Genomic DNA, 69,542 nt, shown 5'->3' with positions numbered 1-69,542 from the left:
AGGTTTCTTGTGTGTTTGGGGCCCAGAAGCTGAGTTAGGAGACAGTGGGCAGCTATCCGCAGCTGGAACTATGGCCCAAGGTCCCTGGAATCTGGCAAGGATGCCAAATGAAGCTCTGCCAATAGCCCCATAAAGCTCACTTCCCGGCTACATTATATGGACGTCTGCACTGGCCCTGATTCTCAAGAAAACTGCAAATGGAGAAAGCTGCACCAGCAAGAGCCCTGAGACCGTTCTCACTTCCGCCCTTGGGAGAGCCCACGGTGAGAGCAGAGGAAGCAGACTACCACAATCCCTCCAACTGAGGACACAGTACGGCTCAGAACGGATGGGGAGAGGGAAAGCCAGGGTGTGCAGGGCCTCGGTCTTGGCTTAAGCTTTCCGGCTCCATGACCTGCAGCTCCAGCTTCCAGTCACTCTGAAGGTGAAGGACCGCCACAGCAGACTTGTGAACGGAGGGGTAGCAATGTGGGTGTGCAATGGACCCCCACTGTTGGAAGGACAGCCAGGATGGGAGAGGACAATCAGGGAAGAAGCGGGAATGCCGAGTCCTACCACCCACTCTGGTGCCGACTTCAGTTGGTCCCTCTAGGGTGATCCTCATGTGGAGTAGGACACAGCAGCCTTCCCGGGCCAGTCATCCCTTCCCTGAGCCATTCAAAAAAGCAATGTAGAGTCTTCTTTTGGGTGATAAATTCAGGTCTACACCATCAAAGACTCCAAGGTTACAAAAGGGGTCCTGACTTGGACTGCCTAGGTCTGGGAAGGTTCCCAGTGGTCCCTAAATCGGGGCCTGAAGGGTTGAGAGCTTACAAGCAATGGGGGGCCAGATAGGGGAACGATGAGAAACGGGAGGGGGCAGAGTAAAACAGCTCTGGTCAGGGAGACGTCAGCTAGGGTAGGTAAAAGCCCTGGACTCAGCATATTGGAGGACGGAATTGAGTAACCAGTGCCTTGACCATGTGTGAACAGTCAGGTGAGAGGTGCTGGTACCATGTGGACAGCGGCCTGATGCCTGGTGAGGGGCGTCGGAAGGCAGGAGCTCCCTCTCCTGGCCACAGGTAAAATAGCAGCTGTCAGTGAGGCCTGGATTACCTCCTTAGCCTGGGCGGGGCTCCATTCCTTGAACTGGGAAACGGTATGAGAGCTAAGTAAAATTAGGGTGCAGTTTGGGTCATCACACCCAAATAGGGCACCCTTAGTTGGGTCTACTCTGAAAGTGTGGGAAAAATGGGGACCATTCTAGCAAATTCTGGAGACAGTGATTCTGGCCTGGCCTGCTTCCCTCTGGGCCATCCACTCAGCTTTTGCTCCCAGCTCCACTGCCAGCTGTTCGCCAGTGATCAGGATTCCACCAGTCTCTGGCCTGGCAGGCCATCGAGCCCGACACTCCTGGTAACCACATACTGATAACGAAGAGGTGACAGCTGGGATACCATAGGTGGCAGAAGCATCCCAGAACCAGGGATGGCCTACTGGTCACCTGCAAGCAGCCACAGCAGACTGGGACATAGCTTCAAGCCCTATTGCCTGGCCCAGCAATCTCAGGTCTGCTTGAAGACCCGGGCTGGAAGAACGAAGGTCTAAGAGAAATCCATAATTCAGGTGTGGTGGCACACACCTTTAATCCCAGCACTCAGGAAGCAGAGGCAGGTAGATTAAAACCAGAAGCCAGCCTGGTCTACCTGAGTTCCAGGCCAGCCTGGGCTACACAATGAGAGACAAGTCTCAAAATGAGAGGGGAGGGTATGGAGGTAGAGGCCCAGTGGAGGACAATCAATTCCTGAGGCCCCAATGGGTCAGCATCCCAGAAACTCCTTGGACAATAAAGTTTTGTGCCTCTTTTTTTTTTTTTCTGGCCAGCAAAATCACCAAGGGAAACAGAAAGGTGTGGAGCCCTAGTTCTTGTAATGTCCTTTTCCCTACCCACCAAGGGGTAACTGGAATCTAGGATCCAGTGGGAAAATCCCCTTAGAAGTTATGCCACACACAAGCCAGTTTAAATTTTTTTTTTTAATGCAAAATGGTCTAATAGTCAGAGAGAGAGAACAGCTTCATTGCATAGAATCCACTTTCTCCCTGCCAGGCAGCCTGTCATCTGTGGCTGTCTCTCACATTCTAAATGATCTCGTAGAAATAAGATCTAATATCTTTGTCAACCATAACTTCCATCTGAAAACTGACAGACCAAACCTAAGAGGTGCAAAGCAAATCTAGGGCTGCCCCCACTACAGAGGGAGACCCAGCCCATCCTGTGATGCCCACACACCAAGATGGTATCTGTACTGGGGGTCTAGAGAGGCCAGACAACCCCCTGCAGCCACTGACATTCAAGGCCTGGAACATCTTGCTAAACAAAACCATTTATCAAGGACTCCATACTAGCCGCGCGGTGGTGGCTTACGCCTTTAATCCCAGCACTCAGGAGGCAGAGGCAGGCGGATCTCTGTGAGCTCGAGGCCAGCCTGGTCTACAAAGGCTAGTTCCAGGACAGGCTCCAAAGATACAGAGAAACCCTGTTGGGGGAAAGGGGGGGGCAAACAAAAAAGAACTCCATACAAGTATCAGTAGGACCCCTGGTCCCCAATAACACTGAGATAGTAAATGGTATTAGCAAATCATCTTGTTTCCATTTCACAAAAAGTACTGTTAATGGGCATACTGGGGCATGATGGTGCCTGGTAGAGGGGAAGAGAAAGGTTTCACAGGCTCTCAGCAGGTAGAAGGCCTCTGCTTGCTCCCATGCAATAAAACGTAGCCTTATATAAGCTTGTCTGGAGCTTGTACAAAACCAAAACAGAACAGCTCACACTGGAAGCTCCTTTTCTGAACCTTATGCCAGGGAGCCCATTTCTTCCAGATCCAAACGCCTAAGAACTCACAGGGTGAACTGATGAAAGTCATGGGCTCCCCAGGTGTAACCAACCAAGCTCAGTCCTTCCCCTGTGGCATAAGATCTGTCCTATGACAGCACTGGGCAGTGGCATTGTGGGACAGTAGGAGAAAAAGACCCACGTCTGTCCACTGCAAAGCTGCTGTGACAACAGAGCCTCTTGGGTAGCCTGGTCCTTCCCAGTGGGTCTGCCCACAACCTGCTTTTCCAGTCAGCTGACATCCTCTTGGCCAGACCTCAGAAAACACTTTTCTCATCCTTCAAAGTCTCACACTAGATACATACAGTCCAGATACACCACCTCCACAGATGTGGCCTCTTTACCCTTCTGCAGTATGGCTTTCTTAACACCACATTCACTGTCAGCAAGTTCTCCAGGGAAGGACTTCTGGGTCATGGCCTCACAGCCCAGAAGGGTCCAAGATAAGCTGCTCAGTGAACCCACAACACAACAGCGTCATGGCCCCCAGGATGTCTCAGTTCAGAGGCTGCAAAGATGTGAGGAGACAAGATTCTGTGACAGAGACTAGCCTGAACCTGGATTCACACTAGCTGTAGGGAATCAGCAGGCAGATTCCCTCCTGGAAGCCCTGTAGCTGGGTGCTTTGAGATGAGAAAGCAGCCTAGCCAAGGTTGGCAGAATAAGAACTTTTTACTGCCATTTGACTGCTCCTGTCCCAAGTCAGGTATAGTGGCACACACCCCTAAGCCCAGCATTCAAGATGCTGAAGATAGCCTGGGCTGTAGACATGGTACCATAAACTCACACACTGAGAGGCCCAGGGTCTATCTTCTACATGTCCTAGATAAGAAAAGAGGAAAATCTTGCCAAGAGCAAATAAAGCAAACAAGCCCCTTAGCTTCAATGAGAAACTTTCTAAAATCGAAATGTAAATTTTACCCAAAGAACTGATATTAAAAACAGTTTCAGTTAGGGGGCTGGAAAGATGGCTCAGGGTTTAAGAGCACTGACTACTCTTCCAGGTCCGGAGTTCAGCTAGTTATCAGCAGCCACACAGTGGCTCACAACCACTTAGAATGAGATCTGGTGCCCTCTTCTGGCCCGCAGGCAGAACACTGTTTACATAATACAGGAAGTTTCAGTTCAATCATTTAACAAGACTTGTGTGCCACACAAGACTCCAGTTTATTAATTTTTGGTAACAATAATTTAAAAGGTACAAAGGGTCTCATATTACAGAAACATGGAAATATACAATAAAGAAAAATCGGGGGTCAAACTGCTGAAACACAATAGCATCAGCTAGCAAGAAGGCCAGAGGCCAATGTGAATTACTCCAGCAACCAATATGCTTGCTTTCATTGTTTTGGGTTTTAAGACAGCTTCACGTATGTACCCCTAACTAGCCTCAAACTCACTGGGTGAATTCTGGATTTTGTTCCATAAACACGAAAACAGATCAATACACAGAACAGACTAATTCACACTGGCTGTTAGGCGCATCTACTGTCCGCATTTCAGCCTGCAATCTGAACTGAACACACATTAACAGCCCACACAGTACGGTTTCAGGTGTTTAGTAGGAATTCACCAGGTAAAGCCGGGCATTGTGGCACAAATCCTAATCCCGGTGTTTGGGAGACAGAGGTAAGTTTAAGAGGCTGACCTAGTCTGCACAGCAAGTTCTAGGCCTAGTCAGGGTTAATAAGTGGATCAAATTTCAATAGTACCTGTTCACACACTCAAAAATCTGCATCTTTTAGGAAAGCTGACTTCAGCCCCGGCTTTACCACTGACAAAAACCAAGACTGGTGCATGGGCTACCACTGGAAGTCCTATCTACAAAGCCTTTTCAAGACTCTGCACTAACTAGAAATGGGGCAAAGAATACCTTGGAAAAAAAAATACTGCTTTTCACAAAAATGACGACTGGGCCTGGGCCAGCCAACAAGTGTTCCAAATCATGCCGAAGTCTCTCGTGACTCAAAGTTGGAGGTTGTGTGAAGCAGAGATGCTCTGATGTATGGGGTCTCACACACACACCCTGTACACGATTAGCACCAGCAGGCTAATGCCTACATTGCACAGGACTGACGTCAACGATGATGAAGCATCTCAATTCACTGAAGAATTAAGCTTGGCAACGCTCTTCTTACAAAACACTACTTAGTGCTTGGTGTAGAAACCAAATAAAGCAGGCTTTCCCCCTTGACAGTACTATGTTTGTGTGCAAAGTGCTAGTTTTATTTACAAACTTAAGTAAACGCTAGAGTCCACGGGAAGCAGTGAATGAGGCTCACATCTTTTAAACAGTCTTATGGCAACAAATGCTGAATCCTGCTTGCTGGAGGGTCTGTTGGTGCTTGGGGCCAAAGGCTATCACACACTACTCCCAGAAGCCAAGGGCAGAATCTCCCCTAAGAATCTGAGTACCTTTAACATCCTTCCTCTAGTGACACAACTAGCCAAAAGGGACCAACTGAGGTAGCTACCCAGTTCTTAGATACCGGTTAACAAATTCATGGTGTAGCCAATTGATTGCTTTTGCTGATTTTTTTATGACAAGGGGAGAACAATAATCAGCAAAGAGCAGGCAGTTTGCTCAGAAGTCAGCATCCAAGGTGAAAGAATTCTCTGCTGAATTTGACATCACCCCCATCCTCTGATACTCGCCCACTCGCTTCTCAAAGAAGTTTGTCTTTCCTTCTAGTGAAATATTTTCCATGAAGTCAAACGGATTTTCTACTTTGAAAATCTAAAAAAGTCACAGCAAGATATAAGTGTTAAAAACAAACTTAAAAAAAAGAGGGGGTGGGGGTGTGGCAGGCCACAAATAACACTTTACCTTGCTGAACCCCAGCTCCAGCATAAGCCTGTCCGCCACGAATTCGATGTACTGCTTCATCAGGGCGCAGTTCATCCCGATGAGCTTCACAGGCAGGGCCTCTGTGAGAAACTCCTAGAGGCCAAGCAAAGCTTCTGAGCACCCTGGAGTCCAAAGACTGCCCGCCCTTTCGGCAAGTGTAAGAGCAACCCACACACATCACCCACCTGCTCTATCCTCACTGCGTTGATGATGATTTCTTGTACTCTTTGCTCCGACGGCTTGTGTACCAGGTGCCTGAACATCAAGCAGGCAAAGTCACAGTGTAAACCCTAGAATGGAAAGTTCAAGGTTACTGTGAGGCCGAACCTTAACTGCTCACATGTGTGGATTAAAAATGCTTTATCCATCTTTGTGATCTTATGCAACTTGTCTGGCCAGAGCACTTGGCTTGTCCAAAGAAAGGTATTTAGCCTGGCATGGTAGTACACATGCATGATCACCCGTGAGTTTGAGGCTAGTTTGGCCTACATTTTTCCAGGCCAGCCAGGTTACAGACTGCGAAAACATACAACAAAAAGCAAGGAAAATAAAACAGGTGGCCTAGGCATGGTGGCGCACGCCTTTAATCCCAACACTCAGTCAGGGGAGGCAGAGGAAGGCAGATCTCTTGTGAGTTCTGAGGCCAGCCTGACATACAGAGTTCTAGGAGAGCCAGGGCTGTAATAGAGAAACCCTGTCTTAAAAGTCAGAAACCAAAAGAAAGCAGGTGTTTAACTGCCAATTATGATACCAAGGAATAGGTTATCCCAACTCTAGGCCCTCAAACTCAACCCTTCTAATACCCAAAGAGGCTTATCTTTGTTCAAGAATCTCCACAGCCTCACGCTCCAGTTCTTAACAAGGAGGAGGAGCTTTCAGATACTCAGGAACTGATACCATTTCAAATGAAGTAGACCAGTGACTCTTAGCACATGGCACCCCAGTAGGTCTCAGGGCTCATCTCCCTACACAGGAAGATAATCACCGGCCCTGCCCACTGCGTTTTGGGAGTGGTGGGGTTTCTGCTCCTTGCATTTCAGATTGGACAAACTATTAAGTACAGACACCTTCTGTCTTTCCTCAGTCTACTCCAAGGACCTATAGGAGCCCAAGCGAACTCTGATCTCATTGCCAATTCATTTGGAAGCACAAAGGCACAAAGCCTTGCTTATGACGCCCTAAAAATCCCATTCAGAGCTTTCAACTTACGCACTCAAGCCTATGGGATAATAGGAATACATGTACTAAGAATACGAGTAGTTCCAACACATCACTTGAGGTATTCTATTCCTTGCTGGGTATATGTATGACTGAACTCACCCATTAATGTGCATACGGAGCCAGGAATGTGGCTCAGTGGCAGAGTACTTGCCTAACCAGCATTAAGACCCTGAGTTAGATCCCCAAGACTTAGTAGACGGCTCAGCAGTCGCAAGGAGCCTGGTTCAGTTCCCAGCACTTACACGGTGGTTCACAACCACCTGTAACTCCAGGGGGGCATCCCACAGATCAGGCGGGTATTCCAGACTCACCTCATCTCTGCTAATAAGCTCGTTGGAAAACGTAAGGCCAGGCATCAGTCCCCGTTTCTTGAGCCAGAATATTGACGCAAAAGAGCCAGAGAAGAAGATCCCTTCCACAGCAGCAAAGGCCACAACTCGTTCTCCTAGCAAGAGTCAATACCGAAATGTTCCTGGTGAGGGCTTGGTACTCTCAGCATGGGCCGACAATCCAGTGACATCACTTAGACAATCGAATCACATACAGGCTTAAGGAGGAAAGAAAAGTCCTTACCATAGGTAGCTTCTTTGTCCCCAATCCAACGCAGGGCCCAGTCGGCCTTCTTTTTCACACAAGGCATTGTCTCAATAGCATTGAAGAGATATTCCCTGTCGACAGAAGTATACCATGAACCACGATACCACAGACAGTGCAAGGCCCGATTAGTTGTTCCACACCAGCTTTCCATCCTGATGTCAACTGATCACCCTAACCCTGACTTTCCACCCTCTACCTCCATAATATAAAAGCCTCTTTTTCTTTCTTTGTTTTTTTGTTTTTTCGAGACAGGGTTTGGCTGTAGTTTTAGTCTGTCCTGGAACTAGCTCCTGTAGACCAGCCTGGCTTCAAACTCAGCTGTGCCACCATTAATTTTCTATAGCCCCCTAATGTAGAGTAACATTTTACCAAACTGGTCTAAAGTTAATTTTTTAACTCAGTATTGTCAAGAGTATGTAATTCCGGGCTGGAGAGATGGCTCAGTGGTTAAGAGCATTGCCTGCTCTTCCAAAGGTCCTGAGTTCAATTTCCGGCAACCACATGGTGGCTCACAACTATCTGTAATGAGGTCTGGTGCCCTCTTCTGGTCTGCAGACACACACACAGATAGAATGTTGTATACATAATAAATAAATATTTAAAAAAAAAAGAGTATGTAATTCCCCTCACTTCCACTTCATTCTTTATAATCATTTGTACCCACATTTTTATATTTATTTACTTAATGTATGTGAGTGTTCTATCTCCATGTAAGCCTGCATACTCAAAGAGGGCATTTAAGATCCCACTATAGACAGCTGTGAGCCACATTTGGTTGCTTGGGTCCTCTGGAAGAGAAGCCAGCACTCTTAGCTGCTGAGCCATCTCCAGCCCAGTAGCCACATTTTTCATTTTTTTTTTATGTATGAGTGTTTTGCCTGAATGTTTCTTTGCGCCACGTGTGGAGTACCTGTGGAGGCCAGTAGGGGACATATGATGTAACTGGAGTTAAATGGGTTATGAGCTGACCCAAACTGCTGTGTAGGGGTTGGGAACCCAAACTAGGTCCTTTGAAAGAGCTTAACCACTGAGTCATCTCTCCAGGCCTTGGTTTGTTGTTTGGTTTTAGACACAGTATCTCATCTGGCCAGACCTGGAACAATGGCAATGCTGCTTCTGGTCTCTGGGGTGCTGGGATTATAGACATGAGCTACAACACATTTGATTTTTCATTCAGCGAGCAATAAAGTGAATTTGGGTCCTTTGCTCAAAGCAGTCAGGACTAAGGGCCCTAGAAGTATCTACAGTCTTAGTCAGTCTGCCTGTTCGCCTTGTGAACAAAAATACTTGAAATACAATAGTAAGTTCGTGAGTCCTGGGTATCTGAGCATACACACCATGTGGATACTCACCTCTCTTTGGAATCTTTAATGTAAGTGTCGATGAGGAGACTGTACATTTCAGAATGTATGTTTTCCATGGCAATTTGGAAGCCATAGAAACAGCGGGCCTCTGTAACCTGAACTTCTTGGCTAAAGCGCTCCACCTAGTGGTAATGAAATAAACCAGAGTTAAACCTGAAAAACTACTGGTTGCATCACCTGCTCACCTTTGAGCATACCAGGATTAATCCCAGCCCTGAGGCACACTCCTCAAGCAGGAATCTTTGAGGCCATCTTGGTCTGCTTACTGAGTTCTAGGCCAGCCAGGATTACAGTGAGAATTTGTTTCAAAAATATAAGTAAAACAAAAACTAGAAACAAATTTGCTCCTATATATTGTAGTACAGATCTTCACAATGCTGCAATAAAGCATATTATTTTATGTCACATGCTCAATTTACCACCAGGAAATAAAGAACTCTTATTTTGCTGGCCTAACAAAACTGTTAATTTTGTTTTTTTGAGACAGGGTTTCTCTGTGTAACAGTCCTGGCTGTCCCGGAACTCACTCACTTTGTAGACCTGTGTGGCCTTGAACTCACAGAAATCTGCCTGTTTCTGGGCGTGAGCCAGCACTGCCCAGCTAAAACTGTTTTTTTCACGGATAAGTACAGGCAAGTCCCAAGGACGCCAGTGTGAGTCGTCAGATGCCCTGGAGCTGGAATCACTAGATGTGAAGCCACCCAGTATGGGTGCTCAGAACACAACTTGCGTCTTCTGCACAGGCAGGAAGTGTGTTAACCACCGAGTGGAGCCATCTCTCCAGCCCCCATTCACAGGAGAAAAAGTCACACACCAGTCCTCTGTCTCTAAGCGAATTACAGCTACGTCATGCAGACTCACCAGGTTTTCATTGACTATGCCATCACTCGCCGCAAAGAAAGCCAGGATGTGAGATATAAAATGTCTCTCGTCGGGTTTCAGCGCTTCCCAGTGTTGAATATCCTTGGAGAGGTCGACCTCCTCAGCCGTCCAGAAGGAGGCCTCAGCTTTCTTGTACATCTGCCAGATATCATGGTATTCGATGGGAAAGACCACGAAGCGGCGGGGATTTTCTCTCAGTAAGGGCTCATCCTCAACGCTGGGCTTAGTAGATTCTTTACTTTCCTGTTGGGTGAGAGAAACAACCACCCCAAAAATGTTAATCGAACCAGACGAACGTTCTAGTATCTCTCATCAGATCAGGTACTTTCACTGGCTGGGAGTTCCGTGTGGCTCGCTGTCACATTGCATGCTATGGTGACTCTCCTAACGAGGAGACCCAAGGAGGGCATCCTAAGGAGACATTTTGGCGGGAACGTGGAGAGGCTGAGGCAGACAGCTGGGACAATGCAACTTTGGCGCCAACGGCGGCGGACGTCCCGCCCCCTGCCGGCAGCTCCGTGGACCACCCACCTACCTGAGCCTCCCTCGGGTCACTCACCGGTTCGGCCGGGTCCAGCAAGATTCTCCTTGCAGCCTTGCTCGCCAGGATGCGGGTCCCGCTGAGACTCGGGGGCTGCAGGGACACAGGCGTGCGTGAGCGACGGTGGGAGCCCTCCACCCTCCCGGGTCCGGGAACCCACACCCTCCCTGCCAGCTGCGTCCCCCTCAGTACGCCGCGCTCACCGTGTTCTCCTTCTCGGACAGGTGGAGTCGCTTCAGCGGCGACACCTTCAGCTGCTGCTGGTCGGTGATGGTGGCGAGCGGGATGCGGGCGGAGAGCATGGCGAGCGAGGGCAGCGGTCGAGGCGACGGAGAAGGTGGCGGAGTGGCTAGAACCCGGAGCACAGGCGCCCGCCAGCCTCAGTACCTTTTAAAAGGCCCGCGGAGGGGGCGGGCCCGCGCTTCCCATTGGCTCATTGGCTGGAGCGTGCATCGGGCGCGGGAGTTGCGCCGTCCGCTCTTCCGCACAAAGACCTCTTCCACGGAGTCTGCGCCGACACCGGGGGCGCGCGGGCGCTCGGGGGCCCGGAACCGTTTGGGGTGGCGGGAGGCTCGGCTCTGGGCGAGCACCCGGATTGGGGGGGCGCGGGGAGTTGTCGCCGAGGTTGGTGCCACCGCTTGGCGAGACGCTGCCGGCCTCTGGGCTGCGTCGCCTGCACTGTCTTTGCGCCCATAGGGGTGCGGGGAATCCAGCTAGGACCGAGTAGCCTGGGGAGGGGGGACTGCCGAGCCCCGCAACTTTCGGGGTCCCCAGTCAGGAGACTGGTAACCGCACCCACCCCGCGGGATTAGCAGAGGGGAGGTCTTTAAACGAGGGTTCGCGTAGAGGCGATCTGTTGTAAGCCTTCAGGCTCACTAAAGGGGTACGGAGACGGCCTTGGATATAGTGTCAGCCCCTTGTCCCCCGTTTCCCGCTTGTTTTAAAAGTCGCTTTTTTTTCCCCAGGAAGTTCAGAGGATGATTACGCGCCACACTGGTTTTACGACTCCCTGGCCGTCCAGTAGTCGGAAGACGAATTTGAAAATTCCTGCGGTGAGGGTGGAGGCGGGAACTCCCGCTTTCGTCTGGCTTTGTAGGTGGCTTAACTGCTTCGCCCTGGGGAGGGGCACCGAGATGCCAGAGATAAGTGCCCGAAAGGAACGCTGAGATCGATCCCGGGGAAGAAACGTGGAACCTAGGAATGCTCCCCTCTGCTCGCGTTACTAGAGTGCCCTGAGTTCTCTCAGTGTAGAGAAGGAAAAAAAATCACTGAACGCAAAGTGGCAACTCTAACTTCAGGCCGGCAGCCCTGGTACTGCCTCACCCAGCTGCTCTTTGTAGACATAAATAAACTGAATTGTAGGCTTCACTAGTACACACGCCAGTATCCATCCCCAAAACAACTGGTCTCCCCCAACCCTTTAAATAAAGCCATCTTAGTATCCTAGACTGGCCTCAAACTCCACGCGTAGTTGAGGATGACCTTGACCCGATCTTCCTGACTCCCTCCAGCTCCCGAGGGGGAATTACAGGCAGGTGTCCACCACCGGGCAGTTTCCGTGGCGCTGGGCACAAAACCCAGGCCTCCTTCCCTGCTAAGCCAACTGGGCCATATCGATAAAGATTTTTTGTTAATGATTTGGTGCCATTATCACCTCTAGGAAAATTATTAGAATATAGATATTGCCAAATTCACCTTTTACTTTTCAGTAATCAGTATCCGAGAGCCGCCTTTGGTTGCTCTAACTCCTGGTGTTCTCAATACAAATGAGGTCCTGACTAATAAAATAACATTGAGGGGAAGAGGGAGGGGGAAGGTCGGCGCCATTCTCTCCTCCCGCCACCTCAAAGCGCCTCTTCCTCCCGCCAAGCGGGCAAAGCTAAGGGGGCCGCGCCGCCTCCGCCCCCGGCGCCCCGACCTGTCAGGAGTTGCGCGCTTTTGCATTTGGCGCCAGTTTTGATCTCTGCTCTGTGACTGGTCGACTTCGCTTCAATCGGTCTCAAGCCCCGCCCACCCCTCAGCCCGCGCTCGGCAGTCACTCCCAGGAGCTGGGGCACGTCAGCGTTCCGGCGACCAGAGGTGGGGAAACTGAGTCCCCAGGGAGATCGAGTACTTCCTGCAAATCCACTCAGCAGTCTGCATCAGAGTGACATGAATATAGGCCCAGCACCCACTACCCCTGTACATCCGGATCAGGTCACGGGTATTTTCAATATGAAAAGGGAAAATAGGTAATTTCAGGTCTATTATAGGTAAGGAAATAAAGGCCAGACAGACCTGGAAACGTCCCATGGCACCTTGGGTCGCACCTCTAGACCCTCTCTGACTCTCTTTGTTCTTGTTTGGAAATTTATTTGGGGTGACATGGTGGAACCCGCTAGTGTGAAGGTCAGAGGTCAACCTGTGGAAATTGGAGCTCTCCTATTCTGCTGGGTCCTAGGGATGGATCTCATGAAGGTGGTCTTGGCCGCTGAGCCATCTTGCCAGACACACGCACACACCTTTTTATTAGGAATGTTTCCAACATACAGAAAAAGTGTTTAATCCTAGCCCTTGGAGGTCATTTAGAGGCCAGCCTAGTCTACAGAGGGAGTTTCAAGCCAGCTTAGGCTACATAGTGAGACCCGATCTCTAATAAATCAATAAATAAGAAAGAATTTAGGGAGTCAGAGAGTTGGCTCAGTGGTTAAGAGTACTTAACCATTCTCAAAGGTTCTCTCAAAGGACATGGGTTTGGTTCCTGTCACCTACATGGTGGCTCACAACCAACCGAAACTCTAGCTCCAGGGGACCCAACATTCTTTTCTAAACTCCTAGGACACCAAAGGGACTAACAGAGTGGCTTCAGTCCAAGGCTGAGCACTCAGATGTGCTGGCAGGAGTTCTTGTGTCCTCTGCACATCTGTGGTTCTGGCAGCACACACCACGACAGTGTGAGCCCTTCCTCCATAGCCTTTATGTACCGGTTAGGGCTCATACAGGCAACTCCAGTTTGATCCGGGCACCTTACATTTCTTTCACAACTGAATACTAGATCATACTGCAAATTGTTATTTTCTTGGGTATAACTATAGCATTGTGATATGAAGAGAATAGCTTTAGTATCAGCCTGTTGAAGTGCTAATTAGTAAGAGGGTAAAATCAATTCATTACTGGTTTTGGTTTTTTTTTGTTTTTTTTTTTGTTGTTGTTGTTGGTTGGTTGGTTGGTTGGTTGGTTAGTTGGTTGGTTTTGTTTTTCCAAGACAGGGTTTTTCCATGTAGCCCTGGCTGTCCTGGAACTCACTCTGTAAACCAGGCTTGTCTTGAGCTCACAGAGATCTGACTGCATCTGCCTTTTAGGTGTGCATCACTATACCCAGCTTCCGGATAACTTACTTTCTTTTTATTTTATTACTTATTTTCTTTTTATTTATTTCTTTTATGTGTGTGAGTGTTTTGCCTACATGTAAGTACGCCTGAGACCAGAAGAAGGTACTGAATCCCCTGGAACTGGAGTTAATAGCTACCGTGACCCACCATGTTGGTGTTGGGAAATGAACCCAGTTCTCTGCAGGAGCATCAAGTGCTCTCAATCACTGAGTCACCTCTCTAGCCCCAACACTTCAATTTTTAAAAAATGACTTATTTAACTTTATTGTATGTACACTGGTGTGAAGGTGTCAGATCCTCTGGGACTGTAGTTACAGACAGTTGTGAGCTGTCATGTGGGTCCCTGGAATTGAACCCTCGTCCTCTGGAAGAGCAGCCAGTGCTCTTAACCACTGAGCCATCTCTCCAGCCCCCCACTTAAATCTTTAAAAAAAAGAAAAAAGAAAAAAAAACAGCCTTATTTATTTAAGTCAGGAGCTTGTGTGTCTCAGACTTGCCTTCAGCTCAGCATGTAGCTGAGGATGACCTCGAACTTCTGACTTCTGCTCTTCCTGTCTTCGCCACCGAGGTGTCCAAATCACAGGTAGGTGCCACTGTGCCTGGATTACATCCTACCCGGTTTCTACAGCGCTGGGGGCTAGCACTCCACTGAGTCTCCCTCCACCGGTAACTTCTTTCTAATGCAAGGTGCGTGCTTACCTCGTTGGGGAAGAAGGAAGCAAACTTCAAAGTTATTCTGAACTAAAAGACCAGCAGCAGCCTACACAAGACTTGCAAAGTAGGATAGAAATCCCACCACTAGAAAGGAGGCAGAGAGGGCCGAGGTAGGGAGGGTGGCCAAGCCTCTTATGGCCGCTCTAACTACCCACTCCTAGCTAAATGGGGAGTAGGAGACAAAAGCCAGGAAAACCAGCCTTGCAATGATGAACTTCCCAGAAGTGTTGCTGCAAGAGCGGTCAGCCTCTCCTAATGGGCTGGAATGTCCTGTTACCCACTCACTGGATGCCCTTGACTCAGCCAGTCCCTGGAGAAACTCACTCTGTAGATCAGACTGGCCTGGAACTCAGAGATCCACCTGCTGTGATTAAAAGTATTCATTACCCATCATCCCCCATCCCTCAGCTAGCATGAGCTTTTAAATATTTTTTTAGATCTGTGTATTTGTGTGTGTGTGTATTAAATGTTGTACCTGAATGCATATCTATTGCATCACATGTGTGTCTGGTGCCCGGGAGGTCAGAAGAGGGTGTCAGAACCCCTGGAACTGGAGTAATGGGTGGTTGTGAGCCACCATGAGTGGGAACTTTAGAGAGGCCTTTTAATGACTGGCAGTTTAGAATCCGGGACAAAATGGATACTCCTGTCTGCTGTGTGTCACGTAAGCTCTCTGATGAGAAACTCATCTGGCATTTACAGGCCAGAGTCGCCAGAGGACAGGGACAGCATCTCTGCAGATTCCCTGCTCTCCTGTTGTGGACTCTGTCATGAACTCATCTCCCTTATGGAAGATGGTCCACTGGGGCCGGCAAGAAGGTCCAGCAGCAGGCAAGTAATTTATCTCACAAGCCCACCGCCTGAGTTGGATCCTCAAGCTGGATGCTGAGCACACAGTAATAATAAATAATTTGTTTTATTTTTTTTTTCCAAATGTGCTATTAGTGCTCGCAGTGAGGCATCCGAGGTGAGGCGGCTCTTGTGGTGTCGAGCAAGTTGTGAGCCCCAGCTGGCAGAAGCTGTGATGGCTCTGAACCTTCTCCCAGGTCATCGTCACCTGCCTTTCACGCTCCCCACAGGCCTGGCAGGCTCCTGGAAGGGTTCCTGCCGAAAGAAGTTTATCTGGGCTGGGCCAGCAGCTGAGCACAGCAGGGCTGGGGAGATAGGAGGTGACTCAGGGGAACTGCACTGGGATGGGGTGACATACGTCCAGATGGTAGGGCAGTATCCCCAGCAGTGGACAGACAAAGAGCACTATGGGAAAAGCACAGATCCAGAGCACAGGTTCCACACCCACAGCAGGCACAAATCCAAGCCCTTTCATCTTCTCTAGATCTTCACTGGGCCCCAGGCATGGTTTCCTGAGGGACTCAGGCAAACCTCATTCCCTACCTCCTCCAGGCCTCCGCTCAAATGTCACCTTTCAGTGAAGCTTCCAACTTATATAAACTGGCCACACAGAAGAATAATAAATAAAAACAGATCCTTGACCACGTGCCTGGTGTTTTATCCCCATCCATCACGCTAGTCCCTTTCAATGTCCTTAACACTGCCCCCCCCCCATCATCTCAGCCCCTTCAGAGTGAGGAGAACAGGGGAATATCTTCATCAGTGCTGCTAAGTGTCCTAGTACATCTCTGAGTGAGGTCAGTCCATAATATTGTAGTCACTTGTTAACTGAACCCTATCAGTGGAGACATAGCCGTAGGTTGGAAGGGAAAAAAAAGGGCAGGCGTGAACATGCACGCTGGCACATGCCTTTAATTCCAACATTCCACTCGGAAGGCAGAGGCAGGCAGATCTCTGTGAGTTTGGGGCCAGCTTGGTCTACACAGAGAGTTCCAGGCCAGTTGTAGCTACACAGAGAGGACCCATCCCACCCACCCCTCAAAAAAAATGAAAATAAAGACAGGAAATGTAGTTCTTGCTCCAGGAGTTTGCACTGAAAAAAACAAACGATGCACACGGGCTTTGGAGGCTCAGAGAAGCTCAGGGTTTGTTTTTTGTTTCTTTTCTTTTCTTTTCTTTTTTTTTTTTTTTTTTTTTTTTGATTTTTCGAGACAGGGTTTCTCTGTAGCTTTGGTGCCTGTCCTGGAACTAGCTCTTGTAGACCAGGCTGGCCTCGAACTCCCAGAGATCCGCCTGCCTCTGCCTCCCGAGTGCTGGGATTAAAGGCGTGCGCCACCACCGCCCGGCCCGAAGCTCAGGGTTTGTAGTGTCACATTTTTTGTTTTGCGCTCCCTGCACTGAACCACTGCTATTTGAACTTACCAGAACTGTGTGTGTTTGCATTTGTATGTGCTGTGTGCATGTACGTCAGTATGTTCTGTGTCTGCTGGCATCCACACGCAAGCCCCAGATCCCACTGTGGAAGCTAGAGAGCTCTTTTTTTTTTTTTTTTTTTTTTTTTGGTTTTTTGAGACAGGGTTTCTCTGTGGTTTTGGAGCCTGTCCTGGAACTAGCTCTGTAGACCAGGCTGGTCTCGAACTCACAGAGATCCGCCTGCCTCTGCCTCCCGAGTGCTGGGATTAAAGGCGTGCGCCACCATCGCCAGGCTAGAGAGCTCTTTCTACCCAGCAATTAGCCTGTGACCCTAGGCCAGGGAGGTGAACGAAGTGACCTGGACAGGGCCTCTGAGGGGAGAGCGCCACCTACTGGGAGCGTGGCGCAGGGAATTCTCCTAGCGGTGTGGCAGGCATCAAGGAGCAGCACCGAAGCGGTGGGTTGTCCTAGCGCCACCTACTGGGGGCATGGTGCAGGCACTCCTCCTAGTGACAGCAGCGGTGGGCTGTATTAGTCAGGGTTCCTATTGCTGGGATAGAATGTCGTGACCAAACAACTTGGGAAGGAAAGAGTTTATTTGGCTTATGTGTCCCAGGTCCCTAACCCTAACCATCAAGGGAAGTCAAGGCAGGAACTGAAGCAGATGCCATGGAGGGACTGCTTGCTGCCTTGCTCTCCAATGGCTTGCTCAGCCTGTTTTCATATACAGCTGTGGACTGCCCATGGTGGGTTGAGCCCTCCTACATCAATCAATCAATTTACAAACCCATCTGACGGAGGCATTTTCTCAATTGAGAGTCCCTCTTCCTAGATGACCCCGACTTGTGTCAAGTTGCCCAGAAAACCAAAGTGCACGGGTCTTGAACTGATATTTCTGAGGCATGACTAGTTTAAAAGATGCTTTCTATTGGTTTTAATTACGTGTAACCATGTGTGCACATGGCTGCCGGTGCTGCTGCGGCTCTGGCCTGGAGATGGAGTGACAAACACCCAGTGCGGTTGCCGGGAAGGGAACTGGGGTCCTCTGCAGCCAGCATGTGCTCCTAACTGCAGAGTCCCCCAAGGCGCAACTCTGGTGCCTTCTGAATTCTCTACTGCTCAGGTTAGCCTGATTTCTGTTGACTTTCTGAGCCAGCTCCCCAGCTCCTTCCGTTTCTTCATCAATACCGGGATCCCTTCATGCAGTGTGCTGGCTGACTTTATGTCAGCTTGACGTAAGTAAGCTAGAGTCATCTGGGAGGAGGGAACCACAGTTAAGAAAATGCCTCCATGCCAGGCGGTGGTGGCACACGCCTTTAATCCCAGCACTCAGGAGGCAGAGGCAGGCGGATCTCTGGAAGTTTGAGGCCAGCCTGGTCTACAAGAGCTAGCTCCAGGACAGGAACCAAAAGCTACGGAGAAACCCTGTCTCGAGAAACAACAACAAAAACAACAACAACAAAAAAAATGTCTCCATAAGACTGGGCCACAGGCAAATTTGTAGAGCATTTTCTGAGTTAGTGACTGATGTGGGAGTGAACAGCTCATTGTGGGTGGGGCCATCCCTGGACTGGTGGACCAGGGTTCTATAAGAAAGCAGACTGAGCAAGCCACAGGGAGCAAGCTGGTAAGCAGTACCCCTCCATGGCCTCTGCATCAGCTCCTGCCTCCGGGATCCTGCCCTGCTGAGTTCCTGCCCTGACTTCCTTCGATGATGGATTGTGATGTGGAAGAGCAAGCCAAAGAAACCCTTTCCTCCCCAGCTCGCCTTTGGTCATGGTGTTTCATCACAGCCATAGTAACCCTGACTAAGACATGCAGTGTTTGTCTGCTCACCAAGAGCCCTGATAGTCACTGGCACAAGTGCCCTTTGCCCTCTAGAATATTCCCCCCAAACACCCACCTGACGGCATTGAACCCCGAGCTATGTGCCTGCCGTTCTCTCTACACCAGGAGGTCTCTGGGTCCTACTAGCCTCTGCATCTTCAGGGCCCGGATTAGATGCTCAGCACTGATGACTGAAATAGTTAATTATGTCATCTGAGCAGGTAGGCTGCAACCCCACCCCCATTGCCACTACTGGGCACTCAGCAGGCCTTTGCTGATCTCCATCACCAGCGTTGCTGCCTGGTTCCCCGGACAAAGGACAAAAACAGAATGCTATTGTGAGGTGTCTCATGTTAGCTTGCAAGCCTCCCTGCAAGGAGCAGAAGGGTCTGGATTCCAGGCCTTGGGCTACACTCGGTTCTGAGGAAGCAGAAGCACTTTGGATCAGATGCATGTGTTTCCCCTCAGGCCCCTGGGTAGCTCTCCATGGGCACCCACCTCACGGTGCTTGTTTTGAGCTTTTTGTCAAAGGACAAAAACAAATGGACACATTTCCCGCCAATGGCCTGGCTGTTCCAGGTCATTTCATCCTGACATTCTGGCTGTCCATCAGAGCTGGGCAACAGAGGAAAAGGAGGATACCGGCCGGGCAGTGGTGGCGCACACCTTTAATCCCAGCACTAAGCAGGCAGAAGCAGGCAGATCTTTGTGAGTTCGAGACCAGCCTGGTTTACAAGAGCTAGTGCCAAGACAGGCTCCAAAACCACAGAGAAACCCTGTCTCGAAAAACCAAAAAAAAAAAAAAAAAGAAAAGGAGGACACCATTTACAGTATGCCACATGTCAGGGGACCAGCTCAAAACTCACTAGTAGATCATGTCTAAGACATTAGCCTCTGCATCTCTGAAAGATCTTCCTTTGGGTGGCTTCCTCCTGGCTAAGCCACTTTTCAGAAGCACCAAGGACAGTAAGTAGCCTTCCGGAATGCCTGTGTTGTCTCTGCAAGGCAGAGGACCTGTCTCCCCTCTCTACATTCACCCCTGAGGGGCTCCCAGCTGAGGTTCTAGAAACCTTCCCCACCCGGCTCCTCCCGGATCTCTCAGCAGCAGAGAAGGTCCTGAGAAGCCCTGCAGGAAGGGAACCCGCTTCACTTCACTTCACTGGTCTGGATGCAGGCTGGAAGAGGTGACCCGTCCCTTGCCCCTCCCTGAGGCTCCCGGGTCCACTGCCTGGATGCCATCCTCTGGATCCCACATTCCAGCTGTAGAAAGGAAAAGCAAAGAAAGCCATTTGTCTCCCTGCCATGCTCTTCCCCGAGTAGGCTCACCCTCTCTCCCTGACCCTCCCTTTCCCCCAATAGATCTTTATCAATTCTTGGAGAATTTTGTCCCCATCCTCTTTTGAGACGGGATCTCATGAATCCCAGACTGGCAACGAAACTCGCTATATAGATAGGGATGTCCTTGAACTTCTGATGCTCTTGTCTGCCTCCCAAGTGCTGGGATTGCGGGTATGCACTGCCACATCTGGTTTGATGCTGCGCTGGAGATGAAGGTCGGACTTGGTGCATGCTAGGCAAACGCTCTACCAAACGATCCACCACCCAGCTTCCAACCTCCTCTTTCCAGGCACCACGGTGCATCAAGACGGAACAAAGCAGGTCATGTATTACTGTCTCCACCAAAGCCCCTCTCCCGCCCTGGAGCCCCCAGTCCTCTCTCCACTGATCTCCAAAGTATACATTGTGCGCAGCCTCTGTGGAGATGTGTTTCCTCATGGTGGTCATCTTGAAGCAACTGCACAGCTACCATTAGGTGACGGGAGCTCCTCTGTAACATGAAGGGTCTGCTTGTTGGGGTTTCTATCCTGCCCAGTTCCCACAGCCGGTAACCCCCAAAGAAACTACACAGAGGTCTACATAACTTATAAACTGATTGGTCCATTAGCTCAGGCTTTGTATTAGCTCTTATAACGTATACCAGCCCATTATTCTAGTATATGTTAGCCACATGGCTCCATACCTTTTTCAGCAGGGTAGGTCACATTTTGCTTCTTCTGTGATCTGAGCAGGACTGAGAGGAATGGGCTTCCTCCTTCCTAGAATTCTCCCGCTCTCATCGCCCCACCTCTACTTCCTGTCTGGTTGACCCACCTTTATTTCCTGTCTGGCCAATCAGCATTTATTTAAAACATAATTGACAGAATGCAGACAATTCCCCCGCACCACTCCTCAGGGAAGACCAGGTGCATTTTAGTAAGTTACAGCCTTCGGAATGGCGCCTTGACCTAGGTAGGACCTAATAGACCTAGACAATAAACAAGGAGGTGGCTGTAAAGGAACAAGCCAGTGACAGATGGGGTGGGACAGTAGGGGTCGCACTCTCTGCTCCAGATTACCCACGCAGTGTTAGCCTAAAAGGTTCATGTAGTGAAGGCTTGGCTCCAGGTGGGGGTGCTAGTGAGAGGGCCCTGGTTCACGAGGGAGCGCTAACCTTGGATGTTGAATGGGCTATTAGGAGGTGGGGCCTAAAGAGAAGGAAGTAGGTCACTGGGGCACGCCTTTGAAGGGTAGGTAGGTCTTGTCCTCTGGAACTTTAGTCTTTCTCTCTGCTTCCTGCATCCATGAGGTATCTCTGTCTCCCACTGTCCCCTCTACCACACCCACTCCAGAAAGGTCCAGAAGCGATGGAACTGGCCCACCTTAGGCTGAAAACCCCGTAATCCAGATATGCCAGTTTCTCTCTTTTTTGTTAGCTATTTCATCACTGCCACAAAAGCTCACTGATGCTCTCTTTTTGTTGTTTATTGCTTTGTTTGTTTTTCAAAACAGGGTTTTTCTGTGAAACAGCCCTGGCTGTCCTGGAACTCTTTGTAGACCAGGCTGGCCTTGAACTCCCAGAGCCTGCCCCTATCTCCCGAGAGCTGGGATTAAAGGCGTGGCCACCGCGTCCATCAAACTGACGCCCTCCTGAGCTCCCTTCCCTCTCCTCTTGCAAACGTGGGACCGGATCAGCGCTCTGTACGGGGTCCACTGGAACCACAGCTGATCTCGCCTCGACCATCACAGTTGGTTCCCAGATCTCAGAAGCGCCAGACAGCCGAGACTGTTCCACTAGAGACCGCCAGGGGGAGCCGTTGGCCTGCATGGTCAAAGGGACACACTGCCTGTGAGAGGCAGATGAAAGGTCCCTTCCCTTGCTGCAGTCTAAAGGACAGAACCAGAGAAAGGGGATCTGAAAAAGAATTGGGGGAGGCAACTGCAGCTATGGCGTGGAGTCCAGGGTAGTGCAATGGCATCCATTATATAGAAGACACCAGAACACATTTGCATATTTTATTGTTAAGGAGACTTTGTTTTGACTTGGTCTCACTATGTACACCAGGCTGGTCTCAAATTCAGCGACAGGCCCTGCCTCTGCCTCAGAGTGCACCACCACTGAGCCGGCCCGGAGTCAGCTTCAAAGGCAGCTCTGCTGGGACTCTCTCATGGATGTGGGGTGTGAAGCGAGAACGGGCGGACAAGGGAATAAGAGAAAAACAATTCGCTCCTCTCGAGTACCGAGTACCGGGATCACAGGTGCGCACCGCCGCACCTCGTTTAGGCAGGGCTGGCCACTGAACGCAGGGCTTGGTGCATGCAAGGCAAGCACTGAGCCACCTTCTCAGGCTGCAAAGGAGACCCTTCCATCTGCATCACACTGAACAGACTATGTTGACTCTTCCCGCCGAGCCGCTGGCTGGGCCCCAGGATAGACAGCACCTATCCGAAAGCCACCAGACTGAGATGCTGCACCTGCCGTCAACCCATCCTTTCTCCACCCGCTTCTTTCACTGGCCACACCAGCCCTATGCCTTTAGCCAGCATCTCTGCTAACTCCCCTCCCAGGACAGATAGATAGCCTGCATACTGCATTGAGACCAAGTCCTATCAATGTGTCCAAAATCAGCAAGTAGGACCAGGGAAAAGACTTCGTGGTTAAGACTACTGACTGTTCTTCCAGAAGATTCAGGTTCGGTTCCCAGCACCCACGTGACAGATTACAACTGTCTGTAACTCTGGTTCCAGGGGATCCAATGCCTTCTTTGGGCTTCTATGGACACCAAGCTTGCGTGTGGCGAACAGACATATATTCAGGCAAAGCATTCATGCACATAGAATGAAACATAGATGAATGTAGGAGGCCAGAGAATGGCACTCCCCCATGAGGCTGCAGGGTCCTGAGCAGGGGGAGGATTGGCCATTTTGAGCCCTTTCAGGATGAGGGATTAACTCCAGAGAAGGGGAGAACGCTGTGTTACTTTTGTTTGTTGTTTGTTTGTTTGTTTGTTTGTTTTTCGAGACGTGGTTTCTCTGTAGCTTTGGAGCCTGTCCTGGCGCTAGCTCTTGTAGACCAGGCTGGCCTCGAACTCACAGAGATCCACCTGCCTCTGCCTCCCGAGTGCTAGGATTAAAGATGTGCGCCACCACCGCCCGGCTGCCGGGCCACTTTTGCACCCCTCACTGCTATTAGCTTCACCAAGTTGTTCGCCCACTCCTCTCCTCAACCATGGCACACCTGTTGGTGGGAGGGCACGATCTCTGTCAAATTCACCTCTGACCCCAGTGCCTAGCATATGCCAGAGACACAGGAGAGCAATGGGTGCCCACAGAACTACAGACTTCAAGTCCCTGAGATGTAGACAGCATCTCTGTGCATTTAACGATGCCCCTTCCTGAGCCATCACCAGACCACACACGCCATAGGTGCTCAGTCTCCACGTGTGAACCAGAGACCAGGCAGGCAAATCAAATGGAGGCACTTGCTCCCGATTCTCCTTTGCCTCGGCGAGCATTCTGAAAACACAGCCAGAGACAGGAGCAAGACCCCCAGGAAAACTGCTGCAGCCCCACGTTGTAGCTCAAGCTCAGGGGTGCTGCTCTTGACTCCAGGGTCTGGGAGAAGTTACCATGACAACCAGAGCTTGCTGTCAAGGGCAGCTACTATTCAGATTTCCATTGGGGCTCCAGTTCGGTGGAGAGCCTGCTGCTGGATGGTGGCTCTGATGCTACCCAACTTCAAACGAACCATCCTTGTAGTTGTCCCCAAGAAGTGGCCACGTGGATAGCAGGTTAAACTGTCCACTTGGCTGCTGCTCCAAGGAACACAGGTGCAACCTTGCCAGTCCATAGATGCTCTCTGTGCAGCAGTGTGCTGGTCCGTCCACGGTGGTGGCTCGGCAGGGATGGAGGGCGACAGCCAGAAGCCAGGATACTATCTCAGGCTGAGAAAGGCGTCATGAATCACAGCCATCTAGAAAAGCTGCCTAAGATCCCAACACAGATTAGCTCTGGACTGACGAGTTCTTGGGCTCTGTGAGCCTCGGCGTTCTTGTCTATTGCACAGGGACCACAGAACCTACCCCACGATGCCACCGAGTGACAAACCTCCAGAACATTCCTGGGTCAGAGCACCACAGTCCTCAACAAAGGATGGCTCTAACACTTATGGCGCATGGCTCTAAGCAAGTCACTGCTCTCAGGACCCCTCCCAGGGCACACGTGACCCAGGGCTCCAAGATCAGCCAACTGGGCAGTAAACTGTACCAAGGCTTGGTAAGTGCATGCTGTACCTTCGGGACTCAGTCAACCATGTGGATCCCGCAACCCAGCTCGGGTCATCAGGCTTGGCAGCAAGCACCTTTACCTGCTGAGCGTCTCACCAGCCAGCTCCTGCACGTCCCGCGGGGTAAGCATGAGACGTCATCCGTGTCTGCATTCCCTCGGTTTAGCCCATGTGCTTTACAAATGTTTGTTGAGCTGAGTGAAACCAAAGATACGGGGGAAGCTGTGTTTGTCCAAACCACTTGTGTTTCTTGCCTACCGGTTTCATTTTGGTATAAGTTTATCTTCAGTTTAAGAAATCAAAATGTATTTACATAAGTATTCTTAAATGGATTAAAGAATAACTTGGGGTGGATTTCTGGCTTTTCCCCATTCCTCTGTGCCTGTGGAGTATAAACAGCAAAGGATCCAAGGAGGGGTTGGGGGGGGGGGGACGGGGGGGGGGGACACAGGAAGCCGGGATGGCTCAGCAGGTCAAGTGCTTTCCACAGAAGCATGAGAACCTAACTTCAGATCTCTAGCACCGGAGCAAAAAACTGAGCATGGTGAACACCCGAAATCCTAGCGCATACACACTTGGAAGGTAGAGGCAGGAAGATCATAGTGAGTTTAAGGCCAGCTTGGATTAAACAAAATATGCCCACAAAATCAATCAATCAAACAAACAAACAAGCAAACAAGCAAAAACCTGAGCCCGCTGGACTGTCCACTAAAGTAGGTACCAGCAACATGAAAACAAATGGCACCTGGCTGTGTTCCAATAAAACTTTCTTTACAAAACAGAAGGCCCCAGTTTTGGCGTGCTGGGTTTAACTGCTAATCCTTGAACCACAGTCTATGCACAGGTTTAAACGTCCTTTGAAACACATTCAGCTTCAGCGAGTTACCATAGATTGGGCGGCTTAACCAATAGTTATCCAGACGGGGGACAGTTCTGAAGACTGAGCTGCCTGCAGATCTGACCTGTGAGACCTGATCAGCGGCAGAGACCTCCTGCTGCTTCCTCACAGGGCAGACAGAGCAGCAGGAGAAAGCGAGCCCTTGGGTGTCCTTCCTCGTGCCCTCTGGCTCCTCCCGCACCCGCGTCAGATCAAATAACACCCCAGTCTCCCTTCTCTCCATACGATGCACTGAAGGCAGGTCTCACTTTGAATTTGGGCAAACACAAACATTCAGCCAATAAAATACACATGAATGGCCAGCAGTGGTAGCGCACACTTTTAAACCCAGCACTCGGGAGACAGAGGCAGATGGATCTCTGTCAGTTCGAGGCCAACCTGGTCTACAAAGTGAGTCCAGGGCAGCAAGGGCTACACAGAGAAACCTTGTCTCAAAACAAAAACAAACAGCAACAACAACAACATGAGTATTTTCAAGAAAGAGCTGCCCTCCAAAAGGCCATGGGAGAGCCAGCTAGGTGGCACAGCAGGCAGAAATGCTTGCCTGAGGTCTTGCCTTCAATCCCTGGAATCTGCATAAAGGAAAGAGGAAAGAGCTCACTTCACGCCAAGGTGGTGGCACATGCTTTAATCCCAGCACTTGGGAGGCAGAGGCAGGCGGATCTCTGTGAGTTCAAGACGAACCTGGTCCACAAGAACTAGTTCCAGGACAGGCTCCAAAGCTACAAAGAAACCTTGTCTCAAAAAACAAAACAAACAAAAAACTCGTTTCATGAAGTTGTCCTCTGCCTCCCACATGTATGTAGTGCTACCTGCATTCACACACATTAATAATAAATTTGATTTTTTTCTTCTTTTTCTTGTGGGGGGGGGCAGGTCACAAGGGTGAGGGGAGCAGACCTGAGAAGAGAGAGTGTGTGCTGGGGTTCATGATGTGAAATTCCCAAATAACTGATAAAAATATTATAAAAAAATTAACTTCTATATTTGTAATAATTTAGACACTGTATTTGTAACATTAATATAAATATCAAATTGTAAGTTAAAAAAGAAACCTTTGGTCTGGGCATGAGGGTGCAGGCCTGTAACCCTAGCAATAGGAGGCAGGCAGGTGGATCTGAAGTTCAAGGCCAATATAGGTTGTCTTACTTAATGCACCCAAGAAATCCAAACAAGCCTTCTGGCCTGAGACGTGGCCAAAGGTATGGATCCAGAGGGAAGCTCCGACCGGAAGGAAAGCCTGGGTCTGTTTGGCGCAGGCTCCCTTCTCTGTTACCTCAGACCCCATAGCTGTCCTTCCGATGCCCTCTGCCCCTGCCATTTGCTCTTCTTCAGCTGTGTTGGGCCCTGAATGGAGAGGGGGGTGCCATTTTGATTTACCCCATAGCTGGAAAGGACAGGAGAGTACATCAGGCAGCGTGTGCAGAGAACGTCCAAGATGATCAGCAAGAAATGATCACATCTAAGGAGATGTAGGAAGACACATTTACTTTTCTTATTGCTGGAGAAATTTTGTTACTGCCACTATAGTTAACTTCCACTGAAATATTATGACAGTGTCTCAAATTTTCCTAAGATTGTCTTAGACAAAGCCTGTTGTGAAATGTTTCAAGTGCCCAGGGAGATGGAGGAGGGTGGGCTTGGGACAGCAAGGCCTCCATTCTTCTAAGCCTCCATAAACTAGAGGGAGACAATGTAGCTTTAATAAGCCAACATTTGTCAAGGGAGGGCAGGCCAGACTGCCTCTTGGGAAGTGTCAGCGAGAGGGAGGATCCTTGGTTGGTGGTCTTGGTTACTCTGGCTGCTGCTATAAAATAGCCTGACCAAGACAATTTAGGGGAGCAGGGTTTATTTTCCACTCACAGCTCGAGGTGGCAGCCCATCCCAGCGGGGAGTCACAGCAGCCGGAGCTGGTCACATTGTATCTAGATTTGATAAGCAGAGGTGATGTGTGCTACACCTGTGTTCAGCTGAATTTCCCAGTCGCTTCCCCTACTGTGGGAACTGCCCTGCCCACAGTTAAGATGCATGTTAGTGCATTCATTAAAGTAAGCCCCAGGGACACCCATCTTCCAGGGTCGACAACACCGACTGATCGTCATACTGGGGGAGAAAAGGGGCGTTTCCAGCACCAGGTGGTCCTGCCAGCCAGGTACTGGTACAGAGTTCATAGGCATTTAATGAGTAACCTCAGAGGAGGCTGGGACTTCAACTTGACCCAATAGTTAATGAGTTACACACCAAACCACCAAGAGACTCCGTTAATCTTTAACCCGAGCTTTAGCTGGAGAGCTCTGTTCCTCAGGGCCAGGTAACAGGACAGTTAATTCTCCGATCACTAAGGAGAAGCAGGAGCCCTGTATCTCTGCAGCTTTCTGGGGTTATGTGACCAGCTCCCGATGGGGCCGTTTCCACACTGACGTTGCTCTCCAGGGTGGGGTGTTTGAGTTTTATTTTTTTTAATTATTTATTTATTATGTGTACAATATTCTGTCTGTGTTTCTGCCTGCAGGCCAGAAGAGGGCATACAGATTGCATTTCAGATGGTTGTGAGCCACCATGTGGTTGCTGGGAATTGAACTCAGGACCTTTGGAAGAGCAGGCAATGCTCTTAACCACTGAGTCACCTCTCCAGCCCGGTGTTTGAGTTTTAACGTGGGACACTCTCATTTTTGTCCCAAGGCCTGTAGGCAGTGGTATTGTCACGGCTCACTTCCAGGATGAACATTACATATTCCTAATGGCTGTCCCTTTCCCTCACTCCCCTCTTGTCTGCCCTAGACAGTTTCCTCTGTTGATCACTCAGGCAGCGCCTAGAATCTGTGCACCCTCCAAGTCTCCCACTGCATGATGGGTGATGGGAAGGTGAGTGACAGGTCTGCAAGAAGGGGACCCATAGGGAGGTGACAACTGTGGAGACTACCACATGCACCTAACCTTTGTCCTATCCAGAAAGCCTTTTCCTCTCTCTCTCTCTCTTTCTCTCTCCCTCCCTCCCTCCCTCCCTCCCTCCCTCCCTCCCTTCGTTCCTCTTCTTTCTTTCTTTCTTTCTTTCTTTCTTTTTTTCTCCCTGATACAGGGTTTCTCTATGTAACAGCCCTAGCTATCCTGGAACTTGATCTGTAGACAAGGCTGGCCTCAAACTCACAGTGATCCCCATGCCTCTGCCTTCCAAGTGCTGGGATTAAAGGTGTGTGCCACTACTGCCTGGTTCAGAGAGCCTTTTCAATTTCTGAGTCCAGTAGTAAGGAAAGCCCTCCCACATGAGGGCATATATCCTAGCTCATGGCCAGGCCTGGATTCCTGAGCCTGGTAGCCCAGCTTCTTGCCAGCTTCACCAGTCAAATACTGCCCACTAGCAATTCCTGTCTATCCCATCCCATCCTACCTACCTGTAGCATGCCTCTCTGAGCTCCCAAGTGATACTACACTCCTGGGAGAATTCCAGGGAGTCTCACGTCTATACCAGCATAATGGAAGCACATAAGCTTGACTAGGAGGGGTGGATGGTGACACCCGTGTCCTCTATAAAGACCATTTTCTGGTCTTCTGGCCTCATGTCTCTAGTTCCTACAGATACACAGGCTCCAAGTCCCCTGTTCCTGTCGTCTGGCTGCTCTCAGATATCAGCTTTCCACCTTAGAGAATGCAGGGACAGGGTCATTTGAGATTTTCTCTGTCCCTCACAACTCCTTTGTCTTCATTGCAGCGTGGTCTCAAGTAACAAGCTAAGCATATCCTTCACCAACACGCCGGCCATACACTATGGTTTGAACCAGAAGCCCTGAGGGGTCTAGGAGAACTGGCTGAGTCATGGGAAGCAGTCATCTCCCTCATGTCTCTAATGGGGTGCACAGCATTCCTGTGTACTGCATTTTGGTTTGGTTTTGTCTCTTTTTTTTACAGTGTTATAGAATGGGCTCAACTAACCATGGTCTAGACCCACCAATGCTGGGGACCCAGGAATATCTTATTTCTAAGTATTGCAAAGGAGCCCTGTGCATGTTGGTGGTCCTTAATGAACAGTGTTGACTTTCTCTTCCATTTCCTCTCCCCTTCTCAGCAGTGAGACCAGGAAAACAAATGGGAAAGCTCAGACACTCCAAAAGAGATGGCAGCAACTCCACAGGATTCGGCTGTTCAAAGGGATCGGACACAAATGAATAACACTGGTGGCCTCTCACGTAGTTCAATAGGCTTTGAAAGTTGAAACACAGAGGTGGGATCCAGGGACATTGCTTGGTTTGGTAAGGTGCTTGTCTATGCTTGAAGCCCCAACACCATGTGAATGCAGCATGGTGGTGCCTGCCCATAGTCTCTGTACTTGGGAGGCAGAAGCAGGAGGAACAGAAGTTCACACGTCAAGTTCAAGACCAGTCTGAACCACAAGAGACCCTCTCTTTACACACACACACACACGCACACACACACACACACACACACACACACGCTCACTACCATCTGAACACAAATACCATCCATTTACAACTCTGGGACTGGACCAAGGACTCACGTGTGTTCTGACCCACAGGCACTATTTTTCTGTGTGTCCACTGTACTCATTGTTCCCAACATGGACGCTTGCGCTGAGTCATCCGTAGGGCAAGTTCTGGGCAGGCAGAGCATATTTGAGGTCCTTGAAGAAAGGGAACTTGAGCAGGACTTTGAGAGGTGGGTAGGTTTGTCCATCCGTTGCAATGGACAGGTCCACAGGCAGTCAAAATGGACCTCGCACTTCATCCACCCTCAACCACCCCGTCATCTCTATATAAAGATGTCTGGGTACCGGGCCAGGCGTGGTGTGGCCCTAGCCCTTAATCCCAGCAACTCAAGAGGTAGAAGTAAGTAGATTTCTGTGAGTTTAAAGTCAGCCTATTTGTACCTAATGAGTTCCAGGCCAGCCAGAGCTACAAAGTGAGACCCTCTCTCAAACAAAACAAAACAAAACAAAAGTCTACAAGTGGCTGTAAGATTCCTGCCTGGAAGGTTAGCTCCATCTTTGATTCTTTGAGAGTCCTAGGAATTTCCCAACTCTCTGGGGGCAGAGGCCATTCTGTACCCCTAGAAATGATCTTGGCAGTTGCCTGCTGGTTCAGGATAAATCTGGGCTCAGTTTTGTTTTGTTTTACTTTGAGATGGTCTCACGTAGTCCAGACAAGCCTCTCAAATTTGTCGTGGATAACCTGGGATGACCCAGACCTCCCAATCCTCCTGCCTCTGCTTCTTGAGTGCTGGAAAACAGGCATGTAGCATGATGCCCCACTCAGTCTGGGTCTTCCAGCCTCTATCCCAGAAGCCCCTACTCCAAATGGGGCTGACATTATACGTGATCTCAGAAAGAACACAGGCTTTGGCAAGACTCCTCTGCGAGCATAGCTAAGGAGACAAGTCTGGGGGAAACAGGGGAAGTCAAGAGTGGCCAGAAAATTTTGGCTGCTCTGGAGAACACAGGAGCTCGGGCTATATTTAAACTCTGAGTCACATGACTAGACTCTACTTGTGCTGGAGTAAAACATGTTTTCTTTTAAATGATTAAACCGAGTTGAACTTCGTTCAAGGAAAGTTTCTTTCCCTCTGAATTTTTTTCTTCAGGCTTTAAGCGTTTCAAGATGAGAATTTGCTTTCATAAAGAGGAAACTTGTCAGTCATTCCAACCTAGACACACCTGTGCATCGGAACACCCAAATGCCATCGAGTCATGCATTTGGCCGCATCCCCTACATCTGGATGATCAAGAAACCCCATTCAGAAGGGGAAGGAAGAGGAGGAGGTGTAAACACTGGCTCCTCTCTGGTTCTCTTGGTAACATGAACCAACACCAACGACAGGTCTGGTCTAGTGTTTATCCCACTTCCGTCTTTCATCCCACAGTTGGGAGAGTTTAACCCAAAATTCCACTTTCACAATGGGTCTGCCTTCCAGTATGGATCAGGGTTATTGGCAAGCCAAAACCAGAGAAAGCTAAACTCAGGATATTTAAGTCACCCTGCCCTGGAAAGTGCTGGAAGGGAAGCAAGCAAAACATCAGCCTAGGGTAGGGTCTGGACTCTCGGGTCGGAGCCTTTCCACAGCTAGACAACAGTAGTTTACTAAAAAAAAATAAAAAATAAAAAAGCTTTGACCGGGCAGTGGTGGCGCATGCCTTTAATGCCAGCACTCAAGAGGCAGAGGCAGGTGGATCTCTGTGAGTTTGAGGCCAGCCTGGTATACAGAGTGAGTTCCAGGGCAGTTTCCAAAGCTATAGAGAAAGCCTGTCTCAAAAAAACAAAAAAGCAAAAAACAAAACAAAAACCTTTATTTAAAATAGCCAGTGAGAAAAGGCTAGAATCATCATGATCGACTCCTGTCTCCCACTTTGTGTGTGTGTGTGAGAGAGAGAGAGAGAGAGCGAGCGAGAGAGAGAGAAGAGAGAGAGAGAAAGACTAGAATCATGATCAACTCCTGTCTCCCACTTTGTGTGTGTGTGTGTGTGTGTGTGTGTGTGTGTGTGTGTGTGTGTGAGAGAGAGAGAGAGAGAGAGAGAGAAGATTAGAATCATGATCAACTCCTGTCTCCCACTTTGTGTGTGTGTGTGAGAGAGAGAGAGAGAGAGAAGACTAGAATCATGATCAACTCCTGTCTCCCACTTTGTGTGTGTGTGTGTGTGTGTGTGTGTGTGTGAGAGAGAGAGAGAGAGAGAGAGAGAGAAGAGAGAGAGAGAGAAGACTAGAATCATGATCAACTCCCGTCTCCCACTTTGTGTGTGTGTGTGTGTGTGTGTGTGTGTGTGAGAGAGAGAGAGAGAGAGAGAGAGAGAGAGAAGATTAGAATCATGATCAACTCCTGTCTCCCACTTTGTGTGTGTGTGTGTGTGTGTGAGAGAGAGAGAGAGAGAGAGAAGAGAGAGAGAGAGAAGACTAGAATCATGATCAACTCCCGTCTCCCACTTTGTGTGTGTGTGTGTGTGTGTGTGAGAGAGAGAGAGAGAGAGAGAGAGAGAGAAAAGATTAGAATCATGATCAACTCCCGTCTCCCACTTTGTGTGTGTGTGTGTGAGAGAGAGAGAGAGAGAGAGAGAGAGAGAGAGAAAAGACTAGAATCATGATCAACTCCTGTCTCCCACTTTGTGTGTGTGTGTGTGAGAGAGAGAGAGAGCGAGAGAGAGAGAAGAGAGAGAGAGAGAGAAGACTAGAATCATGATCAACTCCTGTCTCCCACTTTGTGTGTGTGTGTGAGAGAGAGAGAGAGAGAGAGAGAGAGAAGAGAGAGAGAGAGAAGACTAGAATCATGATCAACTCCTGTCTCCCACTTTGTGTGTGTGTGTGTGTGTGTGTGTGTGTGTGAGAGAGAGAGAGAGAGAGAGAAGAGAGAGAGAGGGAAGACTAGAATCATGATCAACTCCTGTCTCCCACTTTGTGTGTGTGTGTGTGTGTGTGTGTGTGTGTGTGTGAGAGAGAGAGAGAGAGAGAGAGAGAGAGAGAAGACTAGAATCATGATCAACTCCTGTCTCCCACTTTGTGTGTGTGTGTGTGAGAGAGAGCGAGAGAGAGAGAAGAGAGAGAGAGAGAGAGAGAGAGAAGACTAGAATCATGATCAACTCCTGTCTCCCACTTTGTGTGTGTGTGTGTGTGTGTGAGAGAGAGAGAGAGAGAGAGAGCGAGAGAGAGAGCGAGAGAGAGAGAAGAGAGAGAGAGAAAAGATTAGAATCATGATCAACTCCCGTCTCCCACTTTGTGTGTGTGTGTGTGTGTGTGTGAGAGAGAGAGAGAGAGAAGACTAGAATCATGATCAACTCCTGTCTCCCACTTTGTGTGTGTGTGTGTGAGAGAGAGAGAGAGCGAGAGAGAGAGAAGAGAGAGAAGACTAGAATCATGATCAACTCCTGTCTCCCACTTTGTGTGTGTGTGTGTGTGTGTGTGTGTGAGAGAGAGAGAGAGAGAGAGAGAGAGAGAGAAAAGATTAGAATCATGATCAACTACTGTCTCCCACTTTGTGTGTGGGGGGCATTGATTTCTTTTTATTCTTCATTTAAATATCTTTTATTTCCCTAAGGTGATAACTATTTGGGGTGTTTTCTAGAGCTCTGCTTGAACACTCTGAGTCTCTGACTGGGTGGGGAGGGGTGAGAGTGGAGTGTAAAAAGAATGAGGGGGGGCAGCCAGCTGGTGGGTGTGTACCTTGGTTCTAGCAGGGAGGGTCCCATTCCATCCTGTCCTGTCTGAGGTCTGTTTGCCTGAGCTAGAGGAGTGTAAACGTGAGGAGGCCACTGAATGACAGGCTGTTTACTAGATCCACTGAAATATTTCTACCACCCTGATTCCACTCTAGGCTCCAAGATTTCAAATACCCCGACAGCTCCTCTGGGCTCTAGAGAAGCCAGGCTAAGGCACCAATATGCTGGCTCCACCATCTCAAAAAGCCTGGGGGTCAGTGTCCCATAAAAGCACACATCTTGGAGGCAGAGGCAGGAGACTCTCTGAGTTCAGGGCCAGCCTGGTCTACAGAGTGAGTTCCATGATGACAGAAACCTTGTCTCTAATAACAGAAAACAAAAGCACCAATCTAGCGGAGCCAGGGTCGCTCCAGGCTTGTAGGAGCCTTGAGGGGTAACAGCTTAAGAAACCAGACTTACTGCCACCAAGAAACTAAGGAAACCAGAGACTGCCGTGAACCGGCTAGAAGGGCCTTCCAATCGGAAGCCAGAGAGGGGTGATGACCTTTCGAACACGAAGTTCACCCTATTCCGCCCGGGAGTCTAGCTTTCCACAACTCAACAGTCCCAGGTTTTTTGTGCAGCCTTCCCTCCCAGGTTCACACGCCCACCCAGAGTCTTAATTCCCCGCCCAGTGAATCTTGTTCCAGGGACACGCCCCTCTAGTGTGCCCCGCCCAAAGCCCTGGTACGAGCCTCTCAACCCGCACGCACTCCAGCTGGCCACCCCAAGGTCTCCCCTCCCCCGGACATGCTCTCTCACTCACATCCCTGCTTCTCCTTTTCGTCTCTGTCCCCCCACCCCCGCTCACTTTGCCTCCGCTCTCTCAGTCCTCTACCTTGAGTTACCAGAGCCCCTCTCTCCCCTAACACTACTCTCCGATCCTCACCCCTGATGCCCCCCTTCCCCTGGCATTTGGCTCTGCCGCCCAGCTCCTTTCAGCCAGTCTCTTGCTCTCCTTGCCCCCAGAATTACTTCCACCCACGCCCCGTGAGACTCTCCCAAACTTCTCCAAGAGGATCCCCACACCCAGCTTTCCCTTCCACTAGTCTACCCACCCCGCGCCCTTTAAGGCTCGCATACCACCCTCACCCTGTTCCACCTCCTTCCAGTTCTACCCTACCCCGGCCCTCCCATCTCCTGGAGGTCTCCCGGGCTGTCACCCCTACCCTCTCCTCATTCCTCTTACCACCCCTCCCCTGGATTGCCTTCCTCATTTTCTCCCTGTCCCAGGCACTCCCCACGCCCCACCCCCGCTCTTCATCTCCCGCGCCCCTTATCCCCGAAGCTACCCGGTCTTTCCCCATCCTCCCATTCTCCTCCTGAGCATCCCCCCCATCAGCCTCTACCTCCTCCAGCCTCCAAGATCACCCTTGCCCTCCAACGCTCCCATCCCCGAGACCCCCTCGACTCCTCCCGCTCATCTATCCCTCAGGGCCCCCCTTACCCTGTGGCTCCCCCCCATTCCTCCATCGCACATCCCTCCCCAGTCCTCCAGGAATCCCCCTCCCTGCTCCCCCGCCCTGTCCCGCCCGCCTCACTCCCGCCCCAGTCCGGCCCGGCTCTCCGGCTGCGCGCTCCAGGCTGGGTGCGAGCCATGGGCAGCGGTAGCAGCCGGAGCAGCCGGATCCCGAGGCGGCGGCGCAGCCCTGACAGGCGCCAGGCGGACCCGGGAGAGGCAACCTCGGAGGGCGGTACAGCTGACCAGGCCCTGAAGGCCGTGAGGCAGGAGGAGACCGGCCCCGATCCCCGCCCCACGACGCCCCCCGGCGGCCGGGAGGAGACCTTGCGCCTGTTGGACCAGTTGCTGGCCGAGTCCGAGACCTGGGGGACCCAGGAGCCGACCCCACGAGGCCCCGCCCGGCTTTCACCCGCGGTGAGTGTGGGCGCCTGTCTCTCCAGACGCATCCTTTCTGTAGCCCCAGTGTCCTCCCACCCAGGCCTCTCCCCACTCTGCGCCCCTGTCTCCAGCAAACCAACCCAGTGTCACCCCCCCCCCCCCGTTTTGTCCTAGGGCGCTGTGACCCTTCCTTACTCCCACCCCTGCATATTCTCACTCTGCCTTCTTGGTGGGTGCCCGCCACTATCTCTATTTTGGGGTGACTCTCAGAGGCAGCCTTAAAGGACCAAGTACAAACAGCAGTTGGCAGAAACACCTAGAACTTCCTTCTGGTCCAGGGCTTGCCTTCCTTTCCCAGCAGGGCTGCATGCAGTCTGCAGCATCCTTGCAGCTCAGGTGGGAACTGACCAGCAAGGGCCTCCGCCTTGGCCATTAGGAGACACACTGAGGAGGCAGTAAGTGGGTGGATCACCTGCCAAACAGTGGTTCGAAAACGCCCTGCCGCGTCGGACGCGTCCGGATCTTTGGCTTGCAATTCCCGCATTGCAAGCTATTTTTAAGATGCGGCTTCCTCATCTTCTCTTGCTGAACACTTGTAATAACACCCCCGCTGTTCTAGAAAAACAATGGAAAACCAGCGCTCTGGTTTGGCACGCCTTTGGTGCTGCAGAGCTAAAATTCAGAACCGTCTTAGCGGCTCCTGGCTGGAAGAGGAGGCTAGAGGCAGTCGTACCCGGAGGCTTCACTGCGGGCCGCCGAGACAGAGGGAATGTCTTCTTGGACCCGGATACCGGGCAAGCATCAGGGAAAGGCCACTGGAATGGTGGGAAGACAGCTCAATCCCTGCACCCGCAACAGGGCTCTGTCCCACATCCCTCCTCCCCCACTGCCCTGTGGTGGTTTCCGACAGGACAAGTCAGCCGTAGTGAGAACTGAATTATATAACGGAATTCCTCTAAGACTACATCAGCCTGCAGTTATGTAAGACCAACAAAGAGCAAACAGTTGGGGAGATTTGGACATAGCAAGGAAACAAACTTTCGGTGTTATTTTCAAGTGCTTAGGGAACTTCAAAGGTGTGGAAATGAATGAACTTTCCCTCTCTCTTGCTGAGTGTTCGCTGGAAGAGCATCCTAGAGACAGGATCTCCTGGACTCTGTTACAGTAAGCGGGGCTTGCTTTAGGTATCAGGGGCAAAGACAGGTGCCCAGAGCGCTGGCCTGGGATCCAGGGAGACAGAAAGATCCAAAGATCAAGTACACGATGCAGTGGAGAGAAGTCAGTCTGAGGAGTCCACAGGAAGGAGGGACAGGCATGCTCTAAGGGTGGAAAGGCTTGAGTCTGAGGTGGTCACAGGACAAGAGCAGAGCACAAGGCGGGGAGGGACCCTAGGTACACTGATGGCGGTGGCATGTTAGCGCTGGTGCAGCTGTGGCGGTGGCATGTTAGCGCTGGTGCAGCTGTGGCGGTGGCATATTAGCGCGGGTGTAGCTGTGGTGGTGGCATGTTAGCTCTGGTGCAGCTGTGGTGGTGGCATGTTAGCGCTGGTGTAGCTGTGGCGGTGGCATGTTAGCGTGGGTGCAGCTGTGACGGTGGCATGTTAGCACTGGTGCAGCTGTGACGGTGGCATGTTAATGCTGGTGTAGCTATGGCGGTGGCATGTTAGCGCTGGTGCAGCTGTGACGGTGGCATGTTAATGCTGGTGTAGCTGTGGCGGTGGCATGTTAGCGCGGGCACAGCTGTGGCGGTGGCATGTTAGCGCGGGCGCAGCTGTGGCGGTGGCATGTTAGCGCGGGTGCAGCTGTGCCGGTGGCATGTTAGCGCTGGTGTAGCTGTGCCGGTGGCATGTTAATGCTGGTGTAGCTGTGGCGGTGGCATGTTAGCGTGGGTGCAGCTGTGCCGGTGGCATGTTAATGCTGGTGTAGCTGTGGCGGTGGCATGCTAATGCTGGTGTAGCTGTGGCGGTGGCATGTTAGCGTGGGTGCAGCTGTGCCGGTGGCATGTTAATGCTGGTGTAGCTGTGGCGGTGGCATGTTAGCGCTGGTGTAGCTGCAGAGGTCTTTAGCCACATCAGGGGGTGTAGACTCTACTGAGAAGCATTTGAAGTCTGAAGGGAGTACAGTTTTTGTGACTCAAGAGCAGAAGGGTGAATCAGACAGAAGAACGCGTGGGGCACCACGATCCACCAGGGTGACTCTGGCTGTCCAACTGACCGGGTCCTGGACCCAAGCAGTAGCCGAGAAAGAGGTATGAGGAGGTAGGTTCAAGAAATAAAGTTTGTGCCAGAGCTGGCGGCGTACACCTTTACTCCCAGCCTTGGGAAGCAGAGGCAGGTGGATCTCTGTGAGCTTGAGGCCAGCTGGGACTACAGAGCAAGTTCTAAGACAACTAGGGCTACACAAAAAGACCTGCGACATCAGAGCAGTGGTCACCCTTTGGGAGGGGAGGGGGCAGGCCTCAGCTGTGTCCCCTGGACCATGAATGTTTCTCAAACTAATGACTGAATCCCAGAGCTCCAAGAGAGACAAAGTCGGGAAGTGAGGCCCCTGCTTCTAAAAAGCGCAGCACACGCTAGAGCTTGGAACCCAGGCTCCTGTGCTGTGCGGCTTGCTCACATCTGCCTGCATCTGCCCGTATCTGTAACTGATTCCCTCAGGAGCTGCACACCTTACAGGATTCTGGATTGGTGACTCCCCGTGGAGACAGAAAAGAATAGCAAGTTCAAGAACCATCCATAGAAGGTGGCCTTCCTTCATAACGTTGAGACAGTGTCCCCCCCAAGCAAAATGACAGACCTTATAAGGGCCTTCATTTAAACGCTGCAGCCAGTGCGCTGAGGTTGGAGCGCAGCAGTAAAGAGTTGGCCTAGCATGCATAAGCCCTTCAGTCTGATCCTTCACTCCACCAGAAAGCAATGAAAACAAAAAAATTGCAATCACTGTTGACTGGAGCACTTTCAAGACTGATTATGCATTATCCCTGAATTATCATCCTGAATATCATGTTATTCTGGACTTTATTTTTTTTTATAAAAAAATATCTTTATAAAAAAAATAGTTCTAGAGGGCTGGAGGGATGACTCAGTCGTTCTGAGTTTTTCTTGCTATTGCAGAGGACCTGAGTCCCACCACCTACATCAGGCTCCCTCCAGGGGTTCTGGTGCCCCCTTTTGGTCTCTGAGGGTACTGTACTTCTGTTCAAATCCACACAGACACAGGTACAAATAATTAAAAAATAAAAATTAAAACAAACGATACAGTTTTAGCTAATATTTTAATGAGTACTCAAGTCTCAGTCTTGCACTTATTCTCTCCATGCTCACCCATATTTTTAATATTTTTATTTTTTAATGACACAATAATTGTACTTATTTATGGAGTACGAGATCAAAGAAGTGCTGGGATTACAGGCATGTACCACCGTGTTTATCTGTTTAGGCAATTTTTTGAGGCTGGATTTATTTGTTTTAGTTTTGTCAAATTGAGGGTTATAAGAAAAAGATTAAAAGTAAGGATAATCTTACTATCTTATTTTATTTATGTGTCTTTGTGTCTGTTTTGAATTGTCCCACTTAAACCATCTCCTAGACAGATTTTTCCCCTGCTTGTATCCTTACATATTTTAAGGGACATGAGATAGCCTACCAAATTCCTGCCCTGTAAGTCACGGACCCAACCCCCTCTCTCTTGTTACCGTTTTTGAATTAATTTTTAATTTCATGGCCACATGAAGTGCCCGAGGCAGAAGTCCTTTCCCAGAGTCAGTAGCTCTCAAATATCGTGTTAGTTGGGGATCTGAAACGTCAACCTCTGCGGAATGGGAAGGCTGAGCAAACCTGTGAAATCTGAATAGGTGGTTTTACAGTCGTTTAGTATTTGGAAGAGCACAGTATCACCCCGTTAATCAGTGGTCTCTTCCTGGGCAAAATGAGCCATCTGATATGGATTTATCCACGGTGGGGGGGGGCAGGGAACGGCAGTGTCCTCCCACCTCTTCAAATGTTTGCCCCCGTGGGGGAGGGTCACAGATAGGGCTCTGCTAGGTCATGGAGTTACTGCACCGCCTCAGCCCCAGAGTACGCAACACTGGCAGCATCTGAAGGTGCTTACAGAGAAGAATTTGGTTCCGTACCGAAACCATCTGTTCAGTGCTTTCAGTACTAGAGTAGTAACCCAGTGCTCTCCCCCACTTCCTGCTGCCCTGCCCCCAGTCAGGTGGTCTAGGAAGTCGTAAAGAGCATTGCTGTCACCAAGAGATAGATAGTATCATTTTTCACAAGCCTGTGTAGAACAGCGATACCTTGTTTTGGAGCTGAGTGACACCTTGCTCCCTGTGTTTACACAGTTTCTGATTTACTGTAGCCCAGGAGGACTGGGGGAGTCTTGTCTGTTGCCACCAACCAAGCCTTTAGGGTGATCATGACTTGCACTGCTGTGGAGTGTGAAGTGAATAAGCAATAGAAAGGAGCTCACAGCTGCGGAGTGGACTCTCCAGAAGGACACAGAGATGCTGGATTCACAGTCAAAGCAAAACAGCTCCTAGAAGAACCAGTGTGTCTGCAGTCAAGGCTAGAGCAAAGATCACGCCTGTAAATAGTGCGAAGAGTGAAGCATAGGGTTGACTCACACAGTGCTGGGAAGGCCACGGAGAGAGTCCACGCTGCAGCAAAGAGGAGTCCACGCTGCAGCAAGGAAGAGCCCACACTGCAACGAGGAGGGGAGTCCACACTGCAGCAAGGAGGGAGTCCACGCTGCAACGAGGAGAAAGTCCATGCTGCAACAAGGAGGGAGTCCACGCTGCAACAAGAAGGCTGAGGAAGGAATGCCCCATGGGAAAGACAGCACCAAGGAGCAGAGTGCCGTCAAGGAGTGGAGAAACCTTAGCCAGAAGAAGTCTCCACAGTCATCAGATGGCCAGGGGAGCACCCCAGGAGCCCAGCCCTGGATAAAAGGATGGGACATTCCACCAGGAAACCCCAGAAGTGGAAACCACTTCCATTTTCTTTCAGAGCCAGGCTGTGATGCTGCTTCCCTGTAAGCACAACACTTGGGAGGTAGAGGCAGACAGATGTCCGTAAGTTGGAGGCCAGCCTGGTCTACCTGGGGAGTTCCAGGCCAGTCAGGGCTACATAGCGGTAGACTCTGTCTCAAAAGAGTAGATTCTGAATAGAAAGAATTTTAAAATGGAAAGAAAATAGGCAAATCCTTCGTCCAGATCTTAGGGGCAGGGTCCTGGCAGATCGTAGCCACAGTAAGATTCCAGAAGTGCCCTTCCTAGGGAGGGGGAGGCACAGACGGCCTTGGTCCCTCCACACTGGTCCCAGTCCTGTTAGGGTCAGAATGGGTTCTCATGGCCTCGCTTGCTATTGAGATCTGGCGGTAGTCGTGGAGGCCTGGGGCTTTCAGGGAAGCCACAAGGGAACACATCCTATGAGGCCGCTAACCACCGTGCTGGAAGACCAGTGCCCTCTGGTGGTGAAGAGAGGACACTGACTGGCAAAATCTTGAAAACTGCCTGCTGGTTGGTGGATTAGGTACTGGAGGTCCCTTAATGCTTTTCTGTCTATCATGTGTATGTGTCCTAGGTAAAACCAACAGCCCCCTCCCAACCAAACAAACCCATCACCACCAGGCTGGTAAAGTGTATTTTACCTCAGGTAAAGTGGTTTATTTTCTGGGTATTTTGTTTTCTTTGGTATTTGAGACAGGGTCTTATGTAGCTCAGGCTGGCCCTAAACTCCCTTTGTAGTTGAAAATGGCTTTGAACTCCTGATCCCCCTGCCGTAGCTTCCTGAGAGCTGGGATTACCAGTGTGCAACACTCATCCATCCCAGCTGGACTTTAAAAAGAGTATTTATTTAGTTGTAAGTGTCTGGGTGTGTTTCTACATGCAGGGGCCTGTGGAGTCCAGAAGGCAGTACTGGACCCTCTGAGGCTGGAGTTACAGACCGTTCTGAGCCAACCCGGAGATGCTGTAATCAGACCCAGGCACGCCGGAGGAGCGGCACGCACTCTTATTCTTATTCAGCACTGTATTAAGGCTGTCTAAAGTGCAGACTTATAGAATGGATCTCCTTTTCTCTATATAAAGAAAAGGGATTTGTCAGAGCCACTCACAGGCTATGGTCCAACTAACCCAACAATGGCGGACTGTGAACGGAAAGTCCAAGAATCTAGAAGTTGATCAGTCCACGAGACTGGATGTCTCAGCTGGTCTTCAGACCACTGACATCCTGAAAAAGTAGGTGGTAAGGCCATTGCAGGAGTGAACTCGCTAGCTAGGCTAGAGCAAGCAAGCAAAGAGCAAAAGCTTCCTTTTTCTTCCAAGCCCTTATATAGGCTTCCAGCAGAAGGTGTGGCCCAGATTAAAGGTGTGTCTTCCCACCTCAAAGATCCAGACTAGAAGTAGATTAACGTAACTGGAGGTTTCTCTCCTGCCCGTCAGTTCCTGAAAAACCACTCTGAGGCTTAATATTAATTACAGACTACTTAGTCTAATAATAAGCTCAGGCTTATTAATTAGCTCTTACAACTTAAAACAACCCATTTCTATTATTCTACATTTTACCACAAGGCTTGTGGCTTGTTACCTCACACCTCGCCTTCTCTGGCAGCTGCTGGCATCTCCCAGATTCCACCTTCTATTTTCCCGTATCTTTTTGCTTTGATTTCCTATTTGACTTTATTCAGCCTGGCTATTGGCCAAATCAGTTTCTTTATGGTATCCAATTTTTAAAATTTTATTTATTTATTTATTTGGTTTTTCGAGACAGGGTTTCTCTGTAGTTTTGGAGCCTGTCCTGGAACTAGCTCTTGTAGACCAAGCTGCCCTTGAACTCACAGAGATCCGCTTGCCTCTGCCTTCCAAGTGCTGGGATTAAAGGCGTGCGCCACCACCACTCAGCATGGTAACCAATGCTAATAAAACATATTCACAGCATCCAGAAGGGCATCCCACATTAGATTTACTCATTTCAAACCAAGCAAAAAAAATCTCTCCCAGGTGTGCCCTCCATTTCTGGATTGTAGTTCATTCCAGATGTAGTCGGGTTGACAACCAAGAATAGCCATCACAACGAATAAGCTATCTCTCTACCAACTCCTATCTAGCTTAAAACCAAACCAAACCAAAACAAACCCTTCAAATATCTTTCTGTGGGGGCTGGCAAGATGGGTCAGTGGGTTAAGTGTCTGCTGTGCAAACATGTGGACACGATTCAGATACCCAACACTCACAATAAACCAGGTATGGCAGTGTGCACCTATAACCACAGTGCTCTGGGGATTGAGAAAGGGGTCCCTGGAGCTCACCGGCCAGCCAGTTTAGCCAATCTTTGAGCTCTGGGCTTAAAAAAACAAACAAACAAACAAAAAATCAAAAACAAAATAGAAAAGTAGTATTATAGAGGAATACATTCTACTTCAGCCTGCCTTGCACATGGATGTGCACACATATCACATTTGCATGCACACACACCTCTACCTGCACACTCACACACATATGCACACATGTACACACATGCACATATGCACACACAAGCACACATGCACACACGCATGTGCGCACACACACTTTTCCCTAGGATAGCTGTTAAATTGAATGTCTGAAAAAAAATTTGTTTTAGAGCTGGAGAGATGGCTCAGAGGTTAAGAGCACTGGCTGCTGTTCCAGAGGTCCTAAGTTCAATTCCCAGCAACTACGTGGTGGCTCACAACTATCTGTAATGAGATTTGGTGCCCTCTTCTGGCCTGCAAGTATACATGCAAGCAGAACACTATATGTAATAAATAAATATATCTTAACAAAAAAATTATTTTATTCTGATGGATTCTAGAATTAGAATTACAAATTCAAAATGGCTCTTGCAGATCTTTGGAGCATCTGACTGTGGTCTGCAAGTGGCCACCGAGCAGCCTACCGCCGTCTATCTCATCCGTCCGTTCTTGACTTTGGTGACCAGTCTTCACCTGAGCTCTTATCCTAGAAGTTTTTACAGTTTCCCCCCTAATCTGTGTAAAATTATCCCTTCAAACTGCTATAACAGACGCTTTAGGCTAGGCCACTTATATGCAACATAACTATTGTTCACAGTTCTTTTTAAAAATAGCAATTGTTTTCATTGTTTAAATAAACATACACATGTATATTTTGAGACAAGTTCTCACTCTGAAGCCTAGGCTGTCTTTAAACTTACAGCAATCCTCCTGCCTCAGCTTCCCAAATGCTGGAATTTTAAGTGTGTGTCCAGGTTAAACATGAATACTTAATGCATACTTAAAGTTGGGAGGGCTAAAGCTCTTGAGACTGGACATGATCTCTAGAGGGAGAAGAAGGTGGTCTCATGCTACACAGCATTGGGCACTGGTGTCTGGAGGTGAGGGAAGGAATGACCTCGCAAGAGCAAGTAGCTGGGAGGCAGGAGATCTGACCTCAGCCCTGCTGGTTCCTCTGCTTACTCATTTATAAGTCCCTCCCACAGCCTCAGTTTTCATGACTGTAAAATGGGTAACTGGGGCTCCAGAGTCACAGAGAACCTTCCCCGTTCTGATATTTACAGACCTGAGTTAAGCCTGGCAGTTGCTGTTTTACCCACAAAGCTAGCGCGTTAATCAACTATACTGTGGGCACGTTTTCATGCTGCTTCCTCTCCTCCCACTCAAGGTGTCCCCAGAAAAGAAGACGAAGGACGACCCTGAAGAGAGCTGTACCCCTGAGTAAGTATGGGGAGGGGCTATGATCCTCCGCAAGCCCACAGTGCACCAGTTCCAGTCGCCTCAAAGCTCTCCCGTCCCCACTGTCCCCACTGTCCCCACCGTCCTGCAGGTCAGTGAGGCTCAGGTAGAGCTGGGCTGTCAAGGGGAGCCTAGGGAGGTCGTAGCCCAGTCACTCACAGCAGCGTGAGTTTCCTCCTGTATGGGGTCATGACCTGGCTTCTCTGTGGCCATTCTATTCTGAACCCTTCGGATCCATTCAGATGTACTTGCGTGTCCCACCTGCTCTCCTAGTGGTTTTATCTGTAAAGAGTGCTCTTTGCTGTAAGGAATTCAGAGCCTAGATAGTGACAGTAACCACCAGCAGCTCCAAAAAAGTCATTAGGAGGAAAATGCACGTGAAACTCCTGTAAATTTCATGCTTGGTGCTGCCAGGCTGGTGGCTCGAGACAGGGTTTCCCTGTAGCTTTGGAGCCTGTCCTGGAACTAGCTCTTGTAGACCAGGCTGGCCTCGAACTCACAGAGAGATCCACTTGCCTCTGCCTCCCGAGTGCTGGGATTAAAGGCGTGCGCCACCACTGCCCCGGCTCAGTGGCTCAGTCTCTCAGTATTGGAGAGGCAGAGGGACGAGTTCCAGGCTAGCCAGAGCTACACAGTGAGTCCGTGTCCCAAACAAACAAACAATTCACCCCAAAGCCTACAAGTAGTGGCCCAGAGCCTTTAATCCTCCTGAGGGGCTGGGAATACAGGCCAGGGGGAGAGCGTTTGCCTGGCATGTGCACAGAACGACTGCCCAGTACCGAGATAAAATGGGCAAGGCGGTCAGATGACCCAGCAGACAAAGGCGCTCGACTACCTGAGTTAAATCTCCCGAATCTGCATGATAGGCGAAGAGAACCCAGCACCTGTAAGTGTTCTTCAAACTCTATTGTGCACCATAGCACAGTGCCTATACATATATTGACACACCCACACAAGTAAGTACACATGAACAAACACACACAAAGGAATGTCTGTGCTTCTAGTACTCTGGAGCACAGGGACCATTGGTCCATGTCCCTCCTGCCTCTTCCTCTCTGGGGTCCCACCTGCAGGGATATCAGCATGCCTGGTGGGAGCAGACAGAGCGTGGGGGAGGCTACGGCCAGTCTCCAGTGACCTTGGGTACCATCTGCCCTTAAAGGTTTCAGCTTTCACATCTATTCGTGCCAGGGGCTGGCAGGGGTAACCCTAGAGGGGCTTGTTCCTGTCAGGGGATTCCAGAATGCTCTGGCATTCTGGAAGGACAGCCAGCTTCCTGCCCAGCTCCCTGGCTTGTTCTAAGGCTATGCTGAACCATTATTTGCATTCCTTCCCCCTACCAGCAGTCAGTAGAGACTCCCCAGGACTGGGCTGGGAGGGCAGCCGCTACCGCTATTCTAAGCTTGGAGGTTGCAAACAGCAAACAGCTCTCATGCACACTGTTGCAGGCTTGCAAGGCTGCAACTCTCCACACACTTGCTACTGTTCAGTCCCTCCTAAGCGCTCATCTCTGTTCTAGACACACGCAGCACTTCAGCCAACCTCAGGCAGTCTGGAGGTGGCAGCCCTTCCTCTCACTGACGGAGCCTGGGGGAAGGGACAAATGGTCCAGGGCCATACAGTTACTGTGCATCAAAGCCAGCTGAGATCTGTCCTCCTCCAAAGCCCTTGGATATTCCCCTTTGCCCCACAGACACAGTAGGAAAGACAGGGCTTTGGCGGCAGGCTGATCTCAGGATATCAAGCTGCGGTACCCAGGCCTCTCATCCATGTTTTGGGAGACGTATACAGAGCCCTGGACTCTGTTCTCGGAAGGTCAGCCAGGAGCATCGGATGGAGCTTGGCATCTACCTTGGCCTGCCTCATCCTCATTGCAGGTCTTGGTGGATAAAATGGGAGGACGAAGGCAGATATGAGCGACGATGACCATGTCTGTGTGTTGGGTAGGAAGAGATTTGGGTGTCTCCAGATCAAAGGTTTTGGTTTGGATGTTAGGATGAACCACTGAAACACCACTGTGGCTGCCCGAGGAAATGCGAGTTTGAAGGTGATACCCACCCTTGTCTGTGTTTCTCACCCACAGAGCCCCAAGCAGCAGCCACAAGAGACCCGAGGGGCAGTCGGCCATCTCCTACGATTACTCCGAGGAGGAGCTGATGGCGAGCATCGAGCGGGAGTACTGCCGCTGAGCTGGCTGAGCAGTCTTGGTTACCACTGGCCAGGCTTCGCAGGCCTGTGAGCTGGGCTCCTGTTAGGAGGGTACCACCTTTTGCTCCACCTGTGACCTGTGAGCTGGGCTCCCGTCAAAGGGTACCACCTTGCTCCACCCAGGCCTGTGAGCTGGGCTCCCGTTAGAGGGTACCACCCTGCTCCACCCGTGGCCTGTGAGCTGGGCTCCCGTCAGAGGGTACCACCTTGCTCCACCCAGGCCTGTGAGCTGGGCTCCCGTTAGAGGGTACCACCCTGCTCCACCCGTGGCCTGTGAGCTGGGCTCCCGATAGAGGGTACCACCCTGCTCCACCCGTGGCCTGTGAGCTGGGCTCCCGATAGAGGGTACCACCCTGCTCCACCCGTGGCCTGTGAGCTGGGCTCCCGTTAGAGGGTACCACCTTGCTCCACCCAGGCCTGTGAGCTGGGCTCCCGTTAGAGGGTACCACCCTGCTCCACCCGTGGCCTGTGAGCTGGGCTCCCGTTAGAGGGTACCACCCTGCTCCACCCGTGGCCTGTGAGCTGGGCTCCCGATAGAGGGTACCACCCTGCTCCACCCGTGGCCCAGCCAGAGCGAAACCACTTCTAGAATACAGCTCTCTTTTCACGCTGGTCTCTAAAGATTCGTGATCAGAGTTCTGCCGCTGGCCTGGCAGACCAAAACTAAGGGTAAGCAGGCCCTGGGCCACAGGTGTGGGGGCACTGGTGCCTCCTCCCACACAGGGGGAGCCTGGCTGTGTGGTTCCCCTGAAATCTGAATTGTTGGTCCTTTCTGCTTACTCACTTTCCAAGTGGGGAAGGGTCGGTGCTGGCATCCCTTTATGACATGAGCTTGTGGTGGGAAGCAGAGCTCATCGATGCCCTCTCTTGGCCTCAGTTTCTCTCTGGGGGAGGGGGAGGTGGTAATCCTGGAGGTTCTTTGAGACCTTTCAAGCCGTTAGTCTGGTAGCTCTACCGTCCAGCCTGTAATCTCCCAGTTGCCAGTGTGCTTTGGCTGAGTGCAGAACCATATAGGAGCCGAGAGAGGGAACCCACACTGAGATAGGGCTTCACAGCAACTGCTCTCCCTGGCTGGCAGCAACTGCTCTCTTTTGGCTGGCAGTCTGCCTGGGGGCTGTGAACCTCTTCTCCTCCTCCCTGCTTGGGTGGGAGGCAGTCAGGATAATGATGCCAGAAGAGGTTTCAGACATCCCCAGTGGACAGGTGGGGGAATGCAGAGAGCCTATGGGAAGGAGGGTAGGGCTTGTGTGGGCCCTGTAGGGCCTGGCGCTTGCTCAGGTGTCTGAGGAAGCACCCGCACAGCTGGCGAGGGTGCTGGCAGAAAGGCTTCAGAGATCTGTGAGTGGCGGCACATGCTTACAGGTCACAGCCACCAAGCCAATGCTAGAGGATTCCTGAGAATGGAAGGCTACGTAGTAAATTCAAGACTGGCCTGGACTATGTCGTGAGATTCTGTGCCAGAAAACAGAGTAGAGAACGTTGGAATAGTAGTAGCTCTGGCCAAGGCCAGGCCAGATCTCAGCTTCTGCTGCATCCCCCTACCAAGACAGTGCTCTGCCCCAGTATCCTTCCTCTGCTGAGAGCTGCTGCTGGCCCGCGATCCGATTGCTGGCCTGCGAACCTCAGAGCTCAACATGGAGCATCTCAGGAACCAAGGAAGAATGGTCCCTAGGGCCGTCCCCACATCCACAGTCCTTTGCTGTCACCTGAAAATTATTCCATGAACTTTATGACTTGACAAGAGTGCCTTTGAGTTTGCAGCTGGGAGACTTGTGCTATAGTCAGAGCCCAGAGCCATCGGGTGTCTACCAGTGGGCTGAGCATTGGGTTAAAACCTCCCAGAGCTTCTCACTGAAGCTCAAAGCACTGCTTTTGATACGAAGATGGAAGTTGTTTCTATTTTACTATTTTACCCTAAATATTACAAATGCTTATTTTAAAAGAGGTTAAAATATTACATTTTTACCAAAGAATGAATCAGACTTTGAAGTTGATGTGAATATTAACAGCTTTATGTATCATGTTTGAGTGGGCACGTTCATCTGATTAAGAGAAAATGGGGGCCGGGTGGTGGTGGCGCACACCTTTAATCCTAGTGCTCGGGAGGTAGAGGCAGGCAGATCTCTCTGAGTTTGAGACCAGCCTCGTCTACAGAGGGAGTTCCAGGGCAGCCAGGACTGCACAGAAAAACAAATAAATGAACAAACAAACCTCCCTCAACTCCAAGGATGTTCTGAACAGTGGCTAGCCAGAGCAAAGTGTGTGCCAACTGGCGAGCTGTGGTCCTGGGAAACTCAGGCTCTGGAGAGGCTGGTCCTGCCAGAAGTGGGCTTGGGTATCACTGGAGCAGGAGTACTTCCTGCACTGTCCAAGTGTCGGGTACCCTCCAATGTCCCATATTGCATTGTTGCTTCACAGTTAGCTACCTACGTTGTTTCCCCAGCTACATGCCCAGCTCTAGAGTGTGGGATCTGCCTACGCACAGCATGAGCTGACCCTGGCTCCCATCACAGAAAGTCTAACCACAGATGGTCACCAGCTCTGCAGGGGTTCTCCCCCAAGATGTGCCAAGGCTGTGCTTGAGAAAACCCGAGCCCTTCAGAAATCCGGGTAGATTTTTCTGTACATATGGGCAGAACCTTGAGAAGCCCCCAGGCCTCGGCTCTTGTGTTCATGGGTTCTTGGCTCAGCTCAGAAGGAACCTCCCGCACCAGCAGAGATTGGCCAAAACTGCCTGGGACAAGCTTTTAGCACCCTCTTTTTTGGTGTTCCATTTCCTAGAGGCACGTTTCCTGGAATGATGTCCAGGAGTCCCACCCACTCCTGGGGACTCTGGGATTCATGAATGGATGTCACTGCCCCCATGAGAAAGCATTCTGGAGACCAGGAGTCTATCGGCAGTAGCCGGGACACCAGCTGTTGAGTGTCAGGACCATGGAGTATTTTTCTTGTCAAGAATTGTACAGAAATAAAATGTAGTATTTTTTTTTAAGGGCCAAGGTGATGGCTTGGCAGGTAAAAGCTCTTGATGCCAAGCCTGACGACGTGAGCTCCACCCCCAGAGGGGCCAGTGGAAGGGAAGAGCCGACTGCTGCAGGTTGTCCTGATGCCCACATGCATGGATGGCATGGCATAATGCACCCGCCACAGCAATACACTTCCCCTAGATGTGTATGTATATAATCTATCTATCTGTCTGTCTCTATCTATCTATTATCTATCTTTACCTATATCATCTATTATCTATATCATCTATCTGCACACACGAGGAAGGTATCCCTGCATGATTCTGAGCATTGAAGAGCAAAATTCACGATTTATTTTAAAAGTACTGTTACATTTTGTGTGCACACATGCATGTGTGTCTGTAATACATGGGTGTGCATGCCATGGTGCAGGTGTGGAAGTCAGAGGACAATCTGCAGGAGGTGTTTCTTTCTTTCCACCATATGAATTCCAGTGAGCAAACAGGTGCCCTTGCTCGGTGACAGGTGCTTTTGCCCACTGAGACTTCCTGCAAACCCACAAACCACCTATTAGACTCTGAAGGTTAGTTGCTTCCTCTAGGAAGAAGGCTCCATAATTAGAACTTTTTTGGGGGTGCTGGCCTGAATCTTGGGGAAAACTTGGCCTTGAGAGGCAGGAAAGAACTGTTTCCTACTGTAAAGAAATCCTTCTTTTGTGGGTGGTGGTGGCTCAAGCCTTTAATCCTAGCACTCAAGAGGCAGAGGCAGGCAGATCTTTGAGTTCGAAGCCAGCCTAGTCTACAGATCGAGTAGGACAGCCTAGGGTTACACAGAGTAATTCTTTCCAGTGTTGGCAAGGAAGCATTGCCCTCTCTGGGGCATGGCGCCTTGGGAAGGACAGAGAAGTTCTTGGATTTCCAGAGGTACTTGACCCGAGGTCTGCACCCCAAAGTTGTTGGTAGCCTCAGGATGGGGCCCCACAACTGCACACCCAGAAACGGAAGCAGAGTGTGTGGTTGCCTGTGGCTGACTGCCCTAGGCCAGTTCCAACTCTCAACAGTGACATCGTGTGGTCATGAGAAGCAGTAGCAACCTGGACCAGGGCTCTGCCCCTGGAAGAAGTAGGACGTCCAGCTGGGCCCTGCTGTGGATGGGCGCTTGTTGGTAACTGTGGGGATGGAAGCTTGTCTCCATTACTCTGCCTTAGGTAAAAGTGGAAGTCCAATTGCTAGTGTTATTATGTTAACTGCCACAACTTGCGCGCAAGAATTCTTACAAGTTGACCTCTTTGCCACTGTACTGCTTCCTCCGAAACAGATTAGAGCCCCCCAAGAAAGAATTCAAGTTAGGTCAATACATGACGAATCTCCTAGACTCATATGAAGACTGTGTGTATTAAGTCGCTGTACACAATTACACAACACAGCACACAAGCCACGTCTGCAAACCAAGGAAGTTTTATAGGATTCAAAGCAAAAGGTTACATCACACATACCCATTTCAATAAGTCTATTACATAAACATAAGGATTTGAAACATTTAAATTTTATTTCTAAAACTACCAAAAGGCTCAACAAGGTAAAAAAAAAAATCAAATCAAGCAGAACTGCTGAAGCAATAAAGTGCACTGGGGGTACCTCAACATGAGGGGGTCAGGGAGGGCTCTCAAGGGAGCAGGGCCCTCCTGGGGCTCTGGGGCTCAGGAGTCCTTTTCAGACAGGAAATGTTTTCCAACTCAGTCTTTCAGTAGAGAGACGGTGGGGGTTCTTCTGCAGAAGGGATTTCTACATCTAATCAGGAAATGGAACCCTATAGTGTTTCAACACATCGGTTATTTCAGAGACAACACTGGTCAGAGGACCTAAGTTCTGTGTGACGATCAACCGAACGCTCTGAGACCTTCCGTGACTCACAGAAACACGGGGACAGGACACACCACTCTGCATGTCATGGTGAAGACAATTGCACTGGATGCCATTTGTCGTTTGTGCAATCGCCAGTGTGGAGGACAGGACTGGGGTATTGGGACACTTGGGAGCTATGTACAGTTCGTTCTCCCGTGGCTACATCATGTGGAAAGACAACAGTGACAATTAACTGGAGAACTGTCCAGACATTGCCTAAACACACATACCTACAAAACTCGGAGGCTACCAAAGGCAGCCTAACAGGGATCAAGTAACAACATACAATGTATGACCACGAGAAGGTTCTATAAGGCTCAAAAGACCTGAACATAAAACCTTATTTTATCTATTTAATATTTCAACCTTGCCATCATTTAAATAAAGTTAAACGCCAATATTAAAAGGCAAATACATAATCTAATACAATACCACACAAAAATATCCTCAGGCTGCCCAAACAGTGCAATATATTGTTCTCGCTTACTGTATTGCCTGAACTTCCCAAGCTCTAACTAAAGCTAGTTTTTGTGGCCATTTGGACACACAGAGGCCACTCTATGCAGGGCACATGCTCACAAGGTACAGAGCAGCACCGGTGATCTGCTTTCAGGTTAGCTACAAAATCCCCATTCCATGTCTTCTCAGTTGAGCAAAACCATTTCCTTCCCACACAGTGAATGGAAGGGCAGCTGAGTGGCATCTCCCGCCACTTAGCAAAGCAAGCAATTCTTGGCATTCTGTCCATAGTTGGAAGGCATCTGAACCCCAGGGCTTATGGGCATGCATGCTTGCTTTGCGTTAGCTGCACTTAGGTGGACAGTTTATCCAACTTGATTCTGTGTGGTCACTGAACGCAGTACAAAACAACACCAGAAGCCAACGGACAATCTACAGAGCTTTGGTGGCCGCATTCCTGGTTTTTGGTGCCTAAATACAGACAGGCCATGGGATCATTTGCTCTTGGCAGACAAATGGTCTAAAAGTCAACACTGTGCACTCGTCCCTCCTTAGGTGGCCGACTCGGCACACCCTTCACAGGAACATCGGACACATGTGACTAGTTTACCCAACTAGCACTTCGGTTCTGTGGGCTATAGGACTGACTGCTAGAATTTCTGATACAAAGAAGCCGACTACAAAGCTTATTTTTCCCCTTTAAGAGCTCTTTATTTTTTTTATTTATTATGTATAAAAGAGCTCTTTATTAAACCAGTTCTGATCTAAAACATTTGCTATAAAAAGGCTGGTAACAAACTTGTGATTTTGATTTTTTTTTTCTGACTAACTACCAAGAGTACTTAAGCAGGGTCATTACAAAACTTTGATATAAAACATGGAAAAAAGAAGGCAGTAAAACTGTCTACCCAGAAATTGGTGATTCAAGCACAGTATAAATATTTTTATAAAAAAGTATAAAAATTAGTACCCTGTCTCATTTCTACAAAACACAGAATAGAAAGATTTTTTTAAAAAAAAAAACCCAGACTCTGTAAACTTTATTGCCGAAATAGTTGCTTGAATGCTGGTGATTTAGATCAAATTTTCTTCCATTTCCTCACAAAAGAAAGAGAGAGGGAGAGACAGACAGAGCAACAGAGACAGAGCAAGACGGAGTTAGCGTGGACACTACAGAGACTGAACAAGGCCCAGCCAGGAAAGTAAAGTACTTCCATCAGAACCAGCTCCCCTTCAACAGCCCAGAGACCGTATTTTTGTTTGTTTTGTTTTTGTTTTTTGGGAGGGACACACAGGTCCCTTCCCCCTTCCTGAAGAGGCATTTGAAGAAGCCCACAGGTGATGGGCAGCATGGACCCTCTCAGCCCGAGGCCGGCAAGGGCTCGAGGATGCTCCGGGGGCTCTCTGACAAGGCGATTCTGTTCAGCTTGCCCACCTCTGCCTGCCACCCTGGGATCTTCTTGGTCGTCATGTGGCGCCGGGCGTGCTTTGTCAGGTGGTCGCTCCGCATGAAACGCCGCTCACACACAGGACACACAAACTTCTTCTCCCCTGTGTGGGTTCTGCGGTGGCGAGACAGTTCGTCTGACCTTGCAAACTTCTTGTCACAGCCGTCCCAGCTGCAGGTAAAGGGCTTCTCCCCTGGCGGAAAACAAATTAAAGTAAGAGTGCTCACTCAGCATCTTACGGAGGGCTGCCCACAGGTCTCTTCACCAAACCTCAGAAGAGGGACACCTGCTGCTCTAGTCTGGGCGGCTCAGAAGTCAGCAAACCCTCCACCAAACACTTCTTCTGACGTCGCGGTGTGTGTGCCAAAGCCCACAGGCACCGCACTAGGCTAAACTGTTCAAAACTTTTACCCATGCACTTTTGTGCAGCTTCGTGTTTTGCTTTTCTGATGAAGACTCATTATGCAGCCCAGGCAGGTCTGGAACTTGGAATCCACTTCAGTCCTGGAGTTAGAGGCATGTGCCTCCACCCCTGGTTTTGAAGATGCATTTTAAGATAAAACAAATCTCTTATACTTGGGGAAGACTTTTATGAGACAGGGTCTCACTATGTAACCCTGGCTGGCCTGAAACTCAGTATATAGATTAGACCTCAAACTCAGAGATCCTCCTGCCTGAGTGCTGGGATTAAAGGCGTGTGCCACCATCCCTATTTTTTTTCTTTGATAGAGTTGTGCTAAGTAGCCCAGGCAGGCAGGAACTTTTTTTTGGGGGGGTGGGATAGGCATTTTGAGACAGGGTCTCATGAAAGCAAGGACAGCCTCCTACGCCCTGTTTAGCAAAGGAAGACACTGAACTGAGTCTCCTAACCCCACCTCTTACGTGCTGGGATCAAACCTGGAGCTGCATGCATGCCGGGCAACTGACTCCCATCCACAGATGTGGGAGGAAAATTCTTAAAAAAAAAAAAAAAGAATCCTTTCTCTCTTGGGATAAACTGTACACCTCCCAGAAAGTCCTTCCAAGAAGCTTTAAGCCTTCTTAGAATCATTATTTCGAGTCCATATTTCTTATCACGCTGACAAGAAGGTTATATTAGTTATTTTCCATGTTGTTACAAGTGTTTAATTACTTTCCATATTGCCGACAAAAGTAAATTGAGGGAGTTTATTCTGACCCTGTTGGAGGGTACAGGTCCATCATGGTGGAGGAGATTGTGGCGGCTGGTGATAATGGGTCCACAGTCCAGAAGCGAGAGTGAACGCTCCTGCTCGGCTTGCTGGCCTCTTATTTATCCAGTCCAGCCCCAGGTAATGTGGCTCCTCCCGGCTCTAACTAATGTAGATAGCCCCTCACAGGCACACCCAAGCTTGTCCACTAGGTGACTCTAGATCCTGTCAAGTTGTCAGTAGTAACCACACAGAAGGCAGAGATAAATAAATATATATATATAAAGGTTTGTGTTCTAACAGATGGTTATCAATGCTTCTGAGAAGTTGCCCCGGTGTTGTCTTATTATCTTCCTGAGCTGGAGAGATAAGGGGGCCTTCAGGCAGGTAGATACTGGAGCCCCCCCCTTCTCTTTTTTCCAACGAACTCCTGTTCCAGCCAGCACAGGGCCAGGCCCTTCTCTGTATCCTGAAGCCTCCCTACCTGGCGGTGGCAATCACAGACTACAAACATGCACGGGGGTTGATTTGCTCGACAGCTATGAGCTGCTATGCGATCTGTCTCTCTGCGGATTTCCTATAGCAGGTAGCAAATGAATCAGTTCTGAAGGGACACTCACTCCAACAGTCCTCAGAGTTACAGAAAACGCAGCAGGGAGGCTTCCTATTCTGTGCTTTCAGAATCTTCATGGTAAGCCCGGGGTGGCTAACATGGTTTCACTATGACCCCAAACTCCACACCTTGGAAATATAATCCCAAGGTCATACACTACTGATACTTAACAGGTAGGCTCTTTGGTCACTGATGGGGTACTGAGCCCTGGAGTTATAGATTAACAGAGTCCCAGGGGCGGCTGTTATACAAGCAAGCTCTCTGGCATACGAACCCTGTTGTACCTGATGATGCCCTCTTGTACACTGGGAATGTTGCAGGCTGGCCCTCAGAGATGCCGAGAACACATACTTTTAGACTGGCAACTCCAGAGCCCTGAACTTGGTAGACTTCTTTCTTGGATTCCTTCAAAGCATCCGACAGCAGACATGGTCAGCAGCACTTCCCACTCTTGCTTCCCTAAGGTCAGCAGCATACCCAGTGCCCAGGAGCTGCTCAGAGCCTGCCAGCCCCTCAGTACACAATTTAGAAAATTCCTTGTTGGGCTGGAGAGATGGCTCAGTGGTTAAGAGCACAGACTGCTCTTCCAGAGGACCCGGGTTCAATTCCCAGCACCCACATGGCAGCTCACAACTGTCTGAAGATCAGTTCCAGGGGATCTGACACTTCCCACTCTTGCTTCCCTAAGGTCAGCAGCATACCCAGTGCCCAGGAGCTGCTCAGAGGCTGCCAGCCCCTCAGTACACAATTTAGAAAATTCCTTGTTTTCAGCCAAAATGGAGTACCCGTTCACCTCACCTCCTTCACAGTGAAATATTGTTCAGGTTGGTGGACGAACTTGAAACATAGTCTTTATCTGAAATAAACCCACCCGAAGTTCCAGACCTTATGAGAACTCCAATGGAGGAACTGCACTGGCAACTCCATGAGCAGTCCATGGCAGAGCAGTGGGACTCAGAGCCCTCAGCTCATTCAAACTGCTCTTACTTCTCTGAAGAGCGCAGAAAAACTAGCTTTCTCTCAAGTTTTACGGCTCTGTCAGTATTTTTATTTGGGAAAACTGATGCAAAGTTCATCTAGATAGACAAAGTTAAAAAAAAGGGGGAAGGGCTCACCATGCCCAAGAGCCTACTGAACAGAATAGGGGTTCACAATGCCAAAGAGCCCACCAAACAGAACAGGTCACCCCTTCATCTGACATAGCCACCAGAATGACCTTGCTAAAGTGGCAACCATCATCTGTTTACTAGTGTGGCACCGGGAATTTCTATGCACTTGGATAGTCATCTAGTTGTGCAGAGACAAGGAGACAGGCTCATAGTTTAGAGAGCATGCAGCTCTTGCAGCACACCCACAGTAGAACCCAGTACTCAGAGCAGGCAACTTACACCCACCTAGAACTCCAGCTCCTGTGGAGCCAAACCCGCTGGCCACTGCACTCAGACACACACAGAAACATCATTTTAGAAATAGCAAAAGTAAGCAGGGTGTGGTGGCACACACCTGCAATCCAAGCACTCATGAGGCGGAGGCAGGTAGCTTTCTGAATTCTGAGCTAGCCCGGATTACAGAGCGAGTTCCAGGATGGCCAGGGCTACACACAATACCCATGGGGTCAAAGAGGAAGAACGTGAACAAACACTCACCAGCTAATTTGGGGCGGGCCCTGAAAGGGTCTCAATAGGCAGGGGTTGGGGGCGGGCTGAGGTGGACCCGTGGATGAGAACAAAAGAGGTTGTGTTTGCTCTGCCCAAGAGACAAGTACCTCACAGGACAAGTGTAGGGCCCACGTCCTAAAGCCACCCACGCTCCAGAGTATGGAGGAATAGCTCTTTCTGGACCGTCTGAATGCCAGAGTGCACTGTTCAGCAGTGGAGTCCGCCATGGCCAGCACGGACTGCGCTAATTAGAAGCCGGCTATGGCAACACCATTTTAAAATAAAAACAGAGCAGTAACTCCTCCAGCCCCAGGCCTTCCTGTAGAAGACTCTACAACTCAGACATTCTCACGGGGACTGAGGGACGATGCTCCAGGGTCATGAGTTTAGAGAGAGATGCACACTTTCCCGTAGACCCGCACATCTGTACATGTGTTTACGTGTAAATCCATGATTCTCTGAAGTCAAGTGTTAACAAGCAGACCACGTAACCATGGAGCCAATGAAAATGACAAACAACACATCAATTCGCAGACGGCCCGAGATACGCTGCTCTCTTTAATCTACCAAAGTGGCTTGTGGAGTGGCACTCAGCCCCTGCTGGACAAAGCTTCAGCCAGAATGTGCCATTGAGTTCCTCAGTGAAACCAGCCTGCTTCAAGTGCCCGTGGCTAGCCGCTCCTCTACAGGCTAGAGGGTGTTTCCATGACTGAAGACAGAATTGAAAAAATAGAGAAACCCAGCAGGCTATTACAACTTCTTACGTGCCTTTTTTTAAATTGTAGGGGTTTTATTTATTTAGGTCCATTGGTGTTTGCCATAGGTGTCAGGACCCCTTGAACTGGAGTTACAGACAGTTGTGAGCTGTCATGTGGGTGCTGGGAATTGAACCCAGGTCCTCTGGAAGAAAGTCAGTGTTCTCTCCAGCCCCCTGTGTGAATTCTTTTTTTTTTTTTTTTTGGTTTTTTTTTTTTTTTTTTGGTTTTTTTTCGAGACAGGGTTTCTCTGTGGATTTTGGAGCCTGTCCTGGAACTAGCTCTTGTAGACCAGGCTGGTCTCGAACTCACAGAGATCCGCCTGCCTCTGCCTCCCGAGTGCTGGGATTAAAGGCGTGCGCCACCACCGCCCGGCTCCCTTGTGTGAATTCTTAAACTAAAAACTATATATTCTCAAAAGCAAAAAAAAACCCAAACCCAAACAAAACAAGAGCAAACAACAACCAAATCCTCCTATACTCTTAAATCATTCTTCAATAAGAACTTTGACAGCGTGGAAAGACTTCCAAGTCACAGTGATGCCTATACTGAATGTGAACAAAGTGCCTATTGCAGTGAGGTAAAGAGTACCCTAAAACCATCACAAGCCCCCATCCTCTCCCCCAGCAGCCACCTGCTCATGACCCTGACTGCTCCTCCTGCCTCTTCCCAGAGGCACAGGGGGCTTTTCTCCCCCCGAAGTTCTGGTGTTTCCAGCACACCAGGCAGCCTGCCACTTACCTGTGTGGGTGCGAAGATGAGCCTTGAGGTGGGAACTTTTGAAGTAGGTCTTCCGGCAACCTGGGAAGTTACAGACATAGTTCCTCCTTCGGGAAAAGTCTACCTGAGGGGTACAGTTCTGGCTGGAGGCAATGAACATTGGTGCAGGGGCAAGGGGCAACAGCTTGGTATTTCCGATGGCCATGACACTGGATGGGCAGGTAGCAGGCTGGGGGAAGGTGCTCTGTGGCAAGACCAACATCACAGTTCCCTGAGGCATAGATGGTCCCATGAACACAGGCTGGGGTACCGCAGCAGCTTGGGGTAGGATGGGCTTCACAATCCCTGCAGACAACTGGGGAGGAGGCTTCAAAAAAGCTGAGAACATGCTGTTTTGTGCAGCCACGGGGATCATTTGGCAAAGGACAGGGGGACTGGAGACAGGGACAGAAATCAGAGGGGTGGTTATCCTTGACAAGTCACTTTCAGAATTCTTTGGTAAGCAGGTCTGAACTGCAGCCGGCCATCCTGTCTGCTGGCCTTGGTAGGTGTGGAACGGGACACCAGACTTGTGCAAGCAAGGCTGACAGGAAACCGAGTTAGTAACAAGTAAACCGTCTGCCGAGCGCGCATCCTGCAAAGCTTCACGATGGTCCGGCAGCCCTGCTTGTCCTTCTCTGCTGCTGGACAGTTGTTGCTCTTGAGTCGGGGCGGTCGGAAACGCAGGACTCTCCCCAGTGTGCCGGATCACGCTGGTCATCACAGCCCTGCAGGAGGACCCAGAGGCGGGCTCCGGTGGTTCTCTCCTGCTCGGCGCTCTGCTGGCCACAGTCGGGGATGGGGGGAGGGCGGTAACCATGCATCCTTTGGAATTAGTGACTTGGGAAGGAACAGGGGTCCCTGTGGATGGCTCCATGAGCTCTGGGCTCTGAGGCGGCGTTATACACTTGAAGAGAAACAAAGAAGGAAAAGCATCAAGTCAAAGGTCGCTTTGGTCAAAGGAGCTTCAAGGAAATTATCTGACTGCACTGCTCCCACTGCCTCGGAAAAGATGCGTTTGGAGAGGACTAGGCTGAGCTGGACAGCCCAAGGAGTCTTTGAGGACTCTGCTGTTCCTACCTCTTCCTATGTGGATTGTCCTTTCCCAACCATGAATGTGCCTCTTTGGAAGGAAGAGTGGTGTCTACCCTAGGTCATGTGCAGCTACTGAAAAACGCAACTGAACTAAAAGGACTGTGAAAATTCATACTTTAAAATGAAAGCTTTTCATTGGTGGCAGTGGCACACGCCTTTCATCCCAGCACTGAGGTGGCAGACACAGCCGTATCTCTATGAGTTCGAGGCCAGCCTGGTCTACAAAGCAAGTTCCAGGACAGCCAGGGCTACACAGAGAAACCCCGTTTCAAAAAACAAAAAACCAAAATGAAAGCTTTTCATGACTTTTCAGGCTCTTAAACCAAGAAAAGAAACGGTGGTTCTACTGAGCCAAACCTCTTCGTACTGGCCCCCAGCAAGTCATCAGTGGCCTTGGAAACGCCCAAGCCTGAAGACCTGAGGGGCTACTGTGAGCCAGCCCATCTTTCCTCCAGTTCTCGCTGCCACTCATTCCTTTCCAATTCCACCCTTCATGGTCTTCAGTGCAAGTTCCTAGCCCAGGTCAATCACTTCTCACTTTTTTTTTTTAACTTTTTTTTTTATTGAGAAAAGAAAAAAAAAACAAATTTCCTCCTCCTCCCAGCCTCCCATTTCCCTCCCCCTCCTCCCACCCTTCTCCCCCTTCCCCCACTCCTCTCCCCCTCCCTCTCCAGCCCAAAGAGCAGTCAGATTTCCCTGCCCTGTGGTAAGTCCTAGGTCCTCCCCCCTCCATGCATTTCTAGGAAGGTGAACATCCAAACTGGCTAGGCTCCCACAAAGCCAGCACATTACGTAGGTTCAAAACCCCGTGCCACTTCTCACTTTTATTACCATAAATAATCTACAGCCTGATTTCTCCAACCCAAGAAGCAATTCCACAGGTGTGGCAAGTTAAAACCTAAAAATAAGATACTGACTTATCAACTCCAAATCCCAGCAGGTGGCCCCCACAGGAAGGCAGAATGACATGTTTCCACCCAGCTAAGCTGTCTGGTGTCAGAGCACAAGCTTTCTTTAGCTGCTCTCCACATCCTCATCCTAGACTGGGACAACTCACAACACTACCGTAAGACTCCCTGGACATCTGGTATACCACACCTTTCTGTAACCATCTTCGGGCTTTGTCCAATGGACACTCGCCATCTGCCAGCAAGTTCTGACTCACCAAGGAATAGAAAACATTTTTAAGAGATGAATTTTCACACTTTGGTATCCATGTGAAGGGGACTTCCTGGCTATATCACAGTCAATCTCCCTGCAAGTTCTTCAACGTGATTTTCTCTAAGCCGTTCTGGGCGGTTCACGAAAATGCCTCTCTCCCCGACCTCCTCTTACCAGAGTTGAAAAAGAATGGAAGTCCTTTGGTAGATCAGGTGCAGCTGTGTCCATCAGCACAGTGGTGGGGACGTCACCAGAATCAGAGACAGGTGTGAGGGGTCTCATCTGGGATCTCTGACCCCAAGAACTCATGCAAACGAGAGCTTCCACAGCCTCAATGTCCGTCTGCTCCAGGATGCTGCATGTGGACCTTTCGCTGTCGTGCCGTTTCCTCTCCAGGATTGACTCACAGATATCCATGATGTCAACCTAAAGGAGGCACAACACAATGGTGTCTCAGTTCAGGGGAACGAGAGCGGTAACCCTGCCAGGCCCGTGGATCCACCCCAGATGGAGTGTGCAGCACTCTAACGAAGCAAGAGGCTGCGTGGGAATAAAAAGACCCGAATAGAGCCCTCACAGCAACTTTGCTTTCAAGTTCTGAAGGTTGGGTTTGGTTAAGAAGCAGTTTCCACAAGACAAGACAGAACAACCAAAACCCTGAGTCTCACAAAGTTTTCTAGACTTGCTCAGTAGTGGAATGCCTGATTAGCATGTGTGACCCTGAGTTCAATGCCCACCAGTATAAAATAAAAAAGAACAAAACAGGTTACTAACTTCAAGCTCTTCTCGGGGGGGATGATTAAGACTGACTCTAGTGGCTTGTAGGAAGGTGCCCCAGGAAAGACAGACAGACGGAGCAGCTAAAGAGGCTAAGGAGCCAGCTGGTGGGTGAGATCTTCTAGCTCAAAAGCCACCAGGGTAGTGTCCCTAAGGAAGCATCACCCCAAGCTTAACTTCCCAGTGGCTGAACCTGGGTTCCATGCAAGTAGAGGTGACTGCCTGTTTTCTCAGTAGATTCAGAAATGTTAAGTCCCCTGTCACTCCCGAAAGCGAGGAGGAGGTGGGGTGAGCAGAAGAGAGTGTGAAAGCTTGACCACAACCTCATCCTGTGCACCACCTGGACAACCAGAGCGGGAGGAAGAGACTGGAACCCATCCCTTCCAAAACAGAACCTTAAACCTTTGACCCATATATTTCCACACATATTTCCTGAGTCTCCAAACTTTTTATCCGTCTAGAGTCCCCTTCAGTGAGCAGATGAAGAGGATACCTTTGCAAAGGGGCTGATCCAGGGCCATGGGGGAGGCAGACTTCACCTCCCACCACGATAATTTGTCTCTGAGCCATCAACTGGAATGTCCAGCCCACAGACTAGGAAAAGATGAATACAGGCCCTGGAGTCCATGTACTGCTTGCTGTGTTCTCGACAGAAACCTGCACACCACTCCCAGGGTCCCCAACATTTCTGTCTGACAGGAGTTCCCTACCTTGGCTCCACACTGTGGCTAGGCCCAAGCCCTACACCCCGGCCAGGTCCCATTACCCCGCCCCTTCTTGCTTTGGCCCTGCCCCTTGCCCAGCTCTAGCCCTACAAGGTCACCAAGCTTAGCAGTAAGCTCTCCAGACACACTCTTGCCTTGGTCCGGCTCAGTCCAGTAAACCCTCCTCAGCCACCTTTGGTTTGGCTCAACCCACGTCCCCACCCCGACACTCCCACCATAAGCTCTCACCATTCCCTCCCTGTGGCCCGCCCCATGCACACCCCTACCAGGTGCTCTCGCCACACCTCCTTATGTTGGCATCGCCCCTTGCCCCACCCCACACTTCCACCAGCTGCTCTCACCAAGCCCCTTAGCTTAGGCCCGTCCCCCCGCCCCCCATACTACAACCTGGTGCTTTCACCACGCCCTAAGCCTTGGTCCCACCTAGCTCCCCGCATCTCTCTCCGGGCACTCTCGACACGCCCACCGACCGCTTTCACCACGCCCCCTCGCGCCGCGCCCCTGCTTTGGCTCCGCCCTTGCCCCGCCCTACACGTTCCCGCCAGCCGCACCCACACCCGGCAGCGGTCCTCCTCTGGATTCGGGTGACGTCATGGCTGGAAATAGCCGCGCCGGGCGGGGCCGCAGCGGACAAGAGACAAAGCTGAAGGCTGGCTGCCGCGCTAACACACCCCCTCCCCTCCCTGACCCTGCCGAGCCGCGCGGGGGCCCCGACCACGACCGGAGCACTGCTCCAGCCTCTCGGGCGGCGAGGAGTCGCCATCCCTCCCGCGTCCCCCGCCTCGCTCCGCGCTCAGCCCCGTCACTCACCGCGCGCGCGTCGCCCGAGCCGGTGGAGCCCGGCGAGTGCATGGTGCCCGACGGCCTGCAGGCAACACAAAGCTGCGGATCGGGAGCTCCGCGCGTGGCGGAGGTTGCACGTGCGCGGCGGGCGGGCGGCGGCGTCCCGAGCGCCTGCAGCCGGCGCGCACCTCCGCCCTCCTTGCCGCGCGCGGCTCTGCCTCCGCGCGGCCCGCGAGGCGCGGGAGGGGCGGGGCGCCGCGGAGGGAGCGGCCCGGGGCGGGGCGCGCGGGCAAACCAAAATACACTGCTCCCCGTAGGAGGCGTGTCCTTCGCCGCTGGCCAATCGGCACCGGACCGGCAAGGCGCGGGCCAATGAGGCCCGCGGGGGGCCGCGTGATCGAAGCCTGGCTGCGGCGTGATCCGGAGGGGCGGGAGGCGGCACGTGTTTTGGTCCGGGCTAGAGGCGGGGCGTGAGGCCTGGAAAGTAGGGGAAAGGTCCCGGCGGCGGCTCGGCGGCAGTCGACTGCAGCCGTGTCCTTTCCAAACCGAGGGGCTGCTCGCCGAGGTCGAGCGCTGACCCCACCCAATGGACGGGTCTAGTAGGCGGGACTCACGGGGACGGTCTCTAATTTCTTTGAAGCCGTCCCTGGCTCCCTGGACCGCACCTCTACCCAGGAAGAGGTTTGAAAACTGGCTGGGTTTAGGGACGTTCCTGCCTCCGCTCGTTCTTGCAGGGCGCCAGATCTGAAGCTTCTGGGTCTGGCCTTCACTGCTCTGATCTGCAGTTTGCTGCAAAAGGAACACCAACCGTGTAGCCAGCCACCCGACGTATGTCTAATGAGACCTAGGTGTCCTTCCCAGTGTCCATACAAAGGCCTACGTGAGAGCTGACCCAAAGCCGGGGCACCCTTTTTTTCTCCGTGGGTCTCTAGGTGAGGTTATGCATTTACACGACTCACAATCTTGGAGAGCAGGGGTCGTACATGCAGTGTGTGTGTGTGTCCCAACCTACAGTGTAGCAATAGGACCCCTCCAGTAGAGGCCTCACTGCAGAGCCTGGATCCAGTGGGAGGTATGGAAAAGTCATAGCTGCTCTCAGCGGACTGGAACCGGGCACTATGCCGCCTGTCCTCACACAGGTGGGCAGGCAGAGCCCTGTACTTAGACTGGTAAAGCTCAAGGTTCACCCCAGCCCTCTTCCTGGCAGTTTCACACTGGCTTGACAGTGGGATTAAGCAGGCCAAAGAGAAGGAATGTGTTGACAGTTAACAGTAGAAGCTTTTAAAGAGGAATTCACCTTGTTTAACTGCCTGGAAGCTGGACGTACATGGAGTTAGTCTTCCACTAAGACTTGCTGAAATTGTTTTGCCTGCTGCCCCCATTGGCTTTCTGACTCCCCATATCCACCCCTGCCTACTTCGCCTCCCCATCGTCCTGTCACCCCCTCCCGGGCTCCAGCCCCCATACCCCAGGCATCTTTAAATTTTGCAGTGTCTCCCACAGTGCTTGCGATAATGACACCCCCCCCCCTCAGCCGCAGTGACCTGCGCTTCAGCTCTCACTGTCCGCTCCCACTCATGGTTGCTATGTTTCATGTTTTGGGAAATAATCTCCAGAGTCAAATGTTAATAGTATTTGGAGATGGGGCCTTTGGAAGATGATTGGGATTAAGGAAGGTCATGAGGTTTTATACTAAGAGAGACTAAGCTGGCTTGCTCGCTCTATCTGACCATATGACACTCCATGGGGTCTGGATCCAGCAGGAAGACCCCCCCCCCCCCCCCCGCCCCGTCAGGCGCCACGCAGAACTAGGGCTCTTGGACTGCAGAACTGGGAGTCGAGCACACTTTCATGTAGGAGGTGGGGAGGTGGGTCAGTTGGTGAAGAGCTTGCAGGGCAGGCTTGAAGACCCGAGGTCGGTTCCCAGAACCCACACGAGAAGCACGGTGTGCGGGTGCACACTTTTAATCCCAGACCTGGGGAGGGACAGAGGGATGGAACGCTGGGTTTCACTGGCCGATCATTCTAGCTCAGTCAGTGAGCACCACGTCCCAATGAGATGCTCTGTCTTAAAAACAGGTGGGTGGCTCCTAAGGAGTGACACTTGAGGCTGACCTCTGGTCTCCATGTGGACACACACCACACACACACACACACACACACAAAGCACAACACTATATAAACTTCCTGGTCTCAGGTGGTTTGTTTTCACACAAAAATAAACTAAGACATGGGTCAGGGCCTCCTCTGGGTCACCTGTCACATCAACTGCTGTCTCCAGCTTGGCATGTGGTACTTACTTGCTGTATCCTGTGATATTACTGGCACATCTCCCCAGGGCGCCTCTTCCAGCATACCTGTGGACTCAAGCTGACCTCCCGCCCTCATGGCCACCTTAACTCCCATAGCGCTCTGCATGGTCTGCAGCCTTTCTGTTACTTTGTGTACTGTCTGTCTCTCCTGGGACAGGGAGCTTGGCTGATTTATTGGTGTTAGCACATGGAAACTGTTGATTTAATGAGTCAACATTAAGCCAACCTTGTCAACCCTGCTGGTTTCTGTTCTGGAAGCACCTCACAGGTACTCTCATCAAATATCCTCGGGAGTGAACTTCTGTTCACCCAACTTTGACGTCCTCATTCGAGCAGGGTGGATGCTCTGTCCCTCGACTCTTGCAATGTGGCCCACCTTCAACTCCTTCCTTTCCGGTGTTTCTGCGTTCACCAATGGCATCACCATTTCTTCTAAAATATGGCATCAACTCTTGTCACTCACTCCTCCCCTGGTCCGGGCTACTACACAGATACACCTGAATGACTGTCACCACTTCCCAGCAAGTCTCCCTAGGAAGGCTGACAGTGACATCTGCCTCTCACCACTGGAAGGATTTCCAAAAGTGGACAGTTACTAGACCCACACTCAAAGCCACAGCGGCAATCCCGACACTCAGACTTACCCAGAAATCCCTGACTCTTCTGGACCCAACACCAGCACGCATGACCCTCCCATATCTCCTCTCTGCCTCTCACATTGCTCCCATCCTCTTGCCTTCCCTCCCTGTGTTTCCATACAGAGCCCTTGGCCCTGGTGTTAGGTCAAATCCCTGTCCTTGCAAAGATGCTACTCCTGTCTGGAGGGAGGCAGTTCCTGTCTGAAGTATGGCTCCCTGGGAACTGCTCAGCACAAAGCCATGTGCTTGGCCTCTGGATCTAAATCACTCCTCTGGCAGTGTGACCTTGCCCAAATCCTGCTGTCTGCCTGTTTCATTCTTACAGGATAGAGGGCAATGGCTCTCCTGGAACCTGGAGCTTGTCTCACTCCAGACTGCGTTCCCTGGATGGCAGGGGTATCCTGGGATCATGGCTCTTTGGGCATAACTTCCAGATAACCAAGCAGACTCCTGTTGCTACCAACTCATATTCAAGGGAATATTCATATGTTTGTAAGGTGAAGGACCCTTGTCACCCAACACTCAGAGACAGCGTGGTCCAGTAAGGAGGACTGGACATAGCTCTAGATAACAACTTTAGGGAGAACATCGTCCTTTAGGCCACAATGCCCGACTCCCTTGTGTGCTTACAGTCTACCCATGTGTACATGTAGTCCTATAGAGAGGATGATTGCCTGCTGTGAACCTTCTGAGCCTGCCTTATTGACTTCACATTATGTCTTGGAGGTTATTGCATCAGCCCATAAAAATCAACTCTGTTCTTGTTAATGGTTAATTAACACTCCATTATGGATGTGGTATGAATTGTTTAACATTTCCGGTTGAATAACCAGGACATCTAGATTGCTTGCCACTTCCCAGTATATCCTGCATGTCCACTGTTTGCCCATATGCATGGAGAGCTACAGGATCGGTTGCCAGCATGGGAATTGCTGGGTTAGCTGCTTTGGGGGGAGGTCTCTAACTTCCCTCCTTCGTTCCCTCCTCTCTCCTCTGCCTCTGCCTGTGGATTTTACTGAAGCATAGCATAGGAGCAGGAAAGCACACATTATGCATAGATGAGTGAGTTTTTACAGTATGAACTTATGGTGCACCAACACCCAGAGCAGGAAACACTATTCCTAGAACCTGGAAGCCCCCTTAGCTTCCTCAAGTCACTCTTTCCTCCTCCCTGGCCCTCTGAGCAGCACAATCCTTATTATGACCTCTAATAGCATTGATAACTTTTGTGTGTGTGTTTGAAATCTTTAACAAATAGAATTTACAGTGTGTGAACTTTGGGGTCCGGTTTCCTTCAGTCAATATGCTGTTTCATGCAAGTAGGTTTGCACGTGTGTGCAGTGTTTATAGACGCACGTGGGTGTGCATGCATCGGTGTGCACGCATTGGTGTGCATGCAATGGCGTGCACGCATGAGAGGCCCCACATCAGCCTTGAGTGTTGATCTTCAGGAGCTGTCTGCCTTGGCTTTTGAGTGAGACAAGTTCTCTCACTGGGACCTGGGGCTGGACAATTAGACTAGTTTGGCCGGCCAGCAAGCCCCGGGGAACTGTCTTTTCCTTAGTGCTAAGACTACAAGCGTGTGCCAGCTTTTTACACGGGTTCCGAGGATTGTGCAGCAAAATATTTCTGATTGAACTATCTTCCCAGCCCCCATGTTTGTTTTCTTCTAAAAATCATTGCTGTAGAGTAGACATTAGGATTGTTTCTAGTCTGATGCTATTATTAATGAAACTGCTATTAAAATCCTGATACACGTGTATGCATTTTTTCTTTTATTTTGGAGACAGGGTCTTGGTATATAATCCAAGCTGGTCTTGAACTCATGGCAATTCTTTTGCCTTAGCCTCAAACTTAGCCAAGATTTCCTGATTCTTCTGAGACAGACTGTAGCTGTATTGGGATTACAAGTGTGTGCACTACAAATGACTATACATGCATTTTGTTCAGAGAGATATTGTCAAGTTATGCTATGTTATGACTGTGTACCCTGCTGATTCCCCACGGTGTGCAAGCACACACAGGTGCGTGTATGTATGGAGGAGAGCAAAAGTTGATGTTGTGGTGTCTTTCTCACTGATTCTCCACCTTATTTTGTGAGACAGGACCTCTCACTGAACGTGAAGCTCACCAAGTGGATTAGATTGGCTGGCCAGTGAATTTAGGGATTCCCACATCTGCCTTGCTAGCATTGAGATGACAAGTACGTGGCCAGGCCCGGTTTTTGATGTTGTTGCTATTTGTTTGTTTGTTTTCCTTGGCTTCTGGGGATCTGGGCTGAAGTTCTCACGTGCATAGAGGGCACTTTGCTGACTGAGAAATCTCCCCAGGGTCTCGCTTCCCATTTCCTTAGTAATTCTAGTAATGCTGTGTCTTCTTGAATTTCTCCTCTCTGTTTGCCTCTCCTCGCTTTCCTTCTCTCTTTTTTCCCCTTTCCACTTTTACAGCCCAAGTTGGCCTCGTGCTTGTGGATCCTCCTGCCTCTGCCTCCAGAGAGCTGGGGTTACAGTTGTGTGCTACCCATACCCAGCTATTTAATGGATTTCTCCCCACACACACTTTTATTCTAACGGGGAAAAATAGAACCCAGAAAGTCCATGGTATTTCTTTGGTTTTTCAAAAAATACTTTTTAAAATATTTTTTATATTTATTTTTATTTTATGTGCATTGGTGTTTTGCCTGCATGTATGCCTGTGTGAGAGTGTCAGATCTTGGAGTTACAGACTGCTATGAGCTGCCATGTGGGTGCTGGGAATTGAACCAGGGTCCTCTGGAAGAGCAACCAGTGCTCTTTACCACTGAGTCATTGCTCCAGTCCCCTTTGGTGTTTTTTCCACCCAACTTTCCCCCTGTTGTTGAAAAGCCACCTTGATTTCCTGTGATTGCTGGAGGGAGCAGACATGTGAGCATACATATAAGCTATAGGAAAGGAGTCTAGGGAGCAAATGGAGCAGCAGGAGACATGGCCAGCCTGTGGTGGCGGGAGGGGACAGGGAGCTGGTCCTGTTTCGTGGGGATGCTGTGGGGTGAAGGATGCAGTAAGAAGAGGGTAGCACCTGCATCCCCGTGACCTGCAAAGCCCAGCACCTGCTGGGACAGCTGTCCTGGTGAGGTCCAGACTTGGTGAGAGGAGAAAGGTTGGAAACCAACCGCTGAGGGATAGGGAAAGTTAGCAATATTGGCTGTCCCCTGCACTAGGCAGGGAGGATGTTCAAACAACCAAGCAGGACTCAAGAGGCGTGACATAACAAGCTGGTTTTTCCAGGTTCTGGTGTTAATGAGCCGGTTGCCTTGGCAGCTCTCCTCTTTGAGTGTGTTCAGGTCTGAGAACTGGAGATGGATTAGCCTTGGGTTTCTGTTTTTGTTGTTGTTGGTTTTGTTTTGTTTTTCAGAACAGGGGCTCTCTGTGTAGCTCTGGCTGTCCCAGAACTTGCTCTGTGGACCAGGCTGCCCCTGAACTCAGAGATCCAATTACCTGTGCCTTCCAAGCCCTGGGATTAAAGGCGTGTGCGACTATGCCTAGTATCAGCCTTGGGTTTCTATTAGTCTTTAACTATGGCCAAATAGTGCTTGTGATTTTGTTGTAAAAACCAAAGCACTTATTAGCCATCGTCCTCCCTGTACAGACTCGCTCCCCAGTTTAGGTGAGAAAAGCTGAGAATTGGAGAGAGATTGGCTACAAACCTGGGCCCACCTGTTCTTCCTGACATTTTCTTTCTCTTCGGGTCCAGTTCACCAGGTCAGAAGCAGTAGAAAGACCAGAACACAGAGGGAACTGATTGCATGGTTGGCTTTCTGGTTGGCTGAACACCTTGTCAAGTGGTTCACTTCCACCAATTAGAGATTGAGGGTGGGTGTTTCCTGCTTCCAGCTCCCAGGCTTCTGGCTCCTCCCCTGGGAGCCCTCGGGTTGGAAGACAGAGATGTTCATAGGGGTGGTTAAGAAATTTACCATCCAGGGGCTGGAGAGATGGCTCAGTGGTTAAGAGCATTGCCTGCTCTTCCGAGGGTCCTGAGTTCAATTCCCAGCAACCACATGGTGGCTCACAACCATCTGTAATGAGGTCTGGTGCCCTCTTCTGGCCTGCAGAATATTGTATACATAATATATATATATATATATACATATACAATATATATACATATATATGTATATATATATAAAGAAACTTTTATATATATATTGTTTGCTCGAGGTGTAGTGGACTCCAGAGAGAAATTCCAATGACGACTTGTCTGATGTATTCAGGCCACAGCCATGCATCTAATAGCAGAAGGAGGCCAGTGTTGGGCTAATGATGGTGTGCTGTCCTCCATTTCAGCCCCGTGTTACATGTGGGGAAACTGAG

General features: G+C 50.3%; 3 protein-coding genes across 3 annotated transcripts; 1 reads left to right on the top strand and 2 right to left on the bottom strand.

Moving 5' to 3' along the window:
• Positions 1-5,212: 5,212 nt before the first annotated feature.
• On the bottom strand, positions 5,213-10,712 carry LOC121438896 (ribonucleoside-diphosphate reductase subunit M2). Its single transcript, XM_041639388.1, has 9 exons — positions 10,530-10,712; positions 10,345-10,419; positions 9,765-10,028; positions 8,892-9,025; positions 7,516-7,610; positions 7,254-7,387; positions 5,907-6,011; positions 5,701-5,814; positions 5,213-5,610 (listed from the first exon to the last, which is right to left on the bottom strand). The coding sequence occupies exons 1-9, from the start codon at positions 10,626-10,628 to the stop codon at positions 5,458-5,460; spliced, it is 1,173 nt and encodes a 390-aa protein (XP_041495322.1). The 5' UTR covers positions 10,629-10,712; the 3' UTR covers positions 5,213-5,457.
• A 23,987-nt stretch (positions 10,713-34,699) lies between these two features.
• On the top strand, positions 34,700-46,364 carry LOC121438906 (cystin-1-like). The gene is made up of 3 exons (XM_041639406.1): positions 34,700-35,067; positions 43,693-43,745; positions 45,847-46,364. Exons 1-3 carry the CDS (start codon positions 34,789-34,791, stop codon positions 45,950-45,952), a joined length of 438 nt encoding a protein of 145 aa, XP_041495340.1. The 5' UTR covers positions 34,700-34,788; the 3' UTR covers positions 45,953-46,364.
• Positions 46,365-50,378: 4,014 nt separating this feature from the next.
• Positions 50,379-62,442, bottom strand: LOC121438927 (Krueppel-like factor 11). Its single transcript, XM_041639430.1, has 4 exons — positions 62,271-62,442; positions 60,133-60,384; positions 57,685-58,609; positions 50,379-52,941 (listed from the first exon to the last, which is right to left on the bottom strand). The coding sequence occupies exons 1-4, from the start codon at positions 62,310-62,312 to the stop codon at positions 52,661-52,663; spliced, it is 1,500 nt and encodes a 499-aa protein (XP_041495364.1). The 5' UTR covers positions 62,313-62,442; the 3' UTR covers positions 50,379-52,660.
• Between the last annotated feature and the right edge of the window lie 7,100 nt (positions 62,443-69,542).

The sequence above is a fragment of the Microtus oregoni genome, unplaced genomic scaffold (assembly GCF_018167655.1).
Source record: "Microtus oregoni isolate MIOR12 unplaced genomic scaffold, Mior012 000058F_ref0000040, whole genome shotgun sequence".
NCBI lineage: Eukaryota > Metazoa > Chordata > Mammalia > Rodentia > Cricetidae > Microtus > Microtus oregoni.
This window is presented reverse-complemented; position numbering and strand designations above follow the sequence as displayed.

What these genes read in the sequence shown, in the direction of transcription:
- LOC121438927 (XM_041639430.1), bottom strand. Translation starts at nt 62,312, where the DNA reads ATGCACTCGCCGGGCTCCACCGGCTCGGGCGACGCGCGCGCG. An exon ending in TCCATTCTTTTTCAACTCTG is followed by an intron (nt 58,610 to 60,132) that starts GTAAGAGGAGGT and finishes TTTCTCTTCAAG; the next exon opens with TGTATAACGCCGCCTCAGAG. An exon ending in TCATCTTCGCACCCACACAG is followed by an intron (nt 52,942 to 57,684) that starts GTAAGTGGCAGG and finishes GTTTTCCGCCAG; the next exon opens with GGGAGAAGCCCTTTACCTGC.
- LOC121438896 (XM_041639388.1), bottom strand. Translation starts at nt 10,628, where the DNA reads ATGCTCTCCGCCCGCATCCCGCTCGCCACCATCACCGACCAGCAGCAG. An exon ending in TGTCCGAGAAGGAGAACACG is followed by an intron (nt 10,420 to 10,529) that starts GTGAGCGCGGCG and finishes GTGTCCCTGCAG; the next exon opens with CCCCCGAGTCTCAGCGGGAC. An exon ending in AGCTTATTAGCAGAGATGAG is followed by an intron (nt 6,012 to 7,253) that starts GTGAGTCTGGAA and finishes TTTCCATTCTAG; the next exon opens with GGTTTACACTGTGACTTTGC.
- LOC121438906 (XM_041639406.1), top strand. Translation starts at nt 34,789, where the DNA reads ATGGGCAGCGGTAGCAGCCGGAGCAGCCGGATCCCGAGGCGGCGGCGC. An exon ending in CCGCCCGGCTTTCACCCGCG is followed by an intron (nt 35,068 to 43,692) that starts GTGAGTGTGGGC and finishes CTCCCACTCAAG; the next exon opens with GTGTCCCCAGAAAAGAAGAC. An exon ending in GAAGAGAGCTGTACCCCTGA is followed by an intron (nt 43,746 to 45,846) that starts GTAAGTATGGGG and finishes TCTCACCCACAG; the next exon opens with AGCCCCAAGCAGCAGCCACA.